The 70,961-nt window shown below is 42.2% G+C and overlaps 4 protein-coding genes across 5 annotated transcripts; 1 reads left to right on the top strand and 3 right to left on the bottom strand.

Annotated features, from left to right (window-relative positions):
* Window positions 1-10,271: 10,271 nt before the first annotated feature.
* Window positions 10,272-16,501, bottom strand: LOC103710714 (beta-fructofuranosidase 1). The gene is made up of 7 exons (XM_008796591.3): window positions 15,953-16,501; window positions 15,799-15,807; window positions 14,810-15,696; window positions 12,929-13,090; window positions 12,583-12,818; window positions 11,519-11,606; window positions 10,272-10,688 (listed from the first exon to the last, which is right to left on the bottom strand). The coding sequence occupies exons 1-7, from the start codon at window positions 16,362-16,364 to the stop codon at window positions 10,488-10,490; spliced, it is 1,995 nt and encodes a 664-aa protein (XP_008794813.2). The 5' UTR covers window positions 16,365-16,501; the 3' UTR covers window positions 10,272-10,487.
* Window positions 16,502-21,777: 5,276 nt separating this feature from the next.
* LOC103710713 (transaldolase-like) lies at window positions 21,778-33,551 on the bottom strand. Its single transcript, XM_008796590.4, has 13 exons — window positions 33,390-33,551; window positions 33,121-33,235; window positions 32,974-33,052; window positions 32,798-32,873; window positions 32,636-32,719; window positions 32,428-32,532; window positions 29,235-29,315; window positions 29,046-29,110; window positions 26,394-26,463; window positions 26,238-26,315; window positions 23,751-23,848; window positions 23,520-23,655; window positions 21,778-22,179 (listed from the first exon to the last, which is right to left on the bottom strand). Exons 1-13 carry the CDS (start codon window positions 33,444-33,446, stop codon window positions 22,033-22,035), a joined length of 1,191 nt encoding a protein of 396 aa, XP_008794812.2. The 5' UTR covers window positions 33,447-33,551; the 3' UTR covers window positions 21,778-22,032.
* A 10,582-nt stretch (window positions 33,552-44,133) lies between these two features.
* Window positions 44,134-52,624, top strand: LOC103710712 (vesicle-associated protein 1-3). 2 transcript variants are annotated; one of them, XM_008796589.4, is made up of 8 exons: window positions 44,134-44,513; window positions 47,452-47,522; window positions 47,686-47,767; window positions 47,861-47,976; window positions 48,078-48,212; window positions 48,372-48,416; window positions 50,173-50,250; window positions 52,249-52,624. In XM_008796589.4, exons 1-8 carry the CDS (start codon window positions 44,456-44,458, stop codon window positions 52,357-52,359), a joined length of 696 nt encoding a protein of 231 aa, XP_008794811.2. In that variant the 5' UTR covers window positions 44,134-44,455; the 3' UTR covers window positions 52,360-52,624. The 2 variants fall into 2 exon arrangements, with proteins under 2 accessions (XP_008794811.2, XP_008794810.2); XM_008796588.4 differs by having other exon boundaries at window positions 48,078-48,239.
* A 1,200-nt stretch (window positions 52,625-53,824) lies between these two features.
* LOC103710744 (protein NRT1/ PTR FAMILY 6.3-like) lies at window positions 53,825-64,149 on the bottom strand. Its single transcript, XM_008796624.3, has 4 exons — window positions 64,029-64,149; window positions 63,701-63,918; window positions 63,014-63,609; window positions 53,825-56,073 (listed from the first exon to the last, which is right to left on the bottom strand). The coding sequence occupies exons 1-4, from the start codon at window positions 64,147-64,149 to the stop codon at window positions 55,179-55,181; spliced, it is 1,830 nt and encodes a 609-aa protein (XP_008794846.2). The 3' UTR covers window positions 53,825-55,178.
* Between the last annotated feature and the right edge of the window lie 6,812 nt (window positions 64,150-70,961).

The raw sequence follows: 70,961 nt of genomic DNA, 5'->3' as shown, positions 1-70,961 counted from the left end.
CTTGAATGCTGAATTGGATTTTTAGTTAGATTAATGGCACTTGTATTATCACAATTAATGGAATTTTATCTTGTTTTAATGCCATTAATCTTCCAATTGTTGTTTGATCCACATGATTTAAGCACAACAACTCCCGGCTGCAACATATTCAGCTTCAGCAGTAGATAATGCAACGGAGTTTTATTTCTTGCTAAACCATGAGATTAAGTTTTCCTCTTAGGAATTGACATGACCCGCTGGTGCTTTTCTATCAAGTTTACATCCAGCAAAGTCTGAAATCTGTGTATCCCTATTAAGTTTTAGGCTCGATTTCTTTAGAATACCATAGACCTATATTTTTGTTCCTATTAGGTATTTAAAGATTCTCTTGACTGCAATTAGATTGAGATTTTCTTAGGATTAGACTGATATCTAGCACATCACTGCATACACTAAACATGATATCAGGTTCTACTTGCAGTGAGATACAATAAAGATCCTATCATATCTCTATATAACTTTTGATCTACAGATTTATCTGATTCATCTTGGTCTAATTTGCATGATGAGCTCATGGGTGTGCTGATTGACTTGTTTTCCCTCCATATCAAACTTCTTAAGCATCTCCTTGAATGTATGTTGGCTTGATTGATGGAGATATCCCTTCTTCAGATTGTTTGATTTGAAGGCCCAAGGAAATAGTTCAGCTCTTCCATCATGCTCATCTCAAACTCACTCTGCATCAAGTCAGCAAATTCTTCGCAGAGACGATTGTTAGTAGCACCGAAAATAATATTCATCAACATAAATTTGCACTAATAACATATCTTTGTTTTTCTTCTTTAGAAACAAGTTGTATTCTACATTCCCCCTAGAGAACTCATGTTCTAGTAAGAATTTGCTAAGCCTTCATACTATGCTCTAGGTGCTTGTTTCAAACCATAAAGTGCTTTGTTCAGTTTATACGCATGATTAGGGTATTGATGATTCTCAAAACCAGGAGGTTGTTCTACATACACCTCCTCATTAATATACCCATTTAAAAATGTACTTTTTACATCCATTTGAAATAACTTGAAATCCTTAAAGCATGCAAATGCTATAATAATCTAATTGCCTCGTGTCTAGCTATAGGAGCAAAGGTTTCATCAAAAATCTATACCTTCTTCTTGATTATACCCTTTGCTACTAGTCTAGCCTTAATTCCTTATTACAATTCCATTTTCCATCAAGTTTGTTTTTATATATCCATTTGGGTACCTATAGTTGAATATTCAGAAGGTCGTTCAACTAGATTCCATACCTTATTTCTAGTTAAATTGGTTTAATTCTTCTTGTATTGCATTTTATCCAATTTACATCTTTTTCAGCTTCTTCTATGTGTTTGGGCTCAAAATGTGAGACAAAAGCTAGATGATTATTTAAGTTCCCTAAGGGAAGCTCTAGGTCCTAACAGGTTGAGATGGATCATGCTAAAATTAATTCCTTAGGATGCCTGTGAGCATACTTCCAAGCCTTAGTCAACCATGATCCATAATAGCCTCTTGACTTGATGATGCATTTCCAAGTAATTTTGCTCATTATCTTGTAATGTCATCTCATCAATCTTTTCTTCAAGAATTTCAGCATCATCATCAAGATTAACATTTCTTACTAGAAGAGGTATCACTAGAATCATCAAAAACAACATGTATAGATTCTTCTATAACTAGGGTTCTTTTATTGAAAACTCTATAGCTTCACTAGTTGTAGAGTACCCCAAATATACCCCTCATCAGATTTGGAGTCAATTTTCCTAAGATTATCTTTTCCATTATTATGAACAAAACAACCTACAATCCAAAGACATGAAAATAGTTCACTTTTGGTTTTCTGTTTTTTTCAAAAGTTCATAAGGTGTTTTCTTTATAATGGGTCTCAATAAAACTCTATTTAATATATGACAAGAGGTATTGATGGCTTCTCCCAAAAGTACTTAGGGAGGTTACTTTCACATAAACATGGTTCTAGCCATTTCCTCTAGAGTTCTATTTTTCCTTTCCACAACTCCATTTTGTTGTGGTGGCCTAGGTGCAGAAAATTATGAGTTATCCCCTTTTTACTACAAAACTCATCAAAATAAATGATTTTCAAATTCGGTACCATGGTCCACTTCTAATAGCTATGACTGAAGTATCTCTAGCATTTGTTACTTCCTTATGAAACTTCTTTAAAAACTGAAAAATGCTTGATCTTTATGAGCTAAAGAACATGACCCACGTGTATCTATGAATAATCATCTACAATAACTAGACCATATTTTACTTCCACCTAGACTTGTGGTTCTAGTTGGTCCGAATAGATCCATGTGTAGTAGTTCTAGAGGTCTAGAGGTAGAGATACAATTTATGGATTTAAAGGAGTTCCTTGATTGTTTGCCATATTGACAAGCTTCACATATTTTATTCTTTTCAAACTTTAGTTTTTGGCAAACCTATCACGGAATCTCTTTTAACTAATTTGATATTGTGTCCATGCTTGCATGACCTAACTTACGGTGCCATAACCAACTAGCATCATTATCCTTAGTTTCATTAACAACTAAACATGGGTTATGTTTGGCAAGATCCTCAAGGTCTACAACATACACATTTTCATGTCTTATTCCTTTAAAAACTAAACTATTGTCATTTGAGTTGGTTATGATGCATAGTGATGGTTTGAACAAAACATCAAAACCTCTATCACACCAATTGACTAATGCTAAGTAGATTATGCTTAAGACCATCAACATATCGAACATTATCAATAAAAGTTGAAGGGGTAATTTGTACTTTACCTATACAATGATGTGACCTTGGCTATTGTCTCCAAATGTCACAGCACCTCCCTTCTTAGGCTCAAGGGTGAAGAATTGGTCTTTGTCACCCGTCATGTGTCTGAGCAGCCACTATCCAAGTACCAACAATTTTTGTCGATCTTGGCTGCAAGACACTCCTACACAAGCAAATCATATAATCTTAGGTACCCAAGTTTTCTTGGGTCCTTCATGGTTAGTAATGTTGGCTCCTTTTGAAACCCAAATCCTGTTAAATTTTCTTTTAGTTTTTCCTTTTCTATAATCACACACATTTGTTTTATGTCCTAATGTTCCACAGCAAAAGCATGTTATTTTCTTAGGTTTACTTTCCCCTACTTTAATAAAGAAATTTCTAAGTAGTTTTTGCTTATTTTTAGGTTTATACCCTAAACCAGCTCTATTGAACACAGCTCGTTGACTATTGAGTATCATATTCAATTTTTCAGAACTATATGTAAATTTTTCAACCAAAGGTTTGTATTTTTCAAGTTCTTTAGTTAGTTTATGTTTTTCTATTTTTAGAATGTTTAAGTCTTTTGTGAGATTATCTCTAATTGTTTGTTTATCGTTTTTAAGTTCTAAAATTTCCTTAGTCAGTTTTTTCATTATCCTTAGTTAAGGTATTAGTTTTTTTAATCAACAATCGATTTCTTGTTTTAAGTTCTACATTTTCTTTAGTGATAAAGTCCTTATCCTTAACTAATTTATCGTATTTGTGGAGGTGAGATTGATTGGCTAGTTTTAGCTCTTTATTCTTAAGATTTATAGCCTTATATTCAACCATTAATTCATTGAATGCATCATACAATTCATCAGGATAAAATCTAGATGCGTTTCGGATGTTACCTCATTTTCATTTGCCATGAAGCAGAAATTGGCCTTTTCTTCTTGTTCCTCATCCGATGATGAAGATGATGTATCGGAGTCCGAAAGGGTGGAGACGAGGACTTTCTTTTTCTTGTGCTTGCTGGCCTTCTTGAGCAAAGGACAGTCCGCTCTGAAGTGTCCTGGCTTCTTACATTCGTAGCATCCGATTTCCTCATTTTTCCTTTCCTTACTTTGTCCTTGTGATAGGAAACTTGAGGGGCCTCTCCTTTGATGAAAGGACATCTTTCGGTTGATGAATTTTCTGAACTTGCGCACGAGAAAAGCCTCATCATCATCTCCCTCAGATCTTCTTCTTCACTGCTGCTACTGCAAGATAAATCTTTGTTAGAAGAAGTAGATTTGAGAGCTATTACCTTTTTCTTATGAGAGGATTATTCTTCGCTGTGTTGTTTCATTGTGAGCTCATGCGTCATCAGGGATCCAAGAAGCTCCTCAAGTGGAAGCTTGTTCAAGTCCTTGGCTTCTTGGATTGCCGTCACCTTGGCTTCCCATGACCTTGGTAGACAGCGAAGAATCTTCCTGACAAGCTCACTGTTAGTATAATTTTTGCCAAGGCTTTTTAGGCCATTGACAATGTCAGTAAATCTAGTGAACATGCAAGTGATTGTTTCGTTAGAATCCATCTTAAATAATTCATACTTATGAACTAATATATTTATTTTGGATTCTTTGACTTGATTCGTGCCCTCGTGGGTCACTTCAAGTCTATCCAAATCTCTTTTGCAGAATTGCAAGTAGAGACTCTATTGAATTCATTTCTATCTAATGCACGGTAAAGCACATTCAATGCTTTGGCATTGAGTTGTGCCTTCCTAATGTCATTGTCATCCCAATCCTTTTCAAGTTTGGGTACAGTGACACCCTATACATAATGGATGGGATGTATGGTCCATTTAGTATAATGGTCCACATCTCATAGTCTTGGGCTTGGATAAATATTCTCATCCTAGCCTTCCATATGAGTAGTCGGATCCATTGAAGAATGGGGGTCTTTGGGTGGACTGGCCCCTCAATGTGGGAAGATCCAAATGGGGTTGTCATTTTGATCTTTTACTCTCTGGGTAATAGAGTTCCTACTCTGATACCACTTGTTGCCCAGATAGACAACCCAAGAGGGGGGGGGGTGAATTGGGTTTTAAATTAATTATTACAATTAAATGGTTTGTAAGATACTAATTAATCCTTTTTGCAAGTTAATTAATTAGATGCTATGTGCAGTGAATGAAATGAAAATAAGAGAGACAAATGCAATCACAAACACAATGATTTTATAGTGGTTCGGAGCTAACCCTCGCTCCTACGTCCACTCCCCAAGCCTCACTTGGGAATTCACTATAACTCCTCGGATTACAGCCGGTTGTTTTACAAGCTCACAACCAAACTTGTTGTTTTACGAGGTCACAACGAACTCGGTCGGTTTTTTCCAGGCTCACCGACTAGAACTAACCCCGATTGTTTTCCTGGGATCACAATCGAATCCTTACACGTTGGTTTCAACCTAGGCTCACCAACAAACCTATATACCCTTGATTCAATCCCCTGATTAAATCAAGTAAGAACCAAATGGAAAGAAAGAACAAAGAGAAAAAGTACAGTTTCTAGGAAAGAAAATATTCAGCAATATACACAATAGAGAAGTTAAGAGCCCTCAAACTATTTTATGACGATGAGGAGGAGGGCTTCTTGAACTCTGGGTCTCCTCTTGAATGTCTTGAAGACTTGAAGGCAGATGGAGACTTCTTTAATGCTGGGAAGAGTAGGTTGAATGGAGTTAATGGCTCTCTTCCTTTTTTTTTCGTTGAAATCTCTTTGGCAGATGAAGTTATTATGTTTTCTTTGAAAGGAATGTTACTTCTCTACCTTGCTACAGTTCTCTGTGGCTATTTAAGCCATTTCCATCGGAAACTAGCCGTTAGACACACTTTACTAGCCGTTCTGCACATTCTGCACATCCTGACAATGTGTCCGTTGGGATCGGAGTCGACTCGCGCGATCTGGAGTCGACTCGGCTGTAGTAGGAGTCGACTCATGCTTTTCTGGAGTCGGCTCGGCAACTGTTCTGGATTTGAATTAAAGTGGTCTTCTCGACTGGGAGTCGACTCAACTTATCCTGGAGTCGACTCCCCAAAGTCTGGAGCTGACCTGGCACTTTGGAGTCGACTCATCCCAAGGAATTCATAGATGTATTCTTCAACTTGGCTCACTCGAGTCGACTCGTGAATTCTGGGAGTCGACTCGGCGCTCAGAGCCCGAACTCCCGATCTTCTGTCTTTTGGCTCGTGCAGTCTTGGAGTCGACTCGAACTGTTCCGGAGTCGACCCGGCTCTCAGTATCCGAAAAACAGTCTTCTGTCTTTTTGGAGTAGCGCTATCTTGGAGTCGACTCGAACTTTCTTGGAGTCGACTCGCGTCTCAGAGACAAAAATACTGTCTTCTGTCTTTTTGGGGTCGCGCTGTCTCGGAGTCGACTCGGCCTTTGCGGGAGTCGACTCGGCCCTCAGTGTCCGAGAGTTGCTCTCTGACTTTTGCCTTGTATTACACTGAGAGTCGACTCTTGCTTCCTTTGGAGTCGACCTGCCAACCATCGGAGTCGACTCGCATTCCTCAGGAGTCGACTCGGCTCTCAGGGTCTAAAATACCTTCTGACTTTCTGTCTGTGACTCCCTGGAGTCGACTCATACTAGCCTGGAGTCGACTCGGCAAGCATCGGAGTCGACTCGCGCTCTTCAGGAGTCGACTCGCTGACAGGTTTTGAGTTGTACCTTTCTGTTCGTCTGTTTGTTCTCAGTCGGAGTCGACTCGTAATGCATAGGAGTCGACTCGAGCCTGTGCCAGTGCCTCTGATACGCTTGGAGTCGACTCGTAATATTCCGGAGTCGACTCGAGTCTCAGACTTTGGTTCATATAGGCTTCTTAACTTATCCAAATTGTCTTGAACCAAATCTAGAGACACTTGACCATAAATTTACTAAGATGTCACTGAAACACTAGATTGAATTCATTAGTAAACATAAGATATACTCAAATGCTTTGAGCTCATCAAAATCAATAGGGTTATAATCAATCACTCCACAAACCGTAATGACATTTGGATTTGAAATCAATAGCACTGATGAATATGTATATCATAAGAGAGTTGGATACAAATTTGTGATCTTGTGCCTCTATGTAGATGATATACCAATCTTTGGAACAGATCTTCAGATAGTTGATGAAGTAAAACAATTCTTAAGTCATAAGTTTAATATAAAAAACTTGAGACAAGTTGACTTAATTTTAAGTACCAAAATAATTAGAAGTATAAATAGAATTGAGTAATCCCAGAGTCATTATGTTGACAAGATACTCAATAAATTTAATTATTCCGATTGTCAGTCTGTCTCTACTCCCTTTGATCCCTCTACACATCTTAAGAAGAACTTAGAAATTCCTATCCTTCAAAGCCTATATGCTCAAATCATAGGCTTACTAGGATTCTTAGTAAACTACACCAGGCCAGACATAGCATATGCTGTAAATAGACTTAGTAGATATACTGTTAATCCAAATAGAGATCAATGGACAGCATTAAAGAGGATCCTTAGATATCTTAAGGGTACCAAGTCCTATAGTTTGCACTTTAGTGGGTTTCCTGCTATTCTAGAAGGCTATAGTGATGCCAACTGGATCGGTGATACCTTAGATGTTAAATCTACCACAAGATATGTCTTTCTCCTAGGAGGTGCTGCTGTGTCTTGGAAATCCACCAAACAAATCTTGATATCTAGGAGTACCATGGAGTCTGAACTAATTGCCTTGGACACCACTAGCACTGAGACTGAGTAGCTCAGAGATCTACTAATAGACTTTCCTATAGATGAGTCACCTTTACCACTTGTCTCCTTACATTGTGATTGTAAATCTGCAATAGATAAGTACAACCAAGAAAATACCAATGTAAAAATGAACAGGCACTTAAAAGTGCATCATAAATCATTAAGATATAAATTGAAAAATAACGTTATTGCTCTGAATTTTATAAAATCAGAAAATAATTTGGCTGATCAGCTTACAAAAGGTTTATCTAGAATAGTGGTTTTAGAGTCGTCAAGGGGGATGAAGCTTAGCCCATAAAGATAGATCACCACGGTGGAAACCCAACCTTAAAAGGTTCAATGGGTAGAAATAAATCGGAGTATGACTAAGAGGAGCACTATTTTATGTTTTTCTCATCCCTATGATGCTGGTGCTCATAAAAACAAGCAGTAGGATGAGTTTGTTTATATAACTCTTAATGAGTCTGAGACCCAAGAGGCAGGAGCTTCCTTGCTAGCTTTCTTATTAGGACTCACCTATATGTGCAGTTGTGAGGCCATGATCATGAAAAATGGGTGATTCTCTAAAAAGCACATGAAAGATACATGCGCATGACCATATTAGCGCAACCCGCTTAAAACCCAGATCGGGCTATATTATGTGTGTTGTTGATTTATTCTGAACTATGGACCGAAGTTTAATGTTAAGACCACTTTGGCTCCATAAATGTAATCAATTGTCACTAAGTGAAGGTTCAAATCAAAAGATACCTATACCTATTACATAATATAAGATATCCAGCATTTTGTTTTGATTTTAAAATTATTTAAAAATTAATTTAAATGGGACACGTGATCTTCTTGGGCCGCGGGCGCGCTTGAAATTGAAAATGCCCGTTGGGCATTTTTTTGGGGAATAAATGGGAGCGCGCCAGCGGGCGCCAACTGGCGCACATTGCCAGCATCCGCGTGAAGAGCACGGGCGCGTCCGTAAAATTACCTATATACCCCTGCACTAAAATCCCTATAAATACCTCGTTTTTTCATCCTTTTGAGATACGAAAAATTAGAGAAAATATTGAAAAAAATCTGGAGAAAAGTTCTTCCTCCTCCTAGCCACTTGTGATTTTTATTCTTGCTCTTTTATATTTTATTTTATTTCTTTTATTTTGTTCTTTGCTGGATCTGCATGTCCGATCGGATTCGATTTGGCTTCTTTCGAGATGTACCGAAGAAGAAATTTAAGGTTGTCGTATCTCCGAGGAGGATTGCCAGGAGACCTGTATGTAGGGGCAAACATATTTTTGGGACAGCATCTACGCGCTTCGATTTGCCTTCAATCAGGCTATTTTCTCTTACTTTCATTTTAAATTTAATATTAGTAGATCTGTAGGATTTACAATTTCATGATTTAAATCCATTAAATGAATAAATTTATTTTGTGCTAGAATAAATTTCTATTGTGCTAAAATAGATTTATTTTGACACCTAATAATATATAGATATATATATTATTCCTTTTAAGTGTTTCTATTAATTGTAATTTTAGATTCATTTGTTTATTTAGGTGATTTATTGCTAACATATTGGGCCAAAGTTGTCGGTATAAATTGTACAAGGCCGACCTAAGCTATCATTTAGCTCTCAACCATTCAATTATGGCATTTAGCATTGCATATTACCACATAAGCACATAGATGGTCATAGCAAAATCTAATTTCGATTCTTGCTTCCTTTTGCGAAGAGAGGACTAGGGTTCGTGATGGTGTAGAAGTTTTTCTATTTTATACTCGACGATTTTTATTTTGCACTGCAGAAAGCTATATGTGCTTGAATATCTGCCATATCGTCGCTCATTTCAGAAGATGGATGATATCTACTTTTCTCAACACAATTATCTATCATCTTAGATGAATGATATAGGGGCTATTCTGGCATGTACGATTTTCAATGGTGCAAAACAAGCACCACAGTACCCAGCCTTCTATTTTCTAGGGAGATGACTTACGGCGGCCAATAGCGAGATCACTGACGCCCACCTGCATAAAATGAACAAAAAGATGAAAATAGTTCGAACTTTCGAGGGCAGCATCGCCATGTAGAAGTTCCAACGGTCTACTTATTTTTAAGCTTAAGAATGTTCACTTTGGCGGGAATATAAAATGGGAAAAATTAGTGCAGGAAGGCAGAAGTTTAGGATAATTAGGGGCCCACTTTCTCCTCAAAATGTGGTTGGTTGGTGACGAGAGATGGAGAGGAAAAAGACGGGAGTTGGGGTTTGAGAGAAGGTACAAAGGAGCCGACCATAGACGGCAGCTGATGCACTCGAACTTTTTATCTCTGGTCTCCTCTTCCCATGTTTCTTTTATTTCTTTCTGAGTAATCTCGATTTGGTTGATAAGTGCCCAAGGCAACTCTGAGTTTTTTAGCCATTGCCTTGCTATGGCTACTAGCACGGAGTTAGCCCATGCTTATTCTTCGGATATCATAATTGCTCTTCTCTAACAAAAAGAGTTCATGACTCATGGCCTTTCAACCTCCACATGGCATTGCTCCATTAGGCATTCCCCCATTGCAGAAAATTCTCCGACGCTGCCTCTTGTAGGAGTCTAGGCCATGTCTCAATCCCAATATTGCTGATCATCTACTAGGACCAGCTACCGATCATCGTCTCAGTAAAGCTATTGGCCCTATCAGCTAGCTATATTTGTTTCGAACAACAAGACTATTTTATCAATCTTTCTATAGCAAAAAAGTGACACACAATAGAAAGAGCGCACAGATAAAATTTTTTTTCTTAAAAAAATTTACTCGAAACATCCTTCCAATGGAATTGAACTCAGCTCAACAATGAGCTTGATAATGAATGATGTAGAAATACATATAATCGAAAGGGCAGAAATGGGAAATAAGAGGTTATTGGGTTGGATGAAAAAAAAAACTTAATATGGTCGAGGGGTAAAGGAGACCAAGAGTATAAATTAATGCCTACACTTGGGTGGAGTAGGGGTGATCGAATGTCGAGTCCATCTCCCATATGGTGAGAGATCTTGCAATCACTAAAGCACCGGTGCCATTGTTGAATAGGAAGGCTTTTGTTGCACTGTAGATCGCTTCAGTCGGGTAGACGCGAGAGGTGATGCATGTCCTCCCTCCTTGAGCAAAGCTCTCAACAATAGAGTGATCCACCTGGGAAAAAATCACATTCCATTCATACTCTATCCAAGTTGCAGATATTGTTGAAGTATTAATCTATCTAGAGACATTTGAACTTGATCATATGTTTAAGAAAAAGATATCTGAACTTGATCGTAGTAAATATTCTTCCATTTCTTTCATGAATGCAATCATCATAATAAATCTCTCTTGTTTTCCTCTAGAAATATCTCCATGCACTGCAAGAATTTAGTGACTGAATTTTGAGAATTTTTTTATTAATAAATGTTGCCCATATAATATAATCTAAAATTTATATGTAAACTCTGCATTCGTTGTTTATGAACTCTCCTGTCTTCTTATCTAAAAGTATAAGCAAAAAAAGATAAATTTATATCTGAGCATGCAAATTATTTATTTATTTATTTATTTATTTATTTTTTGAACATGACAAAAGATCATACCTTAACCTCTAAATCGATGTCTTTATAGATATCACAAAGTGATAAAGATGGAAGAACAGGATTTGTTTGCACAAATTTGATAAAACTAATTAATGATCTATTGGATATTTAAGGGCAGGTCACATATAATATTGTATTGTGAATGACTCACCTTCCAGTATGGACTAAAAGTTCAAGGCATCATTAGAAAGAGATTTACCAATTATAATTTCTTCTCTAACCAAACTATCCCCCTGCTTGCTGAGTTTTAATTCATGATAAAGTGATTCTTTCATTCAGGCACTGCCCTCCTGCTTCTAGAAAATAATGTGATTCATCTCTTTTTTTTTAATTGGGGGGTGTGATCTTCCTTATAATTAAAGGATAATATAGAAGATAAGTCCTCGAACGTCGACTTACCAGTATTCTCACGGACAACCTTTCACCGTCGAGCACCGGAACTGTGCTCCCGACTACTCTCTTGATAATGTCATTTGCCCTGGATGACCTACATTTGAGCATATTGCATGATATTAAGTTCCACAAACCAGTGTTCCAAATTGATGCATAACCTATGTAGAATGGATAGCACTATCAGAAAACCTGTAGGCAAAAGAAAACAGAGTTTATGACATGGCATCAACTTTCACAAAGCCATGTAGCCACTAGTTTGAAATCTATGTATCATGGACATGCATATGCATGCATAAAACTACAATAAAACTATAGAGAGAGAGAGAGAGAGATGTTTAGCCTGAAGAGTGGTACAAAGGGCACCATCATTAAATAAAAGGGCAGATCAGCAATGTGGGTTGATGGATTTTTCATTTGTTTTAGTAACTAAATGCAAGCATTGCCATTGGTCTTGATGGGAATGTTATGCTGGCAGAGCAGGAAGAAGCTACTTAAACTTTAAACTTAATTTTGCCATCCATCAATCACAAGATTAGTTAACCTCCTTAAGAAGAGATAACCTAACTCTTGGAAATTCCTAACTTAGCCCTTGTTAACTCGAATTCTCATAATGCAGCTTACATATAGGAGGGAAAGAGAAAACATGTTCATGCATGGAACATGCTTGTAGTGTTAAGGACATAGGAGCATTGGAGGGGAAAAAATTCAAGGGCAATCAACCATCATTGGATTCTCATTTAGTAAATCTTAATAGCTTATTACATGTACGATAAATAGAAGGCAGTCGGTCATTATTTGATGAGAAATGAGCTGCAAGGACTGGTGGACCATAACTTCATGTTCACCTAATGCACCGTATCATTCATTTCTCAAAATGAAAAGGGAAAGGAGGCAGATCTAGGAATGTGGGTAGGATGAGAGCCTGAATCCTACAATCTCTATCAAGATCCATCTTTGAGGATCACAACCTTTTAATGTTGAATAAGATAAGGAATGCCTTGTCTCTCCTAATTTTTATAGTTTATAAAGATAATTGTAAGACAAGAAGAAGAAGATCAAGGATTCTAAACCTTAATTCATCATGGCAGATATGAGTGCGAAGGTTGCCATCTGTTCCCCTTGCAATGTAGAAGTAGACTGCAGTCTGCTCCGACAGCCTCTCATTAGCTAAGACGAGCAAGCCAAATGGTCCAAGCATGCCCCTCTCAGCAGCCCCACCGCTCGTGCTGCAGTTGTACCCTACATCGGCCTCGACTGTCATTGCCAATGCTTCCCCCTCAATCTCAAATACAGCCTCTATATCTAGCTGCAACAGAAACAAGAAGTTAATAATTGGTTCTCAGTTAATTACCATTAGAGTGTCATAGCGGCGAAAAAGATGAAATGACCAAAATGCCCTTCTTGCTTCTGAGCTACCTGTGTGGCTCTGGTGATGTTAAGGGAGAGCACTGATCCAGAGTCAATGACGATGCCACTGAAGTTCTTGCTGCTCATCCTTAATCTCTCCACCTCCTCCACAGGCCATTGGAGCAGGTTGCTTCTGGTTTTGGTATCAAAAAGCACCGTTCGGGGGATGGCCTGCAGTGTTATATTTATGAAGTAATTGAAGGGTATTGAAGTCCTCCTATCTATCATTAAGTTCACAAATGAACTCATGAATCCAGTGAACAGTAAATCTTATCACATGGTGATGCACTTCAGCTGCTATGGATAATCTGTGAATAAGTCACTAAATATTTTGAGATTAAAATCATGGGAGAGCATGGATCCTCACTACAACAAACTACAGTCAGGCCAGGTTTTTTCTAGATTCTTTATATATAGACCTCACGGCCTAGATCTACTGAAGTAATTCTATGGCCCCATCCTTGGTAACGCATGAACAAAGGGATTAGTGTGACCCACAATGCATTACAGGGTGGATTCTAGTATATGACATGTGGATTAAGGACAAGTGTATTGCATATAACGATCTTAACTGAGATATTCAAGGACACCAAAACATAGGTGACATTGTCACCTTTTGGAATAAAGATCGAGTTTAATGCTTATATTAGTTATAGAACCAATATCTATGTTTTATAGCCTAATTCTTCTAACAAAGTACTCATTCACTGAGGTTCCACATCCACTCCTGCTCGTGCACAGGCAATGATAAAACCACCGAACTGCACGTTTTCCTTCATATGGGTCCCAATTTTATGGATCCCATTTCAATGTGCCACTGGCCCTATGCAATTAAAATTAAAGAAGGCCATGGTACAGCTTTACAAATAGCTTGGGAATAGCCAGCTTCTTGATGATCCTGAAAGTTTTGCACCATTCTCTATTACTAAAAGAAAGTATACTGAACTTTACTGAACTAGGGCTCCTAATGATTTTGATCTAGTGGATTTTTTATCACATCATGGTGTTACTAGCAAAGTTTAAATATGGATAAATTTTGATTCAAAATAACTGACCTTAGAAACTTTTTTTTATAGAGAATGACTGTTATTTATCTAGTTTATCTGTGGTTCAGATAATTGTGGGAATGGATTTTAACAGCCATTACTAGCCAATCTTACAGAAAATAACAAAAGATGATGAAAAAATAATAAAAGTAATTTGCTAAGCCACTGCTTATCAAATAAACAAATTATTTTAAATTAGTCAAGAAATTTAAATTCGGAATATTTGATCCAAATACATAGCAAATATGTCAAACATCAACAAAATTGAATAATGACCAACACTTTAATTGCTGCGGTCAACATATGCAACATTTTGGTAGAAGTCAAAATTATACAGCATAACAGAGATCCTCGATGGCTATCATAATGTTAGAATGCCGATTATTTTAAACCTTGGTTATTAAAATGATGCTTTATTAACCTTATAAAATCATAGCTTACCTATGCATGCATGTTCCGAAAGTCAATCAATCAATCAATATGGAAATCAACCGTCGAGTTGGTTCGTCATGCTTAAGATGGAACTTTGATGAAAATTTCAAGACTACTGTAACAGTAAGAGTAAAAACAAGGTGCAATAAATTACTAAGTATAAAATATAAATATTTATCACCAACGATCAAAAAAAAAAATAAATAGCATGACTAGTTGGCTATCCTGGAATCCAGCGTGTAGCCAGCCATCTACTGTTCATCAGCACGCTAAGATTATCACAGTGGATGAATCATCCAACATGCACACGGGAACTCCCATGCATGCACGGAAACTGATGTCTCGGCGAAAAATATTTGTCGTGTAAAAAAGTCAAAGAAAGGAGGGAGAAAAAAGTCGTTGACCGACATACCTGAAGCGAAGCCCAGCCCTTCAAAACATCGGCGCGCTCGCTGTCGGTCTCGCCGATCCAACCCCACAACACCCTTCTCCTCCTCGCCGGGTCGTAGAACGTCTTGGACGCGTAGAACTTCCCCCAGTCGTACCGCAGGCCAATCCCCACGTCCATCCGCTCGTCCTCCGGCCGCCACGTGTTGGTCTCGGCATCGTACGTCCCGATGGCATAGTAGTCGTGCCGGTCGTCGTCCATGCTTGCCTTCAGCACGTGCCTCACCCCGGGCCCCGCCGCCGCCGCCGCCGCCGACGTGTCCATCCCCTCCGCCGCCTCCGGCCCCTCCGCCGCAGCCACCGGAAAAAAATCCACGCACTCCCACATCCCCGTCCCCGGCACCCTATGTAACAGCCCCGGCACGAGCTCGTAGCTGACGAAATCCCGGGTCCTGTACACGATCACGATACCCACGTGGGACCCATCCTTGGACCCGATGGCGATCTTCCACGTGTCGTCCGACGGGTCGTACCAGGCGGTGGTGGGGTCACGGAAGTCCCTGGCGCCGATGCCGGGCGGGGGGAAGAGGACCGGGTTCGAGTCGGACTTGGCCCAGGTTTTTAGCAGGGGGTCGGACGGGTCGACTGGCACGGCCAGGTTCTGGACCTGGGCCGATTCGTTGGTCGAACCGGTGTAGAGCATGATGATTTGGCCGGTCGGGAGGATGGTGGCGGAGCCGGTCCAGACGCCGCTGAGGTCGTACCAGCGGTCGGGGACCATGGCGAGGGGAAGGTGCTCCCAGTGGACCAGGTCACGTGACACGGCGTGGCCCCACGTGATGTTCCCCCACACCACGGAGTCCGGGTTATACTGGTAGAAGAGATGATACCACCCCTTGTGCCACATCGGCCCTGCGTATGTACCATCAGATCAAATCCGACGTTCAGGATCTCTTCGGAAACTTACAAATGCTTGATGATCAACAATTTGATTTTATTTTTTTTTTTGCTTACCGTTGGGATCTGAGGGGAAGAAGAGAGAAGAAGAAAGACATCAGATTCCACCACCAAGCGGGGGAAAAAAAAAAAGGGAGTTAGAAATTAAGAAAGCTCGTTCTTTTTTTGTTTCTCGAATAAAAAGGAAATGGGAGAGAGATGAGCTCAGGACCGTTCATCCAGTTCTTGGGAGGCTGGAAATGGAAGCCGGTGCGCTGCCACTCGAGCATGGCGTTGGTCCAGGGGTAGGGCGGGGGGGCGGCAGCAGAGTCACCAGCGGTGGCGGAGAGGAGAGTCGGGAAGGCGCCGGAGGTCTTCTCGGAGACGCCATCGGAGGGGCCGCGGGAGACAGGGCGGAATGCGACATGGGAGGAAGCGGCTGAGGGATCGGGGGGAGGGGCGTCGCGGCCATCGCCGGAGAGGAAGGCAGCGAGGACGAGAAGGCAGAAGACGACCGCGGCGAGGAAGAGGAGGCGGGTGTTGGACCGATGCCTCTCGGCGGGGACGCCGGCGGCTGCGCCGGAGGGGAGGGGGGCGTAGGAGAAGGGGAGCGAGGAGGAGGACTCGAGGTGGCGGCCGTCCATTGATGGGCCGGGTCCGGACACCGCCTTCGGCGGAGAATCCGATTGGAGTCGAGTCAATGGAGAGAAATAGGGGTTAACAAAAATGGGGACGTTTGGAGAGGGAATGGGGTTGGAGTTTACGCATTGATCGAGGGAACGGGAGCTATAAAAAGAAAGCGAGGGGAGGGAGAGATAAATGGAGACGAGATGGATGCAGACATGCGAACCCCGTAAGCTTAGCTGTCGGCCCAATAACAGCGGAGGACTTTGATTGGTGGGTAAAGTGGAACAATGATTCTGGGACTACCAATGCATGAACGACACGTTAGGTGTCCTTCGTCCTATGCGAGCCTAACGCCGCGGCGACGGAGCCCGGGAGTTGGAGGCACACAAATCTTTGGTCGGAGCGAGGGAACAGTACTGCGACGCAGCCTAGAAATTTCACCAGGCATTCCCTACCTACGTGGCATCGAGGTTGGGGAGTTACCTGAGATTTTGGGCCATTGGTTCGGTGCCACATAGGCTCAGGAACTCGTTTGGTGTCTGATTCGGGACGAGAGGAGGGTGTGAGAATGTCTGGTAGGTCCAGGCTTGGAGGGAACCGGAAAGGTAAGATGTGCCTGCGGACGAAGTTTTGGATGTGTAATGATGCCGTTAGTCTCTTTTTTTTTGCCGTTAGTCTCTTTATAAAAGATCGTAGAGTTTCTCCATTTTCCAACAATCTTGTCGTAATAAATGGGTACTGATCTTTGAAGATGCTAATCCAGATAGCCATCTAACAGCTGCCAAAGATAATATGCGTCGCCTATAGAATTTTTAGTGCATATGATACCATTCCATGCGGCACAAAGTTCTACTATAAAAACTGTAGTATCAATTAATCTAACTTCGCCTGCCATAACAAAAGCACCACTCGTATGTCTAATAATAAAACTAACTCATACCACTATTTAAAGTTAATCTTGAAGAAACTAAAAGGTAGTGACTCCTAAGTGAAGTCGATCCTCCGAGGGGATACATAACCTGTGAAAGAAGAGCCATAGTTTTTCCCAACTATCAATGTTTCCTTCAAGGCAGTAGCAATTAATGTACTCCAATGCGGTTTGAACCTCTTGTAGGAATCACTCTGGGACTCCGAATAATAACATGCGATCATTTTTGGCCATCCAAATTTGTCATGCGGTATAAAACATCAATACTGCCTTTGAACACTGGATATAAAACATCAATACTGCCTTTGAACACTGGTTGTCCTTTCATCTCTCTTTAATAATCTAGAAAAAAAGTATCAAGAGAAAATATAGAGATAGTCAAAGCATTAAAAATCGGCACATCTAGGAAGCCAAACTACAATGTAAAATAACATGAGAACAAATTCCTCTAAATCATGGCATAGGTTACAATGATCAGAAATACGTAAGCTATGGTGGTACAAAATGTTGTCATATGAAAGTCGATTTCATACTAATTTCTACAAAAATAGAGCAATCTTGGTATGAATGCCAACCCTCCATATCCAACCAATGCTTTTAATAAAAAATTTATCAAAATCAGCAACTCTGATCGACAATTCAGATGAAAGGTTCCATTAGGCCTATTAATAAGCCAAGCTGCTCGGATTCGGCTCGGTAAAAGTTCGACTCAAGCTCGCTCATTAGTCAAACGAGCCCGAACCCAAGCCCAAAATGAGGCTCGTTTAAACTTGAGCTCGAGCAGCTCACAAGCCCAAACAGGCCATCCTCCGCGAACCCGCGTTGCTTTGCTTTTATTCCATCCCGACTACTGTCAGAAAACCAGGCGCCCCTACCATCCCTTTCATTTCCTTCCCTTGCAAGCAATCCTCTCCGTCCATTCCATCTTATCAACCCCTACCACTAACCACCTCCTTATTTTCCATCCATGCTTCTCCCCTTGCTCACCCCTTCTTCCGGAGCCTGCTTGGCCCTCAACCCATGACTCCCCCTCTCCTCCTCCGTCGTCCACCGCCGCCATCGCCACGCTTGCCTTGACCCTCGACCATATCCTCCATCGCCTCCTCCCCATCCTCCTCGTCGCTGCCCTCTCCGTCAAGTCCTTTGTCGGTCGGTGGCAGCTCCTCCATTCCAAGCTATCCCTCCTCCAATCCTCCCTCGCCGACGCCGCCCGTTCCCCCACTGGCCGGCGAATCCCCTCTTCGTCGACCTCCTCCCTCCCCTCCACTCCCTCTCCACCCGCTGCCTCGACCCCTCCCTCCCCGCCGGCAAGCTCCTCCTCCAGAGCGACCTCGACATCGCTGCCTCCACCCTCTCCCTCTACCTCCATGATCTCGACCTCTTCCTCCGTTCCGGCCTCCTCCACCATCTTCCTAGCGCGCTGAGCCCGAGCTCGGGTTTGGGCTTGAGCTCGTAATTGAAATGAGCTTTACAAGCTCAAGCCTGAGCTTTTGCTTTGCCAAGTAAATCTGAGCTCGAGCCCAATACAGAGCTCGGTACCGAGCCAGAGTCCGAGCCCGAGCCCATCCTAGTTTATCTGCACTATCTTCCTTAGGAATAGGAATAGTAAGAATTCTTTCTACCAACATCTCTGATAAGTACCGAAACATCATTGATGCATTTCAACAATTCTCACCATCGTACCTATGATCCTTGATCTAAAAATTTTGCAATGATGTAGAATTCATTGGAGTGGGCCACATTCCAATAGGAATAGTCATTGCCCATAATTCATCTGAGGTGAATTAAGATCAATGGAGTAAAAAGAACGTAACATTCTCCAAACAGGTGAGCTATTATTGTTGTCTTTATTGAGGCTGGTCGGTTGCCGTTTAGGGTTCCAACGGACGTGTTGATGGAATTGGGCAAACGATATCTCCGACAGGGCATGAGCATGGTTTCATCAAAAAGACAGGGTATGAGCATGGGCTTAGCTTTTCAATGTCACAATTGAGAGGGACAATTCTAAGCGACGTGAACTGGACACGTAAGGTGTCAAGATGGAGTTATGTGGCTCATGCGGATGTGGCCCCACATCATATTGACAGCTGGAAAGTTCTGAAAGAAGGCGTTTTATAACGTATACTTTTCGCTTGGAAAAAAAAAAAAAAAGGCAGGCAGGTGACGGCGAGGTAAGACTGACTCCTCGCTCGACATTTGACGAAATGGTGGCACGTTTTTGTGACTTCTAGATTTCTGCATCAAAGTAAGAGTCGGGCACGGCTAAATCGTGACGTTTTGTATTTAATTAAAATATATACCTTATCCATCCAGTCCAGCTCTATCTTACGTGTTCGTCTCCATTCAATGCTAACTTTCTTTTTTTAATTTTTCATTTATTATGCGACCATCCCTGCAATAATCTTTTATGTTGTTTACATCCACAAGATAAATAATAGCTTGGCAAATTTATTATCAGGATATATATATATATATATATGGGGATTGATAATCTATCTACTTTCTATTATGGTAGGTTATCAATCTATCCTTTTTTTTTGACAAAAAATATTCTTACTTTTATAATTCTTAAGAATATTTTATGTCTTTTATAACTCTTAAGGATATATATATAAATGCATGCAAGCTAAAGCTGCTTTCAAGATAAGCCACAAATACTTATACTCCATTCTTCAAGTGGGCTTTTCATTTAATGTGAATAATATGGTGTACGAGGTGCACCAGCCATTTTAGGGTGCATGTGAGATAATATGGGTCTTCGACAGTATGAATTTTATGAACTGTCTTTGTGACAGCACTGTCCATGAGGTTTTAATCAGCTGAAATCCAATCTATTTTAATAGCACCTACGTGATCTCAGTCTTTAATTAAGGCAAAATTAAAATTCTTTGCTCTTGTATCAATAACCTTGACACGGATGAGATGTCTGAGAACCAAAACCCCAAATAGAAATTGATTATAATTTTTTTGAGCATTAAAATATCTAGCACTGCATAATTCGAATCGAGTGAGATTATTAATAGAATACTCGTAATGGATGTTTCGCTGCCACACGTCCCAGTCCTTTTGCCCTAGTTCATGTCTGATTTTCTTCAAATAACCAGGGATCGCCACTTATTTGTGGAGCTTAAGAAATTTTTACGGACCATATGGTACTGATGTCTTGATTTTTCATGCAATATATGGCATATAGGTCTTCAAGAGAGAAGTCAGGGCAGTGGGGTCTTGCTAAGAGAATAGATTAGAAAAACAAGGAATTACTTCCTAGAATAGACTTCAGCACAAGGAATAACTGAAGGTAAAGCTCCTCTCTTTCAGGCGAGCTTGTTGCATGGATTTCCTCACTCCATAGTCCAAAAGCTCTTAATTGGAGAATGACATGATGTTCATAAGCTGTCAGCAAAAAGCCTTAAATTTAGACTGACTTGTTACATTTACTAATTACAGAAATTGGCTCCCATTCTTCAAACACAAGCAGAACATTGCAACCACATTACGTGACTTACCCCCACCAAAATTTGTCCTTCATGTGGCTCACCGGCCAACTCTGAAGCCTCCTCAGCCACCCCACATGCCTTCATGCTCTTAAGAAACCTTCTTCGGAAACTGCCATTAAGGAATAATAACAGGACATCTGATCTTCCACAGACCTGTCTATAATGATGGCGGCGTCGACTATGACTTCCAGATCTAACTTGATGCAATGTAGGCCACAACCAAACAAACAGCATGTCTGATCTGTTAAGAATGATACAAGGGTAATGACATATTTGAGGATTCCATCGTTGCTTCGGTGACTACTGCCTTGCCTTCCATGGCTACTGCCACCGGACCCAACAGGATGTCAGCTGTTCAAATTGGAGTCAAGAGAATAAAGAAACGATGTATCATCGATGATAGCTAATTATTTAATGTGCTTACGATCTGATCCCCTCATCACAATGACAATAATTCAGCCCTACCGATCTCTGCAGCAAATAAATAAGGGTCAATCCAAACTTCATAAGATGCTTCACTAGACTGCTGCTATCTCCTTTACATTGTATACTACCACACGCAGTTGCAATATGATATTAATCATAAATAATAACATGCTAAGATTTAGAATCACAATAACACCGTATTTAAGTTTGAGAGATATACCTGCGGAAGACATATTAAATACGATTCTTCAATCATCTAAAATAATAGCGGCTGGATCTTTCTTTCCATGCTCCTCACAAAAGATAGCCGTCAATGAGGTAAGCTATGAACCATATAGAGATGAGAGGAGACCTAACCTTTATATAAAAAACATAAGGGAGCCTTTCCATTAAGGGCTCCAAACCCTAATTGGGTTTTCTAGCCTACATACCAAAATTTTCACAATAAATAGGTCTCAATCCTATACATCCAAGATGCACCAAAGCCCATAAAACAAAATGATCACACATCATATTGAGCTTAACCATAGTACCATATGAGCCATACGTCTAACCCCTTTTATAAAACAAAAATACGCAATCAGTGAAAGCCTATATTTTGAAATTATTCTAACATCTGATACCACAAGTACTTGCTTTATAATCCAATAGGCACAATTTTCAGTCATGAATGTTGTAATTACCCTTAACAAAGCACTTGCAAAAGCCTCTTGTTTTGAAACATGACGCAGAAACAGTATGGACATGAGGGGAAAACAGAAAGTACTGCTTCACAAGCTTGTCTTGTTTATTTACCCAATAAAAAAAGCACCTCCGCCGACATGGGAACTATGTTTAAACATTGGGAGGTGGCCATATCTTGGCAAAAAGCTCCTCCAGGCGCCTCGTTTGATTCACATAACCTTCCAGCCCAGCAGACAGAAGCTCTTCAGCAGCTGGCCCCATTGCACATGCAAAGCTCATCTGGTCCCACTTTATAAGCTGCGTCATCACAAATTTACGTGTCAGCAGTTCTATAACCCGGTCAGAAAAGATAAGGATTGGAGAAAGGCCTCTATATGGATGAACTGGTGACTTTCAGTAAGATTACATGCCACCTATGGAGTCCTAATCAGTTCTAGATTTGCCTATAAATATGCTTCCAAACAAGCCCAAGAAAAAATTATAAAAACTATATCTACGTGACCATTTAATCCAAACAAGCTTAAGAAAGAAATATAAAAACTATATCTACGTCACCATGTAACTTAGAACTCCTACCCCACTCCCACAATCCATGACCGTCGGAGAGTTGCACTCTTCTTTCCCGTTTTGCCCTTAGCCTTTATGGTTGTGGGATCTGGGAACTAATCACCCCTATTTTCTGGTGATGCATTCCCTGTCTTTTTCTCTGCATTTGGTTCAGGAATCAGAAAAAGTTCTTCCTATGGGAATAGTAATGCCCTGAGTTGTGCCAATTTTTGGTTGGCTCATGGTTTCCAACCAGAACAATTAGTGAAGTCATTAGGTTTTGGTACCCGATATCCTGAGTTTGAATCTTGTCTCTACCCCCGAGGTGGCTGGATGGAGGATTAACCCCCTCCCCTTTCTCAAAAAATAGAAAAAAAGAAGTTTGGCTCCACTTTTGGAATAGCATTTGGATGATAACTTTTTCGTCCATAAAAAGGTAAAAAGTAGGCATAAGAGGTATCTTTGAATGAAGGAATAGCTTATAAAAGCTCCCCCTTGGAATTATTACGCCTATCGTAAGCAAGTTTGACCAGCATAACTATTCCTTGGTTATGCCTCCTCAAATGCTGTTCGACGGGCATAAACCTTATTCGAAGCCTTATGCCTGAACCAAAAAGAGCTAAAGAAGGGTATAGTCATAAAATTCGAGGCTATCACCACCACCCAAAAAAAAAGTCCCACAATTTGTGAACCTTAGCACAACCATTCTAACATTAAAATCAAAATGCCGTGGACTTGCACCTGATCACCTGCCCAGTGCTAGTTCAGAACAAAGCTATCCATAGTGCATGAAACTATAAAGGTTGCCTATTTTCAACAAGAATTACATGAAATTAAAAAATTATATGATGGTTGCACTTGCTTATATTATGAGGCCAGGGAGAAAGGAATAAAACAAGGAAAGGAAACAAAGAAAAGCGTTCCTAAAATCTGTGGAGTATCTATTGAGCGAATGTTTGTTTCAGAAGGTCCTCCACTACCGAGAAACTTTGGCTATTTTCTAATGCTCAAAAGGAATTCTGATTTTAGTAAAACCACTTATCAATGAACAGATCCTCAATTTCAGAAACAAAAAGTCACTGAAAAGTTACCTCCTCTTCAGTGAAATCATACATCTTGGCAGAGCCTGGAGATAACCTCCTGATGTAAGAATACTTCTCCTCAGGATAGGTTACAGACTCTTTCAGAGACTGTAATATCTTCAAGGGAGCAATTATGTAATCAATCCTACAGACAAGAAAGTAAACATGAGATCAAAATTCGCACTACAATGCAAGTATGCAACCACCAAAAGAGAAATGTCAGAGGTCTGCTAATCATACCCAAGAAGGCTAAAGATGTCCTGTTTGTTGCGCACTGCTGCTGCTATCAGCTTTGACTTATGTCCATATTTGTGAATGTAATTATATGTTTTCTTCACCTGCATTTGGGTAAAAGACACATTAAAAATCTAATCATTGGAGAATTCGGCAAATAACTTCAGTTCTAGTTCTTTATATTGATAAAATGGTTAAAATTTCTACCATAATTATCTATGAATATTCATTTTACTAATATGATATGCTAACGTCTAACATCATCAAACAAGAAATTATGCTAAGAACTATATATATGCAAGGCTACTCAGAAGCGGGAACATCATTTTGCAGGGCATTCCATGAAATTGGCCTCCATAGCTCTGGGTATTTCTTGTATGAAACTTAACCTATGCTATCAGTTCTTCAAATAAATTCAAACTACAAATTATTCATAAAATCTTATTTCATCAGATTTTTTTTAAAAAAATGACAGATTATCCAGATAAGTCACATAGTGAAAGTGACTATTTTGGGAAATTTAATTTTTTCTTGAATATTACCCTTCTTTGAAAGCATCCATTATTCATATATATCTTTTCAAGCTTTCTTGTGACTGAACAATTATGGATCTTTGTTTCTAAGGAACTAATCCTGAATTCCAGTCTATGATCCTGATGCTCACCATAGGTCCCAATGCATTAGGTCATTACAAATTCAAACATCAAGGAAGCATTTAAACCAATACTTGACTGTTAACAGTAACATCATGCAACAAACAAAATAATTTGAGAAAATGTAATGTCTTATGACAATAACATACATAATGTGTTAAACTTTAAGGATCGTACGTTGCCATCTGATGAAGCCGTCATCCAAAAACAGAGATTTCATCAAACTCTCCCAGTATCATAAGCTACTTGTGGTTCCACAAATGCTATCACTCTCAAATGATTCTAATTATGTTGACTCACAGTGCACATGCATGTAGTGCTCCATCATGCAAGGTGGTGAGTTTCTTCAGACTCTCCACACTAAGGTATACTGGTAGGTGTTCTTATACATCTTAGCATCTTTATCCCCCATGTAATACAAGAAGCAATTTGGGAGCTAGTTCACCTATTCTCCTCCAATCCTACTCACTAACATCCCTGCTTTTTCCCCCCATCATCATCATCCTCAGAGCTTCATTCCTTTAGAAATGGAGCTAGAGATCCATCAGTTACTGCTCAACTAGTGCCTCTATATCTTTCTTGGAGACACTAATTTGTAAGAAAAATTGTAAAATCACTTTTTGCTTGAAAATTGTATAAGTATCACAAGCAAACTCCCGATCTCCATACTTATGTAGTTGCAATATCTTCCTTCAGACTAAGAGTCAAGATTCATACACCAATATGTTGTTTTTTATTTTAAAAAAATATTATTATTAGTTCAAAAAGTATTTTAAAAGTATGTTGATTTCAAAAAAAATATTAATATTTTATTTAATGCAATAGGAAAGTTTATCAAGTTCTAGGATATTCGGTGAAAGTAGCTCCTTTTGCATAATGTTTTGGTATGCAACCCACCAAATATATGAAATGGATGTTGGAAAAACTGGCGTGGACTTTTTTTTGCTAACATTATCAAGGTGGGGCTCGAACTTTTAAAAGGAATGGTTGTCAGATTGGATAGGTAAGAGAGGTTGTCCAAGATGGTGCTCCAATTGAGCTAGAAGGCAAGAATCCAATGCCTTTAAGTATGTACCAATGTTTGATTCATGTGAATGTACAATCCACTAAAGGTTGCATCAAGGTACGCCATCTCAGTACCGAATCTCGTACCGGTGCCACACTAGCACAATGTCAGTATGGTACGGTATAAAATTTTTTTTGGCGTACCGAGTGTCTGTACACTACCCATACCGGGTACCGATACCGAACCAGTAGGATACGGTACGCCTTGGACCGCTCGATTCGGCGTACCTTGGGCTGCATAGTGGTTACCTATTTTAGACCCAACTATAGCCTGGTACGGCATCCATCTCAACACCAAGCCTGTAGCACGAGCTATGAGGCTCAGTGGTGTGGACTAAATGCGGGTATGCACTTCAACATATATCATTAGTCTATGCATTAGCCATATCAACTAAATATGTGGTATAGTGATGCATCTACTAATCAATAATTGCATTTTCTCCTCCTTTTTCAGAACTAACATAAAGAGGTTGTTGTGAAGCAGCAAAGGACCAATGTAACTGGTATTTATGTTTCATGAGTTTCTAATTAATAAGCAAATAAGAATTTTTAAAAGAAAACGGTTTAAACTGCCAAACTGGGAAAAAAATTCTGACAACGTGCTGTACAAACAAAGCATATCCTGTGAAAATTTTCATGATCTCATAGAAATGCATCTTCAGGTGGTAAACTAACTTTTACTAGGTTTTGCCATCCTTGCACATGTTAAACTAGCTCAAATAAATACTCATGAAATAGAAGTGAAAAATTGGAAGGGAAAAGAAGAGAATCTAACCAAGGCCAATCCAGGATCTTCCCCATTTTTGCAAGCAGCTTCTATCTCAGGATCACCAGAATGATTCCGAGCCCAATCCTGTCATGCATTTTAGTCATGACTGTTTAAATAAAGAAATTTAAAATGATGCACTATTTGTTTAGCATTAAGAGTTACCCTGATGCGACCAACAAAAATCTGGATAACAGATGCACCAGCCTGAGCTGCAGCTGCTGCCTGAGAAAAGCTGTACAAGAGTGATCAAGATCAGAAAGGTCTGAAGGGGTATATAATTCTGAGTTATTCATGACAATAGGAATGGCAGGGAGAAAATGATTAACACTATCTCCAAATTCAGTAGATTATACATGTCAAAAGGTCTTACAAGGATGACTAGAAAGTGCTAAGATACTAGTAACTAGGTTTTCATTTAGGATTTTTTGCATGGATACCCTTCTAAATATCGAATTTTGCGTGAATACCCTTTCAAAATTAATATTTGCATGTATACCCTCGTAAAACTCTATTATTATACAAATACCCCTAATATAACAGTTGTTCTAACGGTGTTAAAAAAAATCATATTTATATTAATTAAAAATAAAATAAAAATTTGAAATGACGTTATTACCCTTACTCTCCAAATTCAGTAGATTATACATGTCAAAAGGTCTTACAAGGATGACTAGAAAGTGCTAAGATACTAGTAACTAGGTTTTCATTTAGGATTTTTGCATGGATACCCTTCTAAATATCGAATTTTGCGTGAATACCCTTTCAAAATTAATATTTGCATGTATACCCTCGTAAAACTCTATTATTATACAAATACCCCTAATATAACAGTTGTTCTAACGGTGTTAAAAAAAATCATATTTATATTAATTAAAAATAAAATAAAAATTTGAAATGATGTTATTACCCTTACTCTCCCCCCCCCCCCCGCCCCGCGGGGCGGGTACCTTACTCTTCCCTCCCCTCCCCTTCCCCCCCACCCCCCTTTCCCTTGGTGCCCGGCTTTAGCACCCCCCCGGTGCCCGACTTCCACCCCGCCCCCCGTATCGGGATCCCGATCGCGGGCGTTCGCCCTGTTCTTGTGCCAGATGAAGAGGACAGGAGCTCCATGTACACAGCTGTGCTCTGCTTCAGAATCTCTTGGGCCCAGAAGAGAGAGAGAGAGAGAGGACTGCTGGTTTGAGTTGGAAAGAAGGTGGCTTGTCTAAGGACCAGAAATGATGCTAAGTAGGTGGCTTTAACAGCACTGAGTTGGTGGTAATGGAAACAGAAAAAGAGAAACAAAATCAGGATAAAGGCTGCACAAAGCCACCTAAAATCCAGGAAAAGCTCAGAGAAATGAGTTTTCTTTGTGATAACAAGCAAGAGAGTCTCTTCTTTTTGTTTGCGTGTGGGTGGTGGTACTATTGGTCATTTTTAAGTGAATTTATGGCGGGTTTTCAAGGCAGACAGGAAGGAGATATGGGCTTCTTAGGAGCTTGTTAGCTTGCTCCCATGGCCTTATTATTCTCTAAAGGGATGGGAAATGCCAGCCAATGAGGAGGAAAAGCCCTAGGGGGAGTAGGGTTCAAGTGTGGAAGGATAGCAACAAGCATAGGTTCACAGAATCCAAAGGAACCTCGGCCCGTCAGGATTCTCTCTCGATCTATTACACTGTTGATACCTCTGGTGTCTCGGTAGCTGGCTTTTTCTTTTTTTTCCTTCTGTTTTTTGGTTTTTGTTTCTTTTAACTTTTGAAGGGAGAAAGTGAGGGAACACTCAACTAAATATGGGTCATATGCCAGTTTTCTGCAATGGAATTGGATTTTGGAAGAAGGTCTGGGATTTTTTATGTCCTCCTCAGAGGGAAGCAGGGAGACACCAAGTTTCGTCCAATCAGTCGTTTCGATAAAAAATAGTGCGATATGAAATTTGGCTTGTAGATGGACTTAGTTAGTAGGTCATGGGTCATCTATTCTGACTGGACTTAGTTAGTAGGTCATGGGTCGTCCGGCACCTCATAATTATGATATGACTAATTAGATTTGCCTAAATTCTTATCTAAAAATGTGGTAAAGTTTCTATTTACTTGTATATCCTTATAAAAATTTCTATTTGCACGCCTACCCATTAAGGATATTTTAGTCATTTTAATTTAAAACTGTTAATTTTTTAACGGCGTTAGATGGCATGGGTACATATGCAAAAATAAGAAATAAAAAGGGTAGAATAGCAAAATAAATATTTTATGAGGGTATACATGCAAATATCAATTTTGAAAGGGTATTCATGCAAAATCCTATATTTAGAAGGGTATCCATGCAAAAAATCCTTTCATTTAAAAAGTAGGGTTGTCAACGGGCCAGCCCAGCCTGAAGACCGAACCAAGAAAAGCTGGCCCCTGGCTCAGGTTGTTCGGGCCTGGCCTGGAAATATATCCTGAATCCTGAGTCAGGTTGGACTTGGGCCTGGTCCAGGCCCGTACACACGGGGCTCAGGCCTGAGATTTACACTTTGGGGTTTCTGAAGGCCTAGGCCCAACCTTGCCTGATCCAGCCCATTGACACCCATTTAAAAGATGAACAAGGAAACTACACACACATTCAACATATCCACTACAACATTCAATAAGCAGGAAATGAAAATGTATGTATGTATTTTTTTTATGTATGTAGTAGGTACATATATGTAAAATTGTAAATAAGATACTGATATCCACAAAAGTGCTCAAGTATTGATTACTATGATCTAACATATAACCTTGAGATAACATAAGTATGACATTCAGTAATGTGGAAATTATCACATAACACAACAAAAATTCCAAGCAAATACCTATAAACAAATGTTAAGTGAGTTTGTATTCCTTCAGATTCTAGCAATCTTGAGGCTTCTATCCCCTGAATGTGAAAGAAAGTTGTAATCAGATAGAGAACAGAATGAAGCCAGACATCAACCAATTTCTTGCAATTTTGAACTTTCAAGATATTGAGGATGAGTAATGGAATCAACTGCATGTCTTACTTGCCAAGTTGAAGGAATTTTAAAGAGTAAACGCTGTGAAGAGACTTCCACTTCATTGTACAGCTTCAACAGCTCATGCACCTAGAAACAAGTGAGTACGACAAATTTGAACTACAGGGAATATATTATTGGTGGAGAAGGGGAGCTTATCATTTGCAGATCCAAATTAGACAATTTACCACTGCTATCCTCCAGTAGAAAGTTAGATGGTAAACTGAACCATCATCGTGGAGTCATGCCACAGACAAAAATAGGAAACATCTAAAATTCAATGAAATGTGAACATCACCACTACTGTTTTACCTCCAAAAGAAAAAACAAAAAGAAGAAAAAACGCATTTTATCTTGCATGTAAAGACCTTGGAAACAAGTTGATTGAATTAAATTATTCCACCTCTATACAGACTAAGATAGGCTCTAACAAATACTTCATATGCTAAGTAGGACTTTCTAATTTCAAAGCAAGCAAGGGTACCACAGACTTGCTCACAAACTAACTAAAAATTAAAATCAGAACCTTAAAGCATGATAAATAAGATGGCCACATGACAAATCACAGAAAAAGAAACGAAACATAATCCAACATTAAGATAATGCCTAAAAATACAAAAATAAAGCAGCTAAAATGTCCTTAGACTCACTAAGACTCCTTAAACCTCCCACAGTCATCATAAGACCCTTAAAGTTATAAAATTCGGAGACTAGAATACAAGGAATATTTCTATGTTTTGATTTCACAAGCGACTGGACACCTAGCAAGAGCGTGTACATAAATTAAGAATCGAAATGTTCATCTAAGTACATATATATTAATTATATTAATTATATTCCACATCAGCATAATGGATTGGTATGCAAAGGTTGAAAATGATACCAAGAAAATGCAAATCCATGCAGCATATGCCAACAGTTATGGAGCTACAGTCAAATAAGTAAGACCACCGCTATTCTATAATAAATGGTAGAGTAGTATTGATGGGGAAATATAAATAAAAATTAGGATAAATTAATGCAGGAGAGAAATTTGGACTTGAAAATTGCACAAAACATGATGGTTAAGAGGTCAGGCCTATTCAATTTGCATGAGAAGTTCTTAAAATATTTAAGCATAAGGGACACACATGAAAAAAAAAATGAAAAAATTTTAGCAGCCAAATGGAATTACTCAAAGAATTGCAAAAGACAAATGATATCAAAAGGCCATAAAAATATCAAAAGCTAAGGATATAGCAATTAGTAAAGTCAGCATACAGCTTAAGATGTTATTTATGATAGATTTATATAGGGTCTAAGAGAAGGTGAGAACTATTTACATTAGCTATGATGAGGGAGAGAAACTAGAAATGAAAATTGAGTTAGGTGCATTAAACTGAGAACAATATGGATTTGCTGAAAACCGATCAAGGTCATTAACAGAATATACTAATGACATATATTTAGATTTTAGAAGAATGAGAATCAAGGTATCTATATATCATTCAATCAGGATAGTTGAAGTAAAAAACTAACTTTAAGAAAAGAGTGACAGAAGATAATGCAAGTATTGATAATAATTGTAGCGAGATGACTGAATTTTCTCTAAGGATGGGATCATGCTAACTGTGGACCAAAGTCCAATCTCATTACAATTTTCATATATGAATTTACTGCAGACATTTAAACAGATGATTTGCTATATTTTGTGCGTATATGAAATGACATTATATTATGATGTTAGAAATAAAGATTGCTTAAAATGGTGTTGAACCCATTCTCGAACCATGCTCTTGCTCCTTCTCTCATTCTTGTTTCCTGTGCCACTTAACTATGAAGTTTCCTCCAATCAGATCTTGTTCCTAACCCACTCTAATACCCCTTTTTGGCAGCATCCGTTCTAAACAACTCCTCTCTTGGCAGTGATAAAATGTACTCCCATTTTCATGAGATAATCTTTAATTTTTGATCTCACATGAAAGAGTAAAAAAGGTGGTGCGTTCAATAAAAGGAGATAACCCTTTTTATAATCTTACCATGAATCCAATAATCTTTAATTTTAATTATGTGTTAATGCAGTAACACATGCATATGCATGTGCACACACTGCACATATACATGCACACATAATGAGTTGCCTAATTTAGTTATTCTATTTTTTGCATGATTTCCAGACTCTAAGAAGCCATGGATGTTGCTTAAAGAAGTTTACCTTCAAGTCATGTGAGGATCATGCACTAGGAATGAAGCTCTTATGCCAAAGATAACAGGACCTGATGTCTCTAAATAGGTAATTAGAACCTCGGAAGAGACAATAAGTGGAGAGATTAGAAGAGAAAAGAGGAGATATCTGATCACTTTGAGTGGATTCAGAGCTCCAAAAGCCTTAGGCTATTCTCAACTCTTTGCCTGAACTCCTGGACTGTAGGGCACTTCATGTTTATATGCTTACAACTACTTGTCATTCAAGAATAAGGATGATTTGAGCTGAGTGAATAAGAGAAAATAATTCCTTCTCTCTTCAATTAAAATCCATTATTAATTGTATTAACCCCATGTTCTTGTTAATAATATGCTGGCTACACATGGAACAATGATGAGTATAAATATCAAAATATCACATACTATGAGTAAGTGTAATAAAGTATTGGGGCAATGCATGTTAATTTATGTTAATGATTTTATCTAATCCTATATTTTCCATTATCACATCTCTTATCATCTTGTCCCTATTTACTTTTTTACCCTCATCTTCTTCCTTGCTCTCCTCTTCTCTGAGTTTTCTTCTTTTTACTGCTTCATTTATCCTTACTCTTTAGTCTTTATCTTCACCTCTTCTTTCTTTTATCCAGCAACCACATAGTCAATGAAGGTGTTGTCTAGGAAGCTGAGGTTATAAATTGCATAGGGACTGCAAGTCGACAACCTTGCCTTGTGCCTTCATACCCAAAGGCTTGCACATATTTACAAACAATACACAGACATGATCTAAATGAGTAAATTTTAATCATATTTTACATTAATTATCCTCACTACATCACAAACAAGTTGTACATCAAAAATTGCTTATGCTGACTACATAATCCATTTTCTTAGAAAAAAGAAAAAGATTAAAAGAAAATGCAAAGATTAGTTATTTCAAATCGACCACCCTCATAGCAACATTCTGTTCTTGTTTTCAAACATCAGATAAGGTCGCGAATATAAGAATTAATCATACTCTTCGAATGATTCCTTGTGTATCATAAGCCAAACGAGCATCCACTTCAGTTGACACCCGTCCGGGGACTAATTTGCCCAAATCAGCTCCAACATGCACCAAAGCCTGCCAACCGACAGAATTATATATCCTCTCTTCATAAGGATCCGCAAAAATGGCAACCCTGTGCAACTTCATGACAATACAAGACGAAAACACAAGCACAAACCTTATTAAAGAAGCAGGACATACGTTCACTAGGACTCTCTTTCTCGTAGCATTCACTATCCGCCAGTGCCGTCTCTATGCCGCTCTACAACCAAAATCCTTCCTTATCAACCTTCTTACCAATATAATCTACCACCAATTTAAATAACTTTAAAACGCTCACCTTGAACTTGGTGTCGGGAAGGCTGCAAAGACCCAAGAGGAACGAAGAGCTAACCGTAGCGGCCGTCGGCGGAAACCTACATTCCATGCAAACAAGAAGAAAAATAAGAACTTTCCAACAACCACCATTCAGAGAACGAACTCAAACAGAGAACAATCTATAGGAAAACGCCATGCCTTTCGAAATCATCGAAAACAACGGTGTCCGGAACGATCTCGCTGAAGCTCGACACGGCGTCCAGCTCGGTGCTCAAATCTTGAAACCCAGATACAAATGGAATCAGAAAACGAAGCTCGAAATATAGGCAAGAGACAGGAGCTCACCGGACTCGAGAGAAGAAGAGGCATTGCCGCCGGCGGCATTGACTATCGGAATCGATTTCCGGAGGTGGAAGACCAGACCGGACGGCGATCGAATCGAAGAATTCCGTCTTCCCACCTGATTGAAAGTTAGCAACAACAAAATCAAACGCAAAAAATTGGAAAAAAGGGAAAGATTCGGAAAATTCGATCTTGAGAGAGGGAGACAGAGAGAGAGAGAGAGAGAGAGAGAGAGAGAGAGGAGGAATTAGGGATTAGATGAGGAGAGGGACCTTGGGAGAAGCAGGGACGAAGAGAGAAGGGGAGGAGGAGAGAAGGGAGACGGCCATTTCCGATCTCGGTCGGACACTGTAGAGCGTTTCGGAGCAAACGAGTGCAGTTTTAAGCGGCGATGGCCGCGATACCGTCGGTTGGGGATGTTCGAAGAGAGAGAATAAAATATAATGACTATTTTGCCCCACTAAATAAGGAAATGTTCTCAGCATATGCTGATTAACTTGATCGGAGGTTGGCCGGATTACAAGGTAGGAGTGGCAAAGCGATTTAGAAAAATGTAAAGGGTAATATTGGTATGATCGTAAACCCGGAAGCCCCTCCACGCATTCGCTTGGGGAGTTTCTGGTTTCGATGAAACCGAGGGAAGGAGAGAGATGGTGGGGACAGTCGAAGTGACCGGAATTGGCCATTCTTCTTTCTTTCTTTCGTTCTCTTCCTTTGTTTCTTCTTCTTCTACTATTTTACCCTTTTTTTCCCCCCCTTTTTTATTTTTTTTTACTTAAGTGGGCAGTTCATATCGCTCGGAAACGGACACACCTAATAAAATTAGAAAATAAAATATTCTAAAGTACCCTAGGCAACTCTCCCTCAGTCATCCATGATGTACCTCCTGCATGATTGGCCACATAAGCCGCAACCCAGTCTGCAGCGTCGTTTGCCTCTCTATATACATGTTTGGTCTGAAAGACCATCCCATCACTGTCCATCTCCCAAATGTCTCGAGTTAGGAGGTGGTCCTTCCCTATCCCGATTGGCTCCCCTAGATCCATCGAATCACTGTCGCCGAATCTCCCTCTATCGGAATAGAGCTGGCCTGCAAACCATGTCGCATATATTGGAGGCCGGCCATGCAGCTGTCAACTCCGCATCAGGGACCGAGGTATCAGATAACTGACAGCCCCAGCCGCCAAGACCCTTACCCTGATGGCCATTCTTAGCGCGGAACAAAATCATGTAGCCTACTTCTTATTTTGGCATATTTTTTTATTGCATATATTTAAAAAAATAATTTTTTTTCTAATAAAATCATCTGTGATTAAAAAATAAAAAAAATACAATACATAATACATAGCCAAGTAATACTATCAAGCAAATTAGTTATTTAGCAACTCAATACATATCTAAATAAATCGATACATAATTTCTAAAACATGGTATTCAACAATATATGGTACACGATGATACATATTTAGAAAATTAGTCATATAGCAATCCAATACACACTTTCAAGTAAAGTAATACACAGTTTTCATAATATCATATTCACTAATGCATACTATACGGCCAGTGATATACACTTGTAGACTTTCTTATGCATACTGCAAGCTTATATAATGTATACCTAGCAGTGATCCAATATATATTTTTAGATAAATCGATATATAGTTTTTAGAATATGCTTTTTATCGGTACATATTATATGGCCAGATGTTATACACCAAGTAATTAATCATCGCGCATTTTTTTTTTTTAATTATGAGATTGATAGACTCCGTTAATTGCAGGAGTTTTATTCTTATTTGACTTTTCGGTTTTCTATTTAAGATGGGTGTGCTAGAGGTGGCACAATAAGAGTTCGGCCTCATAAGATATTCTACCGTGCCTGCTCTATAACTTTTGTTCGATAGCATGCCCTCTCGATATATGTATGTATGCATGATGCATGCATGCATATATCTATGTATGTACACTGAAATTAAGATGAAAACATGATTTGGATTAATCTCGAGTAACTCCATTAACTGGTTCAATTGACACCATTCCTTTTAGAAGAGGTTATTTGACAATATACCGCATTTGTTGCCACTAAGCTTCGCTTTGAATCACAGCTAAGATGATGGTGAGCTATTAAAATCAAGGTTAAATGGCAACCCATGAGAGCACACTTAAATGGAAGTTCTTCTAAAATATTTAATTCAAATTTATTCATGCTTTGAAAATCAACCAGCATGAAATGTTTATTCGTTTAATGGAGATTCCCTCTATGGATTTTGCCAAACACACCAACCAAATATATAGTGCTTTCTTCTCAAAACAATATGTGGCTAGCCTTTGATAGCAAGCAATGGTGAAAAACATGGGCTCTAGGTGCCATTTGGCTTTCATTTTGTTCAGTGTTCCCAACATTCTGCAATTTCTTTTTTTTCTTTTGAAATGAAGCAAGATTGCCTTGAGCAACAACAATGACCAAAAAGAACAATCAAAAAGAGAAAAGTCATGCTTTCCAAAACTCCCAGCTTGCATCTCATCGACCTAACCTGCCTTCTTGAATACTTGATGCTAGAATTACTTACAGCTGCAATGAGCTCAACTATGAAATTTATATCGCCACTCTACATTCAGCTGATGAACAAAATTAAACTGAACTGTCAATCCATCATGTTTTTGGACTGCTAGATGATAGCACACCATCATATGATGCAACTGGGTGGTCGCCAGAACCTTTTCTTTCTTTGCATGCTCATCTCATTGAAGGTTCTCCTCCTTGATGATGATGATGATGGTTTAGGCATTATTTCCTTGACCTTCTTCCCACCCTCTTTATTTTCTTTCAAATTCTGCTACTGCTCTATGTCACTGGTTGGAGATGGAGGCAATGGTGGTGGCACGCCATGGCCGGTCAGGGCGGTAAGCTCTCTCAACACTTTCACTGATCTCCTTCCCCAAGCCAATGTCATCAACAATCAGCTCCAGAACAGCTTTTGCAGCCTTCTCAAGCACTGGGATAATCTTCTTTTATGAAATACAAAGATATGAATGCATGAAGTATTTTTTCAGTGGCATTCGAATAAGGGCCTGGAAAGATTAAAATATAGCCTCAACAAGTTTGCAATTTCTGTTTTCAAACAAAACATAAAAATTAAAGAACAATCATTTTTCATCATATAAAGATGCACATGGTGATGATTTCTGTAAAATGGAATTAATAAGCTAAAGTTCCTAAACAGCATGTTCTCATCCTCCAGTTTGAAAGAAAAAATTGGTGACATGTATATCAAATACTTTTCTACAACAAAAGAAAAATGAAAGAAAACAGAGGATGATCGCAACTTTTTTCTTTGAACTTTCAATGCTGGGTATATAATTTTAAGAAATAGTATTACTTACCCAAGTTCTTGCTGAAGTGCATCAAACAATTCCCTCTTTTGTCTGTTTCTCTGCACCAGGGTTATTAAGTAATAAACTTGCAATGAAGATCCACTTATTTTCATGTTCAAGCTAGATGCAATGTATGATTTAAGTCAATAATATGCATGATCAGTTAAAGTATATCAATTATATCAAAATTAAATGAGAAATTATTTATTGAATTAGATTGCTCTTAAGACCCCTAGAAGGTTATTTGATGCTTGATCACCTTGTTCACGAGATACCTCCCTCTTGTGCTTGGCCACATTGTCACAAAAAGGGAAGGAAAAAAAAAAGATAAAAGAAATGGTGGAGGTTGTTAGCAATTTTTAAAATAACAATCTACCATATCAAACTCTATCGACCGTCCATTATCAATAAAATATTAGTATTGTATTAAGATTCAGTTCGATATATAACCCGAATAGTTTGTACCAATCTAAATCGAGTAGAACTATCTTAGCTCATCTGGTTTCAGATGAAGAGTAAAAAGAGTATTTAAATTATGTCTCGTACATACATACCATGCCGAACTGGTAACATACTAGTACTATTCATGTACAGATTTCGTGGGTCTTATTTTAAGAATAACAAAATATATTACCGAAATCAAGAGGTTGGGGTCCGCCCCTGTGCCCTTCAAGCACAGAACAGCCTCTTAGACGTGGGAAATCGCTAAAAGTATGTTTGAACGGTAAGGAAAGAGTCAGTTCGAGTTACTCTGCCTCTCTTATACTTTTACCCAGGGGAACTTGCCCTCTCTCTCTCCCTCTCTCTCTCTTTCTTTTTTTTTATTTATTCTCCCTCTCCCCCACCGCCGCCCCCGACGCCCTCCGCCTCTTCCTCCTCCTCCTCTGCTGCTCCCTCTCCCCTGATCGCCTCTCCTTCGCCTCCCTCCTCAAAGCCACATTCTTTCTCCCCGCCACCGGCTAGAGATCTGACCTCATCGACCTCCTCGACCCCTCCTGCGGGCTGCGTGTCGGGAGCGGGAGATAGACGCCTACGGGCTAGCCCCCGATGCCTAACCGATCTTCCATCTTTGGTTTGCAGATGACTGTCTTATCCTAGACAGGATGAGGACAAAAGATCTCTTAGAGGTGTCTGGATGAGGACAAAGGTAATTGCAACATCTAAAAACTCAAGTTTTCAGAGTTTATAAATCCATCATTCACACCTGGTCATCCATTCATTTCACTTAAAACCTTCTCATTTAGAGGCGTGGCTGATTTCCATTCAAAGGTGCCGCAGCATTTTACACATCATGCACTCTAACACCAAATTATTACAGCAATATTTAAGCAGCCCAGTAAATCTGTGGAGCAAATCAGTCATTAAATTATGCTCTTCTGTTGTCAAATCATGTTCTCCCCCTCACAGCAATTTCTAAGATGCAGCTCTGGTAGCTCTGCGCAACAGTCATCAGACACCATAGCTTCGGTTCTCCTAAAGAGCTGATACTTCGAATTTACCCTGCTCCCACCCTTATCAAATCAGTCGGAACCAAGTGTAACGAGTAGTATTTACCACGTCAATATCAGTTTTGCAGTCAAAATGTACAATGATATAAGGATGGCTAAACAGTTAACTTCACAATATAGATCTTATATGATCTGCCAAAGGAATCCTCCTTAAAAAAAATGAAGATGAGCAGCCAGGTGTCTAAGAAATCAGTTCTTCCAGCATCACTCTATGCTGCAAAACAAAATCACCATCTCAAATTTGACATCAACATCAGGTTACCCTGACAACTTAGAGACAAAGATTATGTTGCCAGCTCGTGTTGAAGACTGATTTAGCTTATATAAGAGGTCCCGATTGCATGAACAGGAATGAAACTGCTACTGACATTAAAAAGCATCAGAGCAAACAAATTCTACGAAGCTTCTGCTAATCCATAAGCATGATGACTGTCTGTTAACAGCAAACGGCAGCAGCAGTCCAACCGTTATTTGAGTTTGTCAGAGACAATTTGTCATAGACTAAGCAAGAGTAGAAGCAAGGCTGTGAACAGAAAAATTATCTTTAGCAAACCCTTCCTGACAGGTTCCATATTTCAATTCATAATCATACTACAAAGACATCCTAACAATCATTAGCTTTATGATGCATTAGTTTTATGCTCAGAGAAACCACAGAAACTCTGCGAACCTCTCTTGGAGAGAAGGTTTCAGAGGGCAGGTAGTTATCATCCCACTAAGAAGCATTGCTCTCCTTATCTTCTTATTCGAGTATCTGCACAACCTCTTCCACACCAGAAATCAGCTCCTTTGGGATTGGGCCACCATCAGGAAGATCAAACCATCTGCACTTCATCAAACCCAGCTTACCATGTGTCTATGGATCCACAACCTTGAGCATGATCTCTAGCTCCTCAACTGTTGACTTCTTTGCTGCTCGAACCATATAATCCAGTTGTTAAAATCCCCACTTGTTCCAAAAGCTTAAGCTGGTAAGATGAGAAGTAAATTTATTTATATATTTTATATTTTTTTATACTCTCCCTCACATGTGGGCCAAACTTTCTCTCAGGACCTTTGCTCAGATACTATGTTAAAATCACCACTTGTCCTAAAAGCATAAGTTGATAAGATGAAGTAGATTTATTTATATATGTTATATTTTCTTATACCGGTTCCTGACACAGCAACAGTTTACAAAAGCAGTCAAGGCAGATAAATGAAGGTAGAACAAAATGCTACATTTTTTGAAAGGCTAGCTTACTCAATGGAAAAGCAAAATTGATTCACTATAAGGTAAAGGAAATCCTTGAATTATAGAGTTATCCAAAGAATACAAGTTCTAAGATGATTAACAAGTGGATAATAATGCCTTACAAATCATAAAATTCCATAATTTGTCTCTGCTCCAAATGCTTAGTATACCATCAATTTCAATGCATATAGCAGTAATTTCAATCCATAATTTGTTTATCCAAACCAATAAAATTATAGAAGCATTTCATTGTAACAAGAAATACATATTATTAATTTGAACATTAAAGCACATTCAAAAAATCATTTTATTAAGATATGTAGCTATTATATTGTTATTGATATGAATGAAATTAGAGGACCATCCCATGAGTCGAATTTTATATTATTTCAATCTCATTATCTATACGCTGCTATTGAAAATTCCGATTGTTCTTACCTTGAGCCCCACATAACTATTAAACATGATATTATCTTTTTTTTTTGGTACATCGGCGGCTCACACCTGACGAGTGTGAAGATGGCCAACAAAATTAGAAAATAAAATGCTGCGCAAAGGCATAGGCACAACCCCATGGTCTATCCAGAAAAAGCCTCCCGAGTGATGAGTCGTGAAGGAAGCAACCCAATCTGCAGCACCGTTCGCCTTCCGATATACATTCGTGGCCTGGTAGGAGTCAGCCTCCCCTAAAGCCCTGTGGATATCGTGGAGCAGCGGCCGGTGCTCAACTGAGCACCCCTCTTTTCGGATCCACTCGATCACCGTGGTTAAGTCCCCCTCGAGAAGGATGCGACTCACACCTAGTACCCGCCTCGCATAGGAGCAGGGGCGGCCCAATACATTTGGAGGCCTAAGGCGGATTCAGTGAATGAGGCCTTTTTTTTAATGATAAATTTTTTTAATAAGTATAAAATACTTAGAAAAAAGGATATGAAAATAGATAGCCATCAAGCACATTATTTCAACAAAAATGTATGTATGCAACAAAGACAGGTAAAAAGCTTTTTCAGTTTAATATAATTTTTAAATGAAAGTATGGAAAAATAATTATACTTAAGGAAGAGCCCATAAAACTGATTAAATAATTGAGATAATGCTTGGCAGTACTGTTTACCATGTCAAGCAAGAGCAGAGTAGGAAAAGGTTATCCCATGGCACTTCATGGTCAAGGTAAAGGAAAGAATTTGTCCAGAAAGAAACCTCTCTATGAAAGAAAGTAGGGGCATTATAGAAAATTCACTCCATCTAATTAATAAAAAACCCATCCCACCATCTCCCCTTCAAGTGAGTACCCAAGCAGCCACTGCAACATCACAGCAGCCATTCAACCCCCCTCCCTCCTTTTCTTTCTCTACCCTCCAAGAAGTCCATCTCCAATCCCCCTATCTTTCTTCCTGATGGCCCAACTGGATGAGGAGTAATGTGAGGGAATGAAAACCAAGACCAAAACCAAAAAAGAGAAGGGATGAAAGATAAGAGTGGCTTCAGACGCGTATCAAGCCAACCAAATTTCTCCTCTCTTTTTCTCTCCACCCAAAACAAAACTAACATCCCCAACTTCCCAAATTGCCCCTCTGCAGGCCAGGAAACTCTCCACCTCCCTTCCATCAAGGGGGAAGATTCATAACCAGCTCCTGTTCCCATTTTATATGGGGCCTTTGCTTCCTTTTGGTTCACCTTGAGAAAGCCTAGAGGTGGGGGCACCTAGGATACCAATATCGTCTTAGACGCTGCAAGAGCAGAATGGAGGCCCCAGATGTTCCTGACCGACCCAGTAAGTGAAGCCTCAATAGTGTCGGTGATCTCCGCCGCATGCCGTAGAGCTCGGTTCGCTACCACCTTCGGATGGAGGCTCTCGCCATCAAAAACCCGTGTATTCCTCTCCAGCCAGCAGTGATAGGCCAGATAGGCATCACGTGTCCCCCTCTCCTCTCGGACAAACCCCCGGACCGAGGCCTCGAAATGTCGTAGGAACTCAGTGGACGCCCACATCTGCCTCTAGTCAGGCTGAGCTGAAACACATCTCCATATCTGGTTGGCTCTCGGGCACCCAAAAAGGACATGATAGATGGTCTCCTCCGTCGCTTTCGCTTGACAAGCTCCACATCCGGCAGGAACCCTTAATCCCCGCCTCACCAAAATTCTATTGGTAGGTAAACACCCCCAAGCCACCTTCCACAGGAACAAGGCCACTCGGGGGTGAATGTGCATCCTCCAAATCTAGCCGCAGTCCATCTGTCGCACTGAGGGCCCTCTACCTATCCACGAGAGGTCTCGAGCTCTCACAGTCATCCTCCCTGTCCTGCTCCACACCCTCCTATCTACTGCCTCTCCCTCTAGGATCGGCAGAGCAAGGACACGCTCTGCAAGATGCTCCCCAAATACCTGCCGAACAAGACCCGCGTCCCACCTCCGCTCCTCCTGGGCAAATAATGCACACACTCTGCGTCCTTCCATCCCGCCATGGTCAATCTCGGTGGGCCAACCCTGCAGTACTACCTCAGCCAGCCATCTGTCCTCCAGAATGCTAATCGTCCGCCCATCCCCAATCTTCCACCTGATCTCCGATATCACTCCTAGGGCGCGGGCACAGATCTCTCTCCAGATAAAGCAAGCTCCTCAGCCAGCACGTAGGACGAAGTGGGGGGCAGGATCCACGTACTTCGCCCTCAACAATGAGCCCCAAAGGCTTTCAGGCTCCAGAAGAAACCGGGCTGCTATCCTGGTCGCTAGTAACTCCCTGCGCTCAACCAACAAATGAATACCAAGTCCTCCCCTGCTGGTCAACTGGTAAATAGTCTCCCATGCCACTAGATAAACGCCGTCTCTACCTCCCCGCCGTCCCCAAATGAAGGTGCGAAACATCCTCTCCAATCCCCGGATCGCTACAAGAGGGACCAGGGTATTGGAAAGCAAGTAAGTGGGGATGGAACTCAACACTGGCCGTAACAGAATGACTCGGCCCATCATCGACAGCGCACCCGCCTGCCAGCTCTCCGGTCGGCGGGTGATGCCCAGCTCCATGGATGTATACTCCCCCCGGTATAGGCGATATCTTGTAATAGGTACCCCGAGATATGTAAGGGTCTCCTCCTGCTCTCCAATCCCTAGAAGGCTCATGATAGAATGCTTCATCCTATGGTCAGTCTTCGGGCTGAAAGAAATGGCAGACTTGATCAGATTGACCTGCTGATCTGACACTCCACAATATGCCCCCAAGATCCTGCTAATAGTCCATGCTGATCTGCTCGTCGCGCGAGCTAACAGTATACAATCATCAGCGAATAACCGATGTGAAATCCTAGTCGTCCCAGTCGCTGGGCCATAGACCTCCAACTTCTGCTTTTGAATGGCTTGTCTGAGTGCACGGGACAAAGAATCTGCACATAGCATGATATTATCTTTCAAGGATGGCATCTTCTATCAACATTGCTCATGCATTGGTATTTAATCAATCTTCGAAATTCCTATAGAAATGCCTATCCTAATTAGAACGACATCACCTCAATTGTGAATAAAATTTATAAGAAGATTTTAATTGTTTAGTTCGCTCATTGGAGCTAGATTGTCTAATCTAACTGCTCTTGAAAATGGAAATAGGCAATGCCAAATGGGTTCATGGGGACAAAGTTAGCATATTCTTCTCAATGGAAGTTTTTCAAGGCTTGAATATCTAGAATGAATCAGCAAACAAAAGTCCAACTCCGTAGCTAAAATTCTGCCACGAACCACAAACTCCTCACTATTTGAGTGGCCCCTGAAACAGTATAGATTGGGTGGGAAACCACAGTTGAAGGTCATGATCCAATATTTAGGTGGACCATTTGTAGATGGTAATAGATATTTGATTGGACATGTACCACAAGTTAATGCCGTCCAACTCATCAAGATCACACGACTATTAAAGCGCACGCGGGCTGCACGAGTGTAGGCGCAGCTCCAACGTACTACCCTCCACTTTCCCTAAGCGTGAGCGGGTTGACATGACCGCCGTTATAACGCCGTCGATTCCCACCATTCTTGTCAGTTATTGAGCATTATCCATTACAAATGGGACGAATCGGTTGAATCATGATTAACCCCAGCCTGATCCGATCTTTTGTTCGGATCCTAATTTTAGACCCAGATCCAACTCAATAAAAATTTGGGTCTAATCGAGTTGGATCGAATCCACCGTTACAATTTGACGCAATGGATCATTCGAGCCGGATCAAATCAATATATAACCAGAATCCAATTTAAAAAATAGGATCGGGTTCGGGTCTAGATTAGATTCAATTTGAATCAAACTCATTCGAAACTTCAGAACTTGTCTGCACTCCGCGGTCTGCGGCTTGCAGGCCTAAATAATTTTACAAATTTAGATGAATCGAATCAGGATGGGGCATAAAATTAAAAATCCAAAATTATCCGAATTTCAAATTGGTCGGATCAGGATGGAATACAGTAAACCCATACCTAACCGGGAAAATGGAATGAGTCCAAGTTTAAAATCCGGCCCGACTCCACGAGGCCTCCAAAAATGGATTGGGTCGGGTCAGGTTGCGGGTAAATTCCTACCCATTTGCAACTTTGTCCATTAATTTGTGGCATTTGTACGTTCACTGATTTTTATTATATCAACAATTATTTGCATAATAATTCTATTATTTTTTACTATTATTAATTATTGTCCTTCATGATAATGTTTTCGTTACAGCATTGCTATTTTGATGTTACCATTAACTCTAACGGGGCAAATAGCAGCAGTTATAACCGTTATGATGGGCAATGCGATTTTGGTGAGTATCCGTTATAACGGAATAACGCCGTTATTGGATTCGTGAACGTGACGGCGTGAACCCACGGGTATTTTGGTCAATCTAGGCTCAAATTATTGCATCCAAAATGAGCCGGAGGGAGCGAGCGAGCGAGGGCGAGACTGAGAGAGAGATCTCACCCGTCCCAGCTCTCCGTGCTGTCTCTCCTCTCTCTCCCTCCTCGCCGAGATCTATTCGAGCGCTGGAAATCGAGCGCTCGAATCAAAGAGAAGAGAAGCAGCGAGGGACATCAAGATCGAATTCTAAATCAAGCGCCAAGAAGGGGAAAAGAAATCGTTTTTCCTTCGTTAGACCTTTCTATTTCTCTCCTCGGTCACCATAATCTTTAGGTTCTTCAATTTGAAAGGATTGAAGGGGGAGGAGAAATTTCTTGCTATCTTCTTCGGACGGGATCTGAGGCCATGGGAATGAGTACCGGGGATTTTCTTGATATCCAGCCGACAGAGCTAAAATTTCCTTGTACGTCTCATTTCTTCTCTGTTATCGGCGTTCTTTGTGCAATGCATGATTGCTCTCTTTATAGTTATCCGTTTCCCATTTTTCGTTGATTTCATGGAATTTTGTTGGATTTTTGGGGCGGGATCTTGGTTAACCATTCGAGTATGTCGTTTTTTCCCCTAATATATTACTGATGGTTGCTTGGTTTACTTTTTCTCGGTTGATCGCATCAAAGGTGCGATTTGGAAGGGGAAGTGGTGCAATGGCTGTGGTTTTTCTTTTGGGTTTGTAGTTTAGTTGGATTTGGGTTTAGGTTTCTTGTTCATATGTTTTTTTCCCCTTCCACGTTGATTTCAAAATTAGAAAAGGCATTTGATATGTTGAGCTGCAAATTTTTATTCAATCTTTCACAAGTGAGAGGCTTCCCACAAAAATGGATAGATTGCATAAGGAGGTTATGGACACCTCAAAAACTAGTGTCTTGCTTAGTGGATGCCTGGGTAAACGGATCGAACCCAAGCAGGGGTTGCGGCAAGCGGAACCTTTATATCCAGGCTTGTTCATATTGGACAGATGTGTTAGCCCAGGTTCTAAAGCAAGCTTAGAGAAATGATCTGCTCAACGATATTGGACTGAGTGATCTGCTAGGTGGCATCAGGAGCTTGCAATTTGCCGACACTTTTCTCTTTTCCTCTTGCAATCAATCGGAACTCCTGGTAATGAAAGCCATGCTTGTTGGATTTGAGAGTGCAACAGGCTTGAAAATCAATCTCTATAAAAGTGTTCTTGTGTGCATGAATATCGATGAAGAAGCACAGCAAGCTGCAGCAAAGCATACGGATTGTCATATTGGTGTATTGCCCTTCTGCTACAGTGGTCTCCCTTTGAGCAACAGGAAACTATGTAGAAGAGATTGGTTAGCATTGTTTGATAAAATAGAAAGAAGGCTAGCTTCTTGGAAGGGTAGATGAATATCGGTTGGAGGTCAATTAACTCTTCTTGATGCTGTTATATCTGCATTCCCAGCATATTACATATCCATTTTCAAGCTCTTGAATTGGTTATGAAAAGAATAGGTGGTTGGAGACGCGCCTTTTTATGGAACGGTACTGAAAAATTAGTGGCTTTAATTGTTTAGCAAGCTGGGAGAATATTTGCAAGGCAAAATTTGAAGAAATTTTAGGTGTAAAGAGTATAGCTGATACAAATACTTCATTGCTTGCCTAGTGGGCATGGAGGATCTTAGTAAAGGAAAATGGATTATGGAAAAGGGTTGTTTGTGCTTTCTATTATTTTTGAAGATGAATGGGTATGAAGAGTAGATCTCTTGCTGGAGTCTTGCTTATTTGGAAAGATATTAGTAAACCTCTAGCAGCCTTCTGGAATAGTACTTCTTTCAAGCTGGAAAATGGTAAAGTAATCAGGTTTTGGGCGGATGGTTGGATGAATGGAATACCGTTGATGGCTGTTTTCCTTCTCTCTACATGCATGTTATAAGAATGAATACACCTGTTCCTTCCCAATGTAAGTGGAGAAGATTAAGATGGCAGATCTTTGTCGCTCTACCTTTGTGGAATGAGGAGGATGAGGGATTAAAAACAAGGTATTCTAAGTGGACCACTTTTTCTCGGTGAACTTATATAAGTTCCTTAATTGCCCCATAACCCTTCTCCAAGGCACTATGGAAGTCTTCCACTCCAGAAAAGTATCAGATTTTCATGTGGTTGACGATCAGAAATCAAATTCATACTATCAAGGTCATTTACAAAAATGGCTAGCCCATCACTGCATCATGTTCTGTGTAATACCTTAGTGGAAATGGGAGCACATTTATTCCTTAACTTGTACCTCCAGCAGAGCATTTGGCTCTGTTAAAACTTGTTTAGATATTAAAGGTTATCCGCCCACTCTACTTTTTCTGTGGACCAAGGTTCGTCAAATCAATATTGGAGGGCATGCTGTGGTATGGGTCCATACCGTGCTGTTTTGGGATGTACCAAAACAGGGAGAGCCGGAGGGAAGGGGAGAGGGAAAAGGAGAGAGAGAGGGTGGGAGAGGGAGAGGGAGGGAGCAAGGGAGAGGGAGAGACCGATAGAGGGAGGGAGAGAGAGTGAGAGGCCGTTATCGTTGTTGAGAGCAGAGAGAGAGGGAGAGCGAGGCATAGCATGAGAGAGGTCGAGAGAGGGAGAGGTTGTTGTCATCATCAAGGAGGGGAGAGAGAAGGAGAGACTTATCTGGTGGACCTGGTCGACGGTGGCAGCAGCATCGTAATCGAGCCAGCGACAAACAGAGACCATTAGGATTTCGAACCAATCCAGTTCGGTACGCCCCGAATCGGTTGGTTCAGCACGATTTGGCTAACATTACTATGGACAATATGGGTATCAAAGGGGGTTAAGAGCAGATTTAAGGAAAGCTGGGATCAGTTGGTCTTAGCAATTTCCTAGAGCATTTGGGGGGAATGGTTGCAATAATTTTTTTAACACAAGTCTAGCTCGGAGGTGGCTGTTTTAAGGAAGGATCTTCATGACTTCATGTCCCGTGAAGTGCTCTGCTGCAATTCAAAGATAAAACCGAGTCATAGAAGTGTGGCTGCATCCTTGTCTTCTCTTGTTCTTGGTCTCTCTGTTTTCCTTTGTTCTCTGTTCTTGTTTTCTCTGTTATGATATCTTTTCCTTCTGTTCTTTTTTGTCTTTTCGTTGCGCTTCTTTCTTTTAGTTTTGTTCCTCAGCAAAATCCTGTATGGTCCTTAACCTTTTATAAAATTTTCCTTAGTAGGAAAGTCTTTACCTCTTCTCATGCACTCAAAGAAAAAAAAAAGAAAAGACAAAAAAATGAATCAAAATGAGCTCTTTGAAATGATTTCAAAATGAGCTCTTTTCCGTTTAGGGTTGATTAAAATTGTTTCTTTCTGGCTGACCAAATATGTTTACTTTGTCCATGTTTTTGCATTGAAAAGTTGAACTGAAGAAGCAGAGCTCATGTTCTATGCGATTGACCAACAAGACTGATCAGTACGTTGCTTTCAAGGTAATTCATTTTGTAGTTCTCTAATTTGGTATCTTAAGTTTTATTTGTTTGCCTCCCTGTTTGATGCAACAATTTCCTGTTTTATCTCTTCATGTTTCTTGGAGTATATTGTTGGTGCTGGAAGGCTGAATTCAAATGCATCATGTTTCTTGAAATATTGTAGGTTAAAACAACCAACCCAAAGAAATACTGTGTTCGCCCCAACACGGGGATAGTTCTACCTGGATCAACATGTGATGTCGCTGGTAAACTATCATTATTGGTCATGCTACAGCAATTTTTTGATGTAATTATTAATGCTTATTTATTATGTAATTTTTTGATTTTGGAATTTTCAGTAACAATGCAAGCCCAGAAGGAGGCTCCACCTGACATGCAATGCAAAGACAAGTTCCTCCTCCAGAGTGTTATGACTGAACATGGTGTGACGTCCAAGGATATAACCCCTGAAATGGTGGCTGGATTTGGGCAGCTTGCTCTTTATGGTTAAGTTTCTGTTGTTGATTTCTTTTGGGAGCACACTGACTTATATTGAATATCACACTGAATTGTCAGTTCAACAAAGAACATGGCAAGGTTGTTGAGGAGTTTAAGCTGCGGGTTGCTTACATTCCTGCCAATCCTCCCTCACCTGTCCCCGAAGAATCTGAAGAAGGATCTTCCCCAAGGTCTTCTACATTAGAAAACGAGGTTCAAAACTTATCCTTGTTCGATGCCGTAAGTAGCTGTCATTTACTTACCGTCCTTAATATGTCATTGATTTTTTTTTTTTTCATTTTTTCGGCAACAATAATTCATATCTTTTAGTTTGTAGCTCACCTAAACTGCATGCATGTGCAAAAATTGCAGGTATCAAGATCGTATGAAGAACCATCCAAGGAGAAGTCCCTAGAGGTGACTTTTCATATCTTTTTTTGTAGTTGCTCTTCATCTAGAAATTCAGCAACTTCTACACAGTATTTGAGGGTTTACTGTTTGTTTGCAAATTTACTTTGGGAATCTCCCTTAACTGAATTTGGATGTATATCCGAAAAAAAAAAGGCAAGAACTCGACAAGAACTGTTGACTACCAAGCATACACAAAGTAAGCATGTGGTTTGTGGGAACAGGCAAGTCATATGCTGGCTAGCAAAGAGAGCATGAGTGCACCTGACATATAAATTCTCTTGCTTTCATTTCCTCATTTGACATTGCTGTTTAAATTAGTAATAAGAGAGCATTCATTTCTGATACTGGTTCACATAAAAGCTGAACTAAGAGAGTAAACTTATTCTAGATGTCTAGAATAAGTTTGATGATTACATTATATTTTAGTTTGTGTACTCTTTCTCTGCCTTGGTCATTTATTAGAGAGTAAACTTGGAGGTATGTTTATCAGAAGAAATGTATTTATAAGGCAGAGCGACCTAAGAGAAACACATATGAAATTTCTAATCCTGATGGTTTGTAAATATTGCACAGGATTGAAGTCACCATTTTTTGCATGTGCCCCACAATAAATTCAGAAACCCTTAGAGGCCAACCTTGGGTGCTGGATTTTGGGGTTTTTGTGTTATATATTGTAAATTTTAGCCATCATGTCAATTATTGGAAAGATAACCTCAATGTTTGTCTGTGAACATTGATAGCCCTCTAACCCTAAGAAAAAGCCTTGAACTGGAAATTTGAAATTTCTTCATTTTACCCATATTCCATGTTTGCAATCACAAAAGGACTTTGAAACTGTAATTTGGAATGGCGATGTTAATGATGGATAATTGAATAAAGCAACAGGCGCCTGGATATAAGGTACAAAGAATGTAGGATTCTTACATGTGGAGGAATTACAAACTAAAATTGAATCTACTTTTTTTTTTTGCAGTTTAATATGATTTTGAGTCTCGCTGGGACTTTGGTCCTATATGGAGGATAATAATGGGTATCTTGGACATTATAACTTGTAAATAATTAAATCAATATATAGCTTTAGATCTTAAGGAATGAAATAGAATGCTTAAGGCGTAAATTGACATGTTAAATGTTTATTTTATTAAATAGGTCTAACATGAGTCTTGGTTAACCAAGCTTGACGGGCTGCTTTGCCACTTGGTTATCTACTTAGAGATTTGTCCATATTAAAAAGAAATCAAGGTAATTTATTCTTTTTTTGTTATTGATGTCTTTGTTCTAATATTTTGTTGCCTTTTTGTTAAAGGATTTAGCACACGGTGTCTGGACTCTATCTATTTTGTAGCTCGTCATTATATCTATTGCGAGCTCGGTTCTAGGGGTCTTTATTCTAAACATCTGATCATAATCAGATCTCAAATCTTGTTCTTTTCAACGTTTAATTGCTTCACGGGCTTTCATATAATATAGGTGATTTGTGTATGAAAATAACTTCATAAACATTGTTCTTAAATATGTTGAATAGGGTCTTATCTCCATTATGTTGGTTTTACTGAGTAGCACATTAGGTAAGCGAGTTGATTTTTCTTAATATTTTCACAGACAATTGAAATCTATATTCCTTCATTGGAAAGTTGACAACCTTACTTGACATAATATTCTTTTTGTGACGCTTCAATAATTAATCATTAACATTTTAATTTGATTATATCTATCATTGGCTTGTAATGGCCATAATCCAGTTGTAATTCATGATATGTAGGCACTAGCCCTGATTTCCAAGTTGACCGAGGAGAAAACGACCACCATTCAGCAAAATCAGAAGCTCCGTCAAGAGCTGGTATGGATTTAGCTTTTCGTGCATATTCAATTTGTGCTATACTAAAAGATATGTTTTAGTATTTGTGGAGGGTTATAAATTCAATCATGTCAATGGGCGGACATAAAAGTAAAATACGGAAGTGTGCCCATAACGCTAAATTGTAACTTTTGTGCTTGTATGATATTGTTATGAGCTTCTGCACTTCCTGATCAAATATCATGTTGATTCTCTCAACCTGCTCTTCCTATATGTATTGCCTTTTCACTTATAAGTGTGCTTATGTTCTTTCAGATGTTGCCTTTGGTTTACTTCATACCATGCAGGGAGTCTTTTGGGAGCACATATATTTCCCAACCTTATCTATTTAAAAATAGATTTTGCTAATGAGCAAAATTGCTGTTCCTCTAATTAATAAACTTGTTTAGTAAGAAAAGCCAAAAGAATTTCATTCGGTCTTCAGAAACACTCTTTAAGCTATATAGACAATCATTTTGGTTGCTTTAGAGGTGTTAGGTGTTTTTTGTACAAACATTGCCTAACTTGTGCAATTGATGCTAGGGATGCACATGATTCTGGTTAGCCTGGGTTAGTGGCCCGAACCTAGCTGATCCTGACCAGTTTCTAATTCTTTAAATCTTAATGAAACCAACTAGAATTGGAACCAAAAACTGACATAGAACATGAGTCGCTCATGTATAGATAGTCTATGTTATAAATAGAAGAATAAACCTAATGCGTGTGCATGCTTGTGTAATATATTGGTTTTACCTAAGCCTTTAACCTAGAACCACCCCTAGAGATGCCAAATCCAAAAAGCAAAGAAAATTTAAGAAAAACCCGCATGTCCATATTATGAATGATGAAAGAAATAACAACTTTAGCAACAAAACATCATGCATGTAGATAGAATATAGTATCAAAAACTATAAACAACCAAACCCAATTTTCGTCCATCAAAGATCAACATTCGAATTGACTAATAATTCTTTGTGAAAGAGGCAAAGGAGTAAGGTCAGAGAACCTTAGTTTGGATTTCAGTTTCGCCTAGGCTTTCCATGTGATATTTTATAGACATTAGCAAATAGCATACAATAATGGAGCTAACAGAAAATACCTGTATGCGTATTCATGGTCCCAAACTGGCAGTAAAGTTTGTATGGATGCCAAAAAATAAAGATACAGAAAAAAAGATTTTTACATATCAAGAAAATTGAAGTTTTATAGATTTGTGCAAAATTGCTGGAAGGGTGTGGAGATAAAATTTCCATTGCTTGACCGGAAAGAGCATGATGATTTGATTGGCTTGTGCAAATACAGATGAAGTGGAGATTGGGTAGAAGTCAAGTATAAATACGGTAGTAAGACCTTAGGGAAAGAATTCGAGAAAACATGAATATAAATGTTTTCTGGCCTGTGTTGTTAGGAAGTAAGTATGATGCAAGCACTGAAGTTGAATGTTGCTGTGTTAAGAACATAAAGGTGATCTGTGGTGAAAGCAGGAAGTTTGACATTATATATAGGTAAGCTAGTGGGAGCATAGGGAGTTTTCTTTTTCTCTTTTTTGGGTGAAGGGGAATGATTCAGAGCATTTTTTTAACAGAAAATCATCAGAAATGCCTAGAAAGAGAAGTTAAGTCCATCAAAAACACCATGCCAACTGATAGATCCTCACACACACACACACACACACATAGGACTTGTGATCAGCCAAAGCTTTTGTTAATGTGGATGAAACACCTTCAGAAGACTTGCTTGTCCATCAGTAGATGCAGTGGTTAACCAACATGTATAACAAGATTTGCATTCTTCCTCTGAAGGTTTAAGAACACACAATTCAACAACTTCAAATATTTGCACTTCAATCCCTCTTAACACTTTTTTAAGAGATGAACATTAATGCAAACATTTACTCTACCACTTTCTTGTGTTTGATGAATACCAATATACCACATAAAATTTAGTTGCATTGTGTCCTCTCCCTTTTGTTGTGACTTTCCTCTTGAATCTTTCTTGCAGGAGTTTCTAAGAAAAGCAAGTAGCAAGCATCATGGGGGTTTCTCAGTCACATTTGTGGTGCTGGTGGGTCTCCTTGGTGTTCTTATTGGCTATATCATAAGGAAGAAATAGCAGAGGCTCATACTTACCAGACTGCACTACAACAGGAGCACTGAAGTGCTTTTCATGGTATGCTTCTGTTCCCTCCTAGGTGAGAGTGTTTGTTCTCGACTTGTTACTCGGTTTGTGGACTCGTTATTTCGTAAAAGAATAGTTTTGCAGCCTTATGTATGCTCATTATGTTGACTCATTGCACTTATATTGAATTGTTGTAATAATTAAAAGTAATGACTCAACACAGAATTTGGGACCATGATCTTGCACTTTTTTTATATATGCAACCGAGCCCTGTCTGGATTTCTTCCCTGTGATGAATGCTAGCTTCTTGTTCTAAAAAGTTTTCATTAAAGGCTTCTAAGCATAACTCTCTCTCTCTCTCTCTCTCTCTCTCTCTCTCTCTAATATATACGTGTGCGTATGTGCACGTCTGTGTGTGTATTTTCTCCCTATGATGCAGGGCCGGCCCGAGTCTTAGGCGACTGAGGCGGTCGCCTAAGGCCCCGGGCCAACGGAAGGCCCCCGGAAGGTGAAGAGAGAGAGAGAGAGAGAGAGAGAGAGGGAGGGAGGGAGGGAGGGACCAAAAGGAAGCAAAGGCCCCATATAAAACGGGATGAGCTGGCTACGAGTCTTCCCCCTTGATGGAAGGGAGGTGGAGAGTTTCTTGGCCTGCAGAGGGGAAATTTAGGAAGTTGGGGACGGTAGTTTTGTTTTGGATGGAGAGAGAGAGAGAGAGAGAGGAGGGATTTGGTTGGCTTGATACACGCCTGAAGCCACTCTTACCTTTCATCCCTTCTCTTGTTTGGTTTTGGTCTTGGTTTTCCTTCCCTCACATTACTCCTGATCCAGCTGGGCCATCAGGAAGAAAGGAGGATTGGAAATGGACTTCTTGGAGGGTGGAGATTCTTTTAATTTTCTCCTCTCGGTTTCTTCTCCCCACTTGGGTGGTAGAGAGAGAAGGAGGGAGGGGGTTGAATGGCTGCTGTGCTGTGATGTTGCGGTTGCTGCTTGGGTACTCACTTGAAGGGGAGATGGAGGGATGGGACTTTTATTAATTAGATGGAGTCAATTTTCCATAATGCCCCAACTTTCTCTTATAGAGAAGCTCCTGGAGAAATTCTTTTCTTTACCTTGACCATGAAGTGCCATGGGATGACCTTTTCCTATTCTCCTCTTGCTTGACATGATAAACAAAATTGCCAAGCATTATCTCAGTTATTTAATCAATTTTATGGCCCTTCTTTTAGGATAATTACTTTTCTGCATTTCCATTCAAAAATAATATTAAATTAAAAAGATTTCTGGCCTATCTTTGTTAGATTCATGTACCTTTGTTGAAATAGTGTACTTGATAGCTATCCATTTTCATATCATTTTTTTAATATTTTATATTTATTTAAAAAAATTATTATTAAAAAAAAGGCCTTATTCATTGGATTCGCCTTAGGCCCCCAAATGTATTGGGCCGCCCCTGCTATGATGAATGCTTGCTTAGTCAAAAGTCTTCATGAAAAGTTGCACACCATATTAGGCCACAGGATAGAATTTCCTTCTGGAAGTGTGAATCGCTCTGGAAGAGAGATGATTTGAAGAGAAGGAAAGAAAGCAACGAACCACAACATGGATAACAAAAGAAGATATGATAAAATCTCTCTGCAATAGAACATATTTGTTTCAGACAAGTCGATATATATCATCAAACTAGAAGTTAAGGAAGCTATACTTCAAATTTAACAAAGATTAATTTGATAAGAAAATCAAAAGAAGGGCATCCACTGTTGTTTCGTCTCTCTTTAGTTTCTCATCCCCATTTACCTCGCACCCCTACCATCTCTGCCTCTTGTTTCCTCTCTCTTCCTGTCATCATCGCCCATCGACTCTCCCTCCTTTTGTTCTCTCTTCTTCCAGTTAGTGTCATGAGATGATACAACTTTACTCTCCCGACCATCTTTCTTGATTTCTCTCTCTCCTTCTCATCTTTTACCTCTGCTGTTTTCTCGCCTGCAATTGCCTCTTTTCCCTTTGTCACCTTTGCCCTGCGCTCCCCTACCATCTCTGCTCCTTCTCTCTCACTTCCCTTATCCTCTTCAATCTCTCTTTCTTCTTCCTACTCTCTCTCTCTCTCTCTCGTTTCCAGTTGCCTTTACTTTGACCTTCCCGACTGTCCTTAAGTCTCGATTCTTGTCTCTTTCCCGTGCGTCCTCTTCTACTACTACTATTCTTTCCTCTACCACCATTTCTATCGCTTGCTTCTTCTCTTCGACCTTCTCATCCTTGTTTACCTCTGCTTCTCTCCCGGTTACCATCTCTCTCTCTCTCTTGTTTCCTCTCTTCCGTCTCTCTCATCCTTGGTTAACTTTACTGTGCTCTCCCCTACCCACTATCCTTGTTCTCCGTCCTTTCCTCATCCTGGCTTACTTCTACTTTGCTCTTCCCTTCCCTTTCTCTTGATTCCTTTCATTTTCTTTTCTCCTTCCTAGTTTCCTCCTCTTCACGATCCTCCACCCTCCCTCCCCCGGTGACCTGCGAGACACGTAAAAGAACGGCTGCTGTCTCTGGAGCAACATATTCTTTAGCTTCTCTCTTCATGTTGACCTCCTCAAATTCTTCTCCTCTCTTTTGAAATACTTCATCATATTTTTTATTCATGTGGAACTCCAGGTACTGCTAATTCTTTTAAGCTTAAAATTATACGCGGAGCTTGTGACCATGCATAAAACCATTTGTGCGGTATTAGATGATACATCAGCACGGGAGGTTATTGAGCAACCGCACGTCAGAAATATAAGAAGATCAAACCATGCCATGCGCTGTGTTGTCAAGTGCAAAAAATCCTATGGATGGCTGCATGCTTCTGCCTCTGTCAACTCCACCCCGACCATGCTCTCCACCTCCGCCGCCGCCGCCGCCGCCTGCTGGCCCTCCTTGGGGACATACCACCATGCCGACACCAGGTAGACCCCAAAATTCACCAGGCTCAGCACAGCCAACAGCCAGTAGAAGTTGTAGAGCTTCCCACGATTCAGATCGTCCGTAAGCCATGCTCCATGGCCACCCTCCCCTGTCACCTTGTGCACAATGGTCACCAAAACTGAGCTCACGAAGAAGCCCAGCGACAGGGTGCTCAGGAACAGCCCTGTGCTCATGGTCTTCATGCCCTTGGGACACTCCCGCAGGAAGAAGTCCAATTGGCCGACGTAGGTGAAGGCCTCCCCAGCCCCCACTAAGAAGAACTGAGGGACCAAGAAGAAGACACTCAATGGAACGGTCGCTCCCTTCTCCACGGCGAGCGGGCTCGACTGCGCCACCTTGAGGCGCTTGATCTCGGTGAGGGCGGCGGCGGCCATAGCTAGAACGGAGAGAACGAGGCCGACGCCGATGCGTCGGAGAGGGGTGAGGCCGTGGGGGTGGCCGGTGAAGCGGCGGGTGATCGGGACGATGATGCGGTCGTAAAAAGCGATGGTGAGAAGGATGGAGCCGACGAAGAAGGCGGTGAGCGAGCCTGGGGGAATCTGGAAGGATGGACCAATGCGGCGGTCCATGGTTGTGGCCTGGGCGACGGAGAAGGTGCTCATCTGGGCATAGACGGTCCAGAAAATGATGGTTGTGGCCCAGATGGGGAGCATTCTGATCACAATCTTCACCTCCTCTACGTCTGTCAGGGTTGATAGCTGCCATTTGCTCTCTTCAGTTGTCGAGCTGACGATGATCGCAGCGTGATCCAGGAATCTGTAACAAAGAGAAGTTTAATCATGTGAGAGCCCCTTCATTACAATCTTCATTGATAAGGTTGCATGGATGCCATCAATGGAGCAAGATTACTTTGGTGAGAAAAAGAATAATCGCCAGTCCCTCTCTATGGATTTATTCTCTAACCTTCAGTACTTTTCTCCTTCTCTGCTGATACAACTATTCCCTGCTTGGCTGTCATAAATTTTAGTTCCGACCGTGGATTTTATCTGATTGATTCCTTCCATCTTTTGACAAATATTGCTACTGCTTATTCTCTATTCTGAGTAACGCTAGTTTCTTCCAGCAGACTGAATTATAAATGTTCAGGAAACTAACCATATCATGTCCATGGTGGCAAATCTCTGAGGTATTCTTGATGATCCTTAAACACACTTTGAGATTTTGAGAGGATTGGATGCTGATGCAGGAATTCAATTTTTCATCAGTACAGCATTAGCAAATATTATCTTAAAATATTATACAACTCGAGTCATGCTAATTAACTAAAAAATAATGCCATGCTAGTTATCTTATATATGTTTCCATCCCATAGAATGACCTACCTTGCTAACTTTACAGGTTTCAAAGGAGTTACAGATATGTGTTAGATAAAATTAATGCCACATAATCATTTGATGCATATAAATATTATTTTAGCATGTCGAAAAATGATTTTGTGATATATGAGAATGTGTAAAAGATATATTATGCATGTAGTATTATCCCAACTGGTGCATATACATAACTGCAAGATGAGAAAGGAGTTAAATAATAACGTAAAAACAGAAATTGAGAAACAAGAGATGTGACAGAATCTCGAAGAAAAAACATGTCAACAAGCATGTAGCAAATGTTTTGTGAAAGAATTTGCTGAAATTATTTTAGAAGTTTAGCTATCTAACTAATGTTTTTTTGGGATGGTAAATGACTACGAGAAAGACAAAATCAGCAAGCCACAGAGAAGTAGGAAACGAAAAAAAAGTCAATGAAAACATGCAGTGCAAAATTATAGATATGTCTTTCTTATGTCAAGGGCCAAACCAAAAAATACAAATGTTGCCTTTACGACATTAAAGAGCCAATCTAGAAATGCTAAGATTATCTTTTTTTTCACCTTAGTAGTATTAGAAAACAACTTGGATTCTTGTATTACATCTATTTCACATGCATGATGCTGGCGGTATTTGCTGGAAGGTTTTCCTCCTCCTTAGACTTTGGCTAATGTTGGTGCAATGCTTTTACCACCATTAACTTTGCCCATGAAAAATCTCATAGGGCATTTAATACCATAAGAACGATGAAAGATTGAGGTGGGGCGAGCTACATATTCTTATACCACACAGGTTTCGTCTTGAGACCCGACAAGCGGGCATACGAGTACGACAGACAATAAGCTGCTACGTCCTCTAGTTTTGTTTTTTGGCAAACCAGATTTATTAAACCAATCTAGAGTAAATACATCCATATGAATCAGAATAGTAAATATCAAAAAGCTCAAGACGGAATGTCCGTCATAGCTATCTGCAAAGTCGACTCAATGTGATTAGCTACATATGATGCTACTCAATTTATAACAATATTAGCCTTTCTATAGACATATTACCCTTCAAAAGCCTATAAACTTATCCCGATTCTCTAGCAATCCTATAACATTGGATGAGTACTGATGCGGGGCAAAATGGATCGCCCTATTTTTCAGCAAGTCACCCACCTCAGAAGGCCGACCCCAAAAAGCCGAGCTTAGGAGGCCGACCCCAAAAAGCCGAGCCCAGGAGGCCGATCCCAAAAAGCCGAGCTCAGGAGGCCGACCTACCTCAGAAGAACGAGCCCAGAAGGCCGACCTCAGAAGAACGAGCCCAGAAGGCCGACCTCAGAAGGCCGAGCCCAGAAGGCCACCTCGGAAGGCCGACCTCGTCATCCATATGCTGCGGCCATGCCCTGCAGCAGCCTCACCGCACCATGCTTTGCTTGCTGGTTACGCCACGACATATCAACCAAGGACCATGCCCTGCTTTTCCAGCTATACCCTGCTACGACTGTCAACGCCTTACCACTCACAAGGACGGGCTGCACCGTGCGCCACAAGCAAGCTCTAGCTGCGTGCCATCCCCACTCATGATGGGAACGGGCCAAACCTCATCCACCTGGATGCCCCGACAGGGACTATAAATAGCCCCATCAGACAACGCCAAAAGGACTTTTGGCTGGACCAAATATACCCCACTCTAACTTGAGCATCGGAGAGCCCTCACCGGAACCCCACTGGTGAGGATCGCCGCGCAGGAGGTGGCCCCCGTCCTCTCCTTCCAAACTCTGACAGCTCCTCCGACTTCTCCAGCGTGGTCACCCTCGGGCCAAATTTGAACTACAGCATATTTGGCGCTAGAGAAAGGGCCTAAGTCGTGATCATGAGGTTAAGGGGTCACGGAGCTTTAAATGCATCGAAGAGCCAGGCACCAGCTCTCGGCAACTCGCTTCAAAGTCCACCCCTTGCAGAACTGGCAGACCAAATTTTTCAAGTCCAGCCGGAGCAGTTCAACCTACTTGTCCAACAAGTCCAAGCACTCACTACGACCGTTCAAGGCCTGCAACAAGTAGAAGACCAGCCTGTACTCCCTTCTCATGAGCATGAGTCCTCAGGATGCCACTCGCGACGTCATTTTTCTGTAGAGTGTCACCACCACCGAAGCTCTCACCGAGCTCGACCCCCAAACCGGGAGGGCTTGTCGCACATCCATTATCCTGAGAGCTTGCACCGAAGCCTAACGCCTCGAGCACGGGAGCACCCGAGCTACCCATGTCGAACTGCAACAGGAGCCCCACCCGAGCTCGACAGAAAAGTCGAGGACTTGGAGCGGCAGATATAGACGCTTCGAGACCGAGCCCCGAAGCGAGATGTCGACCTCAACTTTACAACAGAATCTCCATTCCCTCAATGGATCTTGGATGAGTCAATCTTCCAGAGGTTCAAGATGCCACAAATTGAGCCATATGATGGCTCATTCGATCCTCTAGATCATTTGGAGAGCTATAAGGCTCTTATGACACTCCAAGGAGCCACAGACGCTTTACTCTGTAGAGCCTTCCCAGCAACTCTCCGCAAGGCAGCTTGTCTTTGGTTCTCCAGGCTAAAGCCTAGCTCAATTCTCTCCTTCGAACAACTAGACAGGTAGCTCGCCACACATTTTGCCGCTAGTCGGCGTCAACGCCGGACCTCAGACTCTTTTTTTGCCATCAAGCAGAAGGAGGGAGAATCCTTAAAAGACTACATCAATCGCTTTACCTCGGCCACATGGGAGGTTCGCAATCTCGACCAGTCAATCGCCATGTTGGTATTGAAGACTGGAACTCGGTCCTACAAATTTCTCTTCTCCATCGAGAAGAGCTTCTCCGCCAACTTTGTTGAAATGTTGGCCCGAGCTCGCAAGTACGCCAAGGCTGAGGAAGCTATGGCCTCTCGGCAGGAGGCAGCCGAACGACCTACCAAGATGCAGAAGAAGCGCCACGAGGAGCTCTCCCAACCAAGCAGTAGATTCTCCTAGCATGAGAAAGAGCCTCCTTGGCCCAAGAGCCTAGCTTGCCCAAGGTCTCCCCTCCAAAAGTTTCAGACATACACTCCCCTCACATCCACCCGAGCAGAGATCCTCATGGAGATTGAGGGTCAGGGCTACCTCCGACCTCTATTGAGGATGCGACCGATAGAGTCGCGGAAGTGCTCGAAAAAGTACTGTCACTTCCACCGAGATCGCGGCCATGATACAGAGGATTGCTACGAGCTCCGTGATGAGATCGAGGCACTTATCTGCCGAGGTCGGTTGAGTTGTTTTGTCCGTGATCAAGCCTATAGGAGTGAGCCCGAGGAACAACACCCAGTGCCGCGTAAGGAGCGAAATGACAACCGACCTCTTGCGGGCATCATCAATACCATCAGAGGGCGGGCGAGTAGAGGCACCTGAAGCATCGAGCTCGGAAGAAGAAGCTTCCTTAAAGCATCTGTGTACTGCAGAAGTCATCTCCTTTTCTGATGAAGACCAAAAGGGTGTTGAACCCTCTTTATAATGATGCTATAGCTATTTCCTTTGTCATTGCAAGGCTTTAAAAAGGATTTTAGTACATAATGGAAGCTTGGCTGACTCCTTATTTTGTAAGGCCTTCCAAATGATGAGCGCTCCTCTGGCCAGATTCACCGAAAATTCCACCTCAAGAAAGTACTATGAAATTAAACCGTCTTGTGGCCCAGGTCAGCTCGGCCTACAATGCCATTCTTGGCCAACCAAGGCAACAACGAGATCGGGTCCGGCCTGGCAAAAGAAAATGCTCTTGGGTAGCCATGGATCCTGCATGATCATGGCTCCTCGACCTTGGGGGGCAGCGGCGCGGCCTAGAGCTCAATGCCTGCCGCCTAACGGCCTCCAACGACTCCCAGCCGGTGTTGAACCAAGTCCTGAGGGACCTCAAAGTTTGGGAGCTATCAATATGTCTTCAAAAGGTACGAGATGCTATTTGGTTTTAAATAATTTCAATATTTTCAATATTCCAAGGTCGGAGAATGCAAAAGTCAACATACGGGTATCTCCATCCCCAACATCGCCCCCCCTCATTTATATTCTCGAGCTCGTCTAAGTACTCAAGCTCTTCTATGTGCTCGAGCTATTCTGTTCTTGAGCTCATTTAAGTGTTCGAGCTCTTCTATTCCCGAGCTCATCTAAGTGCTCGAGCTCTTCAATTCTCGAGCTCATCTAAGTGCTCAAGCTCTTCTACTCTCGAGCTCATCTAAGTGATCAATGCTGTTTCGACAACATTCGATGCCAATTCGACGCCATTTCGACACCAATTCAACGCCATTTCAACGCTATTTCAATGCCACTTTGACGCCAATTCGACGTCATTTCAACGCCATTTCGACGACATCGGACGTCATGTCGATGACATTCGATGCCAATTCGACGATATTCGACGCCACTTCGATGACATTCGACGTCATTTTAATGACATTCGACGTCATTCGACGCCCTCCGATGACGTTCAACCCCTTCTACGACGACGCACCCCGATCTGAGTGGGGGCGCCCTGCTGAGTTGACCACAAGCCAAAGAAGGCTGCTAAAGTCGACCTCGAAGCAGAGTCGCTTAGCTCGGCTTGGACAGCTCGGCTTAAGATCGTTAGCTCCAACTGCACGAGAGGTACACCCTACTTGGCACATACATCTCCATAAACATTTGGCTATATTACAGGACGATCAATGACTGAATTACTTCTTTCACCCGAGCCAAATGACGACTCAGACTCGGAAGTTGGGGGGCAAATGATGGGGGGCAAAATGGATCGTCCTATTTTTTGGCATAAGTCACCCACCTCAGGAGGCCGACCCAAGAAGGACGAGCTCAGGAGGCCGACCCTAGAAGGACGAGCCCAGGAGGCCCACCTCAGAAGGACGAGCCCAGAAGGCCGACCTCGTCGTCCACATGCTGCAACCATGCCCTGCAGCAACTTCACCGCACCATGCTTTGCTTGCTGGCCACGCTACGACATATCAATCAGGGACCATGCCTTGCTTTTCCAGCCATATCCTGTTACGACTGTTAACGTCTTACCACTCATAAGGACGGGCTGCAATGTGCGCCATAAGCAAGCTCTGGCTGCGCGCCATCTCCACTCATGATAGGAACGGACCAAACCTCCGCCACCTGGACGCCCCTACAGGAACTATAAATAGCCCCGTCAGGTAATGCCAAAAGAACTTTTGGCTAGACCAAATATACTCTACTCTAACTTGAGCGTCGGAGGGTCCTCACCGGAACCCTACCGGTTAAGCTTTGTGCAGGTACATCACCGCATACGAGGTGGCCCCCGTCCTCTTCTTCCACACTCCGGCAGCTCCTCCGACTCCTCCGGCGTGGTCACTGTCAAGCCAGATTTGAACCACAACAAGTACTATACTCAGAAGGTAGAGGATGAGATAGCCATCTTACAACCGCTATCGAGTCTTCTTCAAGAATAATGACACCTTCAAAATTCTTATAGCTATGTCCTCTCCTTCACATGCCTAAAATGTAGCCAATTAGAGGTTCCATAAAGGGTTTCAAGTCAGTGTCCTACCTTAGTTCAAATGCAGCTCAAAACTACAGAGAAATGAAAAGGATAACTATTTAAAGTTATCCTGCTTATGAATGGAAGGTTTCTTATATTGGTAGTAAAATGGATTTTTTTAGTTTGTCGCATGCAGATTGGAAATTTCCATAGTTGTGTGTGGTCATAACAATGCTAAACAAAAGTTTTAACCTTGTAATTGTTTCTCTACCATGTGGGTCGAGTTGAGCGGGCCATAGTCATATATATACCATGGTAATGTCCAAAGCTTAAACCCACAGTATGTGAAGCATGCCTGGCAGTTTATATATGTTCCCAACTGTGCACCACGTATGTCCTTACCAGCCGTTAAGAAGAGCCGGTGGGCGACTTAGATCCATTTTCGGCAGATTTTTGAGCCGTTTGTTATCAGTGTTGAGCTTAGAGCCACATGAGAAGGCATCACTTATGCGAAACATATTTTGGGTGCAGATCGTGTTCTCCTCGAAGAGGATTCAGCTACAGTGATCGAGTGAGATTCAAGGTGGGAGGCGTGCTGCCAATGAAATGTGGCTGCACGACGACATCCACAGTTTTTTAGATGCGTGTGTCTTTCACCAGACTACAAATGTCTATAAAAAGGTGAATAGTATTGCAGACTGGATGGTATCTTTCTGCGGCTCATCACTCTGAAGGGTTTATGTAGGAGAACCATGGGTCTGTCCCTTCTCCTTTGTAATATTTTTCTTTTTCTGATTTTGTGGGCTAATTCCAATCCATTGTGTATGAGTCGCTGTTGTAGCAATAAAAGAAGAAGAAGAAAAAAAAAGAAAGAGAATGGGAGAGATAAAATGGAGAGGGAACTTACCGGAACTGTTTGGTGTGCGGCAGCCGCTGCTTCCCGTTGCGCTTCTTAGACCCCTTCTCCTCCCCTTGGGCGCCAGAGATACCATCAATATCATAAAGCATCGAAGGATCCGACGGCAATTCAAGCCCCCTCTTCCTCCACGCCGCCACCGACACCGCGGCGATCTGCGTCAGCGGACTCCCGACCAGCTTCTTGAACCGATACCACCTCGTCCCCGACAGAAACACCACCAGCCCCACCACGATGGCCGCCGCGCATAGCCCGTACCCCCATTTCCGGCCCATATTGTCCTGGATGTACACCAGCACCGTCACCGCCAGCAGCGACCCGAGGCTGATGAAGAAGAAGAACCAGTGGAAGAACATCATCATTTGGTGCTTCTCCTCCCTGTCGGCCTCGTCGAACTGGTCGGAGCCGATGCCGGACACGCTTGATTTCAAGCCACCTGTTCCTAGCGCCGTTAGGTACAGCGCCAGGTAGAGCACCCCCATCTGCACCGCGGAAGCTTCGTTGCCGCAGTCGCCCGACGCTGCGTCAGCGCATGCCGGCGGTCGCAGCTCCGGTGCAGCTGTCGAGATCGTCAGGATGGTCACACCCTTCATCCAGCAATCCAAATCCAGTCAGACAACGTGATTGGAGGCATCGAGAAAGGGTGGGAGGGAGGGAGGGAGGGTTGTGGTGGCTTACGGCGGCTTGGACGGCGGTGAAGATGGCGATGGTGCGGTACCGGCCGAGGAAGGTGTCGGCGATGAAGCCGCCGAGGAGGCAGAGCATGAAGGAGGTGCCCATGAAGTTGGTGACGGCGTTGGCAGCGGCGGCGTTGCCCAGGTGCATGGTGCCGGTCAGGTAGGTGACCAGGTTCACACCTATGCCCAGGGTCGTCAGCCTCTCATTCAGCTCCACCACTAATTAAAATTCCAACCAACTTTAGATTTGAATATACGTAAAAATCAGGATTATGAGGTAGAGATGCAGAGAGAGAGAGAGAGAGAGAGAGAGAGAGAGGTATATGAACCTAGGATCATGGCGGCGCTGGTCCAGCCGCCGGATCGGGCTTGGATGGCCGGCCGGCCCTTGTAATCCCAAGCATCAGGTAGGATCTTGCCGGGTTCATTGGTTTCTCCCAGGCCGACCATCTCCAGAGGAAGGCTGTTCTCTCCTATGGGTATGCTCGGAGAGAGCGGGCTGGGTTTAATATTACGGGAGGCCCACGTTGGTTTGTCAATGTGGGATGTAATGCAAGCTCTATTGTTTTTTGGCACTTGTCAAATGTAGTCTTTGGATAAGTTTCCATGCTGCATATGGCAACCGCATAATAGGAAATACCACAATATTCATTAAACTTTTGGTAGGAAATACTTCGACTTCAAAACTTTACTTTTGTTTAAGTACATCCCACAACTTAATTTTTCATTGCAATGTGGCTCAACTGTCTATCTTTGTTAGGATTTGTGAACACGTGATCGTCACGTGATATAGAATCAAGCCTCCTATTTCTTTAACGACCTTCCCGTATTGATTAGAAGAGGGGTTAGGTTTTTTGGCAGGAAAGGAAGGAGATGATATGGCAATCACTTGACTCCTTCCTATTCCTCTTTCTTTCCTCTTGAACTAGGGTTTTGTCCGATCTGGTTGAGTTCCGTGAAGATAGAGAGAGAATGAGTGAGCAGAGGGAGAGCGAGGAATGTAGAAAGCTTCTCCCAAAGCTAGAGCTCCTTGATGGCTTTGAGCATGAACTTATGCTAAAACTCCATTCAAAGTTCCTATCAAAACCTTTTCATTTATTGTAACTGTGCATTGAAAGCTCCATTGAAGACCTCATAGGTCATAGCTGATCCTGAACGATGATTCTATGGATGCTCCATGCATGAGGTAAGAGGATTGCTAATTTTTCAAACAAGAAGTTTTGCAAATCTTTTCAATATGTTAAAGCAGACAAGAAGAGGATATGGTTTTTTTCAATGGCATGATCCTTCATCCTTACTATGTTCGACAGAGATGATCAGCAAATTGATGCAGAAAAATAAGATTCTAGAGAATCAGATCCTAGCATGGTGCTTAGTTACTTCTTGGGTGGTCATAGAGGGTGTGTTATTACCGAAGTGGAGTACTGCAAGGTAGGATGCTGGGGTACGTGAAGGGTTTCATCCCATAAGTATCTACAAATAAAATAATCAGAGGAGGGACCAAGTGCATCTTTTTAAAACTTCTAGGGTCCAAGCAGTACTATTGTAAACTTATAAGATTTGTTTGTAATCTTTTTAAGAATGCAGTGAATAGAAATATTTGTTATATGATGCTAGCTATGTTTACATTTCTCATGTCTACAAACAAGAATGGTAACTTTTTAATATGGTGGAATCAACATTTTAGCCACTAGAGAAACCATGTTGCTTTCAGGGATCCAAATGTATATATACAGTGAACTTTTGAGGTCAAATATTAATATTCTATACTTATAAGATCTGTTTGTAATCTTTTTAAGAATGTAATGAATGAAAATATTTACCATCTGATGCTAGCAATGTTTATATCTCTCATGTCTACATACTAGAATGGTATGTTATAATTGTTTTAACGTGGTGGAATCAAAATTTTAGCCACTAGTGAATCTATGTTGCTTTTGAGGGTCTAAATGTATATACAGTGAACTATTGAGGTTAGTTTTAAGTCTTGTTGCTGGAAATTGGACCCGGGGGCGACTGTCGGCCGAAAGAGAGGAGCTCCGCTGCCTGAGTGGCGGAAGGCGACTTGTCGGCGGGCGGCGTCCTCCTGGAGACCTGCAAGAAGCTGGTAGAGATCGAGCCGAGCTCGATAGATGGAGATCGAGCCGAGCTCGATAGTCGGTGGAGATCGAGCCGAGCTCGATAGATGGAGATCGAGCCAAGCTCGATAGTCGGTGGAGATCGAGCCGAGCTCGATGGAGATCGAGCCGAGCTCGATGGAGATCGAGCCGAGCTCGATGGAGATCGAGCCGAGCTCGATAGATGGAGATCGAGCCGAGCTCGATAGTCGGTGGAGATCAAGCCGAGCTCGATAGATAGAGATCGAGCCGAGCTCGATAGATGAAGATCGAGCCGTGCTCGATATCGGCGTTCCAAATTTTTCGCGAAGGCATCCGGCTACGCTCGGTCCTGGTTGTATCCGAGCAGGGTCGTATATACGAGCTGGGCCGGATCTTCTGGGAGTCAAAGCATTTAGACATCAGGAGAAATTCAGCACAATTAAGCGATTGCGAATAAGTTATTGCAGAAAGGTGAGATTTATGATTGAAACGGAGGACCCTTCGGGGTTCTATTGGTAGTACACCCGGAGGTTTTCGGAACTCCAGCTTCGTGGAATGGGGGTCCCGTCGAGAGATTCCAGCTTGTACGCCCCGGGTCGCTGGACGCGTGCGATCCGGTAGGGTCCCTTCCAGTTCGGGGCCAGCTTCCCTTGCTCGGTCGGTTGGGAGGCCTTTGCCCTTCTAAGGACGAGGTCCCCCACTTTGAAGGATTTGACTTTGACTTTGGCGTTGTAGTATTGCGCTGTCTTTTGCTGGTACCTCGCCATGCGAACTCGGACGGCTTCTCTCGTCTCCTCGATTAGGTCCAGGTTATTTCTAAGCTGTGAGGAGCTGGAGCTGGCGTCAAAATGTTCCACCCTTGGAGAAGGGAGTCCGATCTCCAGTGGGATGACGGCTTCTGTCCCGTACGTCAGATTGAAAGGAGTTTCGCCGGTGGGTACGCAGAACGTGGTCCAATAAGCCCACAGGACGTTGTACAGGTCTTCGACCCACTGTCCCTTGGACTGGTCGAGCCTGGCCTTGAGCCCCTGCAAAATAGTACGATTCGTTACCTCAGTTTCTCCGTTCGTCTGAGGATGCGCGACCGAGGTGAAGCGGTGATCGATGCCAAGCTCGGAGCAGAACTCTCTGAAACGGGCGTTGTCGAACTGACGACCGTTGTCTGATATGAGGATGCGGGGGAGACCGAATCTACATATTATTGACTTTCAGACGAAGTCACGCATCTTCTGCTCGATGATCCGGGCAACTGGCTCGGCTTCCACCCATTTAGTGAAATAGTCAATGGAGACGACTAGGAATTTCCTTTGCCCGGTTGCCAGAGGGAATGGTCCCAAGATGTCAATCCCCCACTGGGCGAATGGCCAAGGGGAGCTGATCGAGGTCAACGGGGCCGAGGGCCGGCGTTGGACATTGGCGTTTCTCTGGCATCGGTCGCATCTTCGGACGAAGTCGAGGGTGTCCTTCTGGAGTGTCGGCCAGTAGTATCCTTGGCGCAAAATCTTGTGCGCTAATGCTCGTCCCCCCAGATGGTTTCCACAAATTCCATCGTGGACTTCACGCATTGCGTAATCCGCCTCTGTCGGGCGGAGGCACCTGAGGAGGGGAGAGGTAAAAGACCTTCGATAAAGCTTGCCTTTGTATAATATGTACCGAGCAGCCAGGCGCCTGACTCGGCGAGCCTCGCGTTCATCGCTGGGGAGGACCTCATCCCGCAAGTAGCTAATGAGCTCGTCCACCCAGCTCGGCTCAACTTCAATGCAAAGGGCTGGCTCGGGCTCCTCCGTGCTGGGTCTTTGGAGGTACTCCAGCGCTGCTGCTTTGAGAAGCTCGCTCATGCGAGAGGACGCCAGCTTTGATAGTTGATCTACTCTGAGATTCTCCGACCTGGCAATGTGTTGGATGTGGAAGGAGCTCAGAGTCGAAGTGAGATCCCGCACTTTCCGAAGATACTCCTGCATCGTGGGCTCTCTGGCCTCGAAGTCACCCAAGATTTGGTTCACGACCAACTAGGAATCGCTGAAGGCCCTTAGGTTCCTTACTCCTAGTTCCCTGGCTAACTTGAGCCCAGCGATGAGTACTTCGTACTCCGCCACGTTGTTAGAGGCGGGAAACTCGAAGCGCAGGGCCTGCTCGGCGACCACTCCATCTGGACTGGTGAGGATGAGGCCCGCTCCGCTACCCCCCGAGTTCGAAAAACCATCAACATGCAAGGTCCATGTCAGGCTCGGGGTCTGCTCCACTGGCGCTAGCCCGGGCTCGGGCTCGTCTGGCACGGTGCACTCGACTATAAAGTCGGCAAGTGCCTGTGCCTTGATCGCCGGCCTGGGGAGGGGAGAGGTAAAAGACCTCCGATAAAGCTTGCCTTCGTATAATATGTACCGAGCGGCCAGGCGCCTGACTCGGCAAGCCTCGCATTCATCGCTGGGGAGGATCTCATCCCGCAAGTAGCTAATGAGCTCGTCCACCCAGCTCGGCTCAACTTCAATGCAAAGGGCTGGCTCGGGCTCCTCCGTGCTGGGTCTTTGGAGGTACTCCAGCGCTGCTGCTTTGGAAAGCTCGCTCATGTGAGAGGACGCCAGCTTTGATAGTTGATCTGCTCTGAGATTCTCCGACCTGGCAATGTGTTGGATGTGGAAGTAGCTCAGAGTCGAAGTGAGATCCCGCACTTTCTGAAGATACTCCTGCATCGTGGGCTCTCTGGCCTCGAAGTCACCCAAGATTTGGTTCACGACCAACTGGGAATCGCTGAGGCCCTTAGGTTCCTTACTCCTAGTTCCCTGGCCAACTTGAGCCCAGCGATGAGTGCTTCGTACTCCGCCGCGTTGTTAGAGGCGGGGAACTCCAAGCGCAGGGCCTGGTCGGCGACCACTCCATCTAGACTGGTGAGGATGAGGCCCGCTCCGCTACCCCCCGAGTTCCATGTCAGGCTCGGGGTCTGCTCCACTGGCGTTGGCCCGGGCTCGGGCTCGTCTGGCACGGTGCACTCGACTATAAAGTCAGCGAGTGCCTGTGCCTTGATCGCTGGCCTGGGCCGATACTCGAGGTCGAACTCTCCGAGCTCGATAGCCCACTTTGTAACTCAACCGGCACGATCTGATCGCTGCAGGATCTGCTTCACCGGTTGGTCGGTCAGCACGGCCACCGTGTGAGCTTGAAAATAGGGCCGGAGCCTCCAAGCTGAGACGACCAAGGCATAAGCGGTCTTCTCCAGCTTGGAGTATCGGATCTCGGCATCCCTCAAGACCCGGCTTGTGTAATATACCGGCTTATGGAGCTTGCTCTCCTCCCGAACCAGGACCGAGCTCACTGCTACAGGAGAAACAGCTAAGTATAAGTAGAGGAGCTCACCCTGCTGAGGCTTCGTGAGCAGCGGAGGAGAGGCAAGAAGACACTTAAGCTCCTCGAAGGCTTGCTGACACTCGGCCGACCATAAAAAGTCTTTTGGCTTCTTGAGGGCCGCAAAGAACGGAAGGCAGCGCTCGGCCGATCGGGAGACGAATCTTCCGAGAGCTGCAACTCGGCCTGTAAGCCGTTGCACTTCCTTAACTGTCCTCGGGGGCGTCATCTCTTGGAGCGCTCGGATCTTCTCAGGATTGGCCTCGATTCCCCGCTGTGTGATTACGAAGCCAAGGAACTTGCCCGAGGTGACTCCGAACGCGCATTTGGCCGGATTGAGCTTCATTCGGTACCTTCGGAGTGTGGAGAATGCTTCACTGAGGTCGGTCACATGATCTTGCGCCATTTTGCTTTTTACCAACATGTCATCAACATAGACCTCCATGTTTCGGCCTATTTGGTCTTTGAAGATCCGGCTGACCAGCCTCTGATAAGTTGCTCCAGCATTCTTTAAGCCGAAGGGCATTACTTTGTAGCAATAGGTACCCCCGTCAGTGATGAAGGCCGTCTTTTCCTCATCCTCCGGCGCCATCCGGATCTGGTTGTATCCGGAGAAGGCGTTCATAAATGTCAACAGCTCGTGTCCCGAGGTGGAGTCTACGAGCTGATCGATGCTGGGGAGTGGAAAACTGTCCTTTGAGTAAGCCTTGTTCAGGTCGGTGTAGTCCACGCACATGCGCCATTTCCCACTGGCCTTTTTGACGAGGACCACATTGGCGAGCCACTCTGGATAGGATATCTTTCGGATGAAGCCGGCCTTGAGGAGTTTATCAACTTCCTCAGCTACTGCTCGTTGTCGCTCTGGGGCGGCATTTCGCTTCTTTTGCCGCACCGATTTGCAGGGCTTCACTTGGAGTCGGTGGACCGCGACCTCCGAATCTATCCCTGGCATATTTGCGGGCGACCAGGCGAAGACGTCCATGTTGTTCCTCAGGAAGCTGATGAGGCGATCTCTCGCGAGCATCAAGGCCGAAGCCGACCTGCACGGTTAGCTCCGGAAAATTTTCTTGCAAAGGAACTTGAATTAGTAGCTCACCGGGCTCTATCCGATTCTTCTGAGGGCCGACCCGTGCCTCTAAAGTTTCGGCCGAGAGCTTGTCTGTTGTTGGAACCGACACCTTGGCCGGTTGCTTCGCCTCATGGGTCGCCATGTAGCACCGTCTTACTACCGCCTGGTCCCCACGGACTTCGCCGACTCCTTGGCTGGTGGGGAATCGCATAAGCAGGTGGCGGGTTGAGACCACGGCTCGAAGAGCGTTGAGCCCTGGTCGTCCGAGGATGGCATTATAAGCCGAGGGCCGGTGCACCACGAGGAAACCCATCCTCACGGTACTTTCCCAGGGGGCGAGCCCGACCGTGACCAGAAGATCGACCTCGCCCTCTACTGAGACTGAGTCTCCAGTAAATCCGACCAGCGGGGCGTTCATCCTTCGCAATTGCTTTTGTTCCATCCCCATTCTAGAATAGGCGTCAAAGTACAAAACATTCGCCGAGCTCCCATTATCAACTAGGACACGTTTTACATCGAACCTATTCACAACCATAGAGACGACCACCGCGTCATCATGGGGAGTTTCAACTCCCTCCAAGTCCTCATCCGAGAACGAGATGGTTTCCGAGGCGCGCAGGCGCTTCGGGGCGGTTCCTTCCTCCGGTGCTCCTCCGACCGAGGCCCCGCCTCGGATGGTGTTGATGGTGCCGGCGATAGGTCTGTTGGCATTTGGATCTTCGGGCTGCGCGGTACTCTCCACTGGCCTTCTCCCT

This window comes from Phoenix dactylifera, chromosome 18 (assembly GCF_009389715.1).
Source record: "Phoenix dactylifera cultivar Barhee BC4 chromosome 18, palm_55x_up_171113_PBpolish2nd_filt_p, whole genome shotgun sequence".
NCBI lineage: Eukaryota > Viridiplantae > Streptophyta > Magnoliopsida > Arecales > Arecaceae > Phoenix > Phoenix dactylifera.
Note: the sequence above shows the minus strand (reverse complement) of the source record. Positions and strands in the feature narration are given on the sequence as shown.

What these genes read in the sequence shown, in the direction of transcription:
- LOC103710714 (XM_008796591.3), bottom strand. Translation starts at nt 16,364, where the DNA reads ATGGACGGCCGCCACCTCGAGTCCTCCTCCTCGCTCCCCTTCTCCTAC. An exon ending in ATCTGCCATGATGAATTAAG is followed by an intron (nt 11,607 to 12,582) that starts GTTTAGAATCCT and finishes GCTCAAATGTAG; the next exon opens with GTCATCCAGGGCAAATGACA. An exon ending in GGTTGTCCGTGAGAATACTG is followed by an intron (nt 10,689 to 11,518) that starts GTAAGTCGACGT and finishes ATTTTTTCCCAG; the next exon opens with GTGGATCACTCTATTGTTGA.
- LOC103710713 (XM_008796590.4), bottom strand. Translation starts at nt 33,446, where the DNA reads ATGGCCGTCTCCCTTCTCTCCTCCTCCCCTTCTCTCTTCGTCCCTGCT. An exon ending in TTCCCGACACCAAGTTCAAG is followed by an intron (nt 32,720 to 32,797) that starts GTGAGCGTTTTA and finishes TTTTGGTTGTAG; the next exon opens with AGCGGCATAGAGACGGCACT. An exon ending in AAATTCCTTCAACTTGGCAA is followed by an intron (nt 29,111 to 29,234) that starts GTAAGACATGCA and finishes TTTCACATTCAG; the next exon opens with GGGATAGAAGCCTCAAGATT.
- LOC103710712 (XM_008796588.4), top strand. Translation starts at nt 44,456, where the DNA reads ATGGGAATGAGTACCGGGGATTTTCTTGATATCCAGCCGACAGAGCTA. An exon ending in GACAGAGCTAAAATTTCCTT is followed by an intron (nt 44,514 to 47,451) that starts GTACGTCTCATT and finishes TGCATTGAAAAG; the next exon opens with TTGAACTGAAGAAGCAGAGC. An exon ending in CCAAGGAGAAGTCCCTAGAG is followed by an intron (nt 48,417 to 50,172) that starts GTGACTTTTCAT and finishes CATGATATGTAG; the next exon opens with GCACTAGCCCTGATTTCCAA.
- LOC103710744 (XM_008796624.3), bottom strand. Translation starts at nt 64,149, where the DNA reads ATGGTCGGCCTGGGAGAAACCAATGAACCCGGCAAGATCCTACCTGAT. An exon ending in TCACCGCCGTCCAAGCCGCC is followed by an intron (nt 63,610 to 63,700) that starts GTAAGCCACCAC and finishes TGCTGGATGAAG; the next exon opens with GGTGTGACCATCCTGACGAT. An exon ending in CCGCACACCAAACAGTTCCG is followed by an intron (nt 56,074 to 63,013) that starts GTAAGTTCCCTC and finishes TCTTTGTTACAG; the next exon opens with ATTCCTGGATCACGCTGCGA.